At 39.5% G+C, this 63,272-nt stretch overlaps 1 protein-coding gene across 2 annotated transcripts; it reads left to right on the top strand.

The window, feature by feature from the left end:
- The first annotated feature begins 3,631 nt into the window (after window positions 1–3,631).
- Window positions 3,632–27,714, top strand: HDAC2 (histone deacetylase 2). 2 transcript variants are annotated; one of them, XM_048298616.1, is made up of 14 exons: window positions 3,632–3,830; window positions 11,075–11,187; window positions 11,516–11,633; window positions 12,546–12,620; window positions 12,922–13,060; window positions 14,817–14,958; window positions 19,300–19,392; window positions 19,491–19,599; window positions 21,036–21,176; window positions 23,043–23,151; window positions 25,199–25,329; window positions 26,209–26,364; window positions 27,064–27,121; window positions 27,332–27,714. In XM_048298616.1, the coding sequence occupies exons 1-14, from the start codon at window positions 3,779–3,781 to the stop codon at window positions 27,360–27,362; spliced, it is 1,467 nt and encodes a 488-aa protein (XP_048154573.1). In that variant the 5' UTR covers window positions 3,632–3,778; the 3' UTR covers window positions 27,363–27,714. The 2 variants fall into 2 exon arrangements, with proteins under 2 accessions (XP_048154573.1, XP_048154574.1); XM_048298617.1 differs by lacking the exon at window positions 3,632–3,830 and adding an exon at window positions 10,128–10,182.
- The last annotated feature ends 35,558 nt before the right edge of the window (window positions 27,715–63,272 follow it).

Here is a 63,272-nt window from a genome sequence, read left to right as displayed (position 1 = left end):
TTAGTGGTATAAGGGATAACTCTTCTATGAGGAGTTGAATTAGTAAATGTATTTTATATGTTAAGTTAGTTTGGAGGAATTTTTTTGGGTTTGTTTTTTTTTTTCTTTTTTTTTTCTTTTTTTTTTTTTTTTTCTTTTTTTTTTTTGAGTGCATGGTCTGGAATGAGGAAGTTTTAAATGTCCTTTCTGAACTTTGCTAATGCAGACACTCATCAATTCTTAGGTGAACAATTTCCTTTGTTTTTTAAGGAGAAGGTATGTTGCTTTTTAAAGGCTTTTTGGTTGATTTGTATTTTGGTTGGTTGCTTGGGGGTTTCTTCTTTTTGTTATGGATTTCATTTTTCTGTTTTGGTGTGGTTTTAATTTTAATCTTTTTTTCTGTTAACTTGATTTGTTATTGAGTTCTGCTAAAGAGAATTGAGGTGGCTGTACCTACATGTGTGTATGGGGTTGAAGAGTTTGGATAAATAATGAGTTAGGTGATGGCAAGATTTCTAGCTATATCTTTCTGCTTTTAGATTATGTAAGGAGACAGAAAGAAGGTGATTTGCTCATTATTTCTGTGGTATGTAAGGTAATGCCACTTTTCTACAGCAGCAGTTAAGAGAAAAAAATAGGTGTTCTAAATCCTCCATTCATGCTGTCTGTTTTAAAAATACCTAGGGGGGGTAGGGTGAAGAGTGAAGGGGAGGATCTTCTGGATTTGAGAATTCTAGATTGATTTTTGATAAGAAAAATAAAGGGATAAACGTTTACTTATAGAGAATTTTTTGTTCACTATTTGCATAATCATTTAGTGAGTTTTCACAGTAGATGAGATTTAGAATAAATATCTAAGAAACAGTAATACCTTCTCTTGCAATGCTGGCTGTATTTGTTGAAGACTGAAGTTACTCTTCTGTTTAAAAGATCCTTATTGCTGCTTTCTTTTATGTCCCTTCCTAAAAAAACCCCCACTATCCAAGGCAGAACATAAATTCTGTGTGAAATGACAAGCTAATGTTGGTATCATTATGCAGGGAAAGTGTGAAATAAAGCTAGAATTCACTCAGTAACAGAAACAAGCGATTACAGGAAAGTATAAAAAATCGTCATTATGTTATAAAGTGTCTGTATGTTGCAACATAGTAAAAGGAATGGCAGACTTTCTCACTGATACTTTGTTATATAGTCTTTTCTGTTTTCCAGTGGGCCTGGGCCTTGACAGGATGATGTCCATGAGTGTTTACCCTGGGAAGTGATGCTCCAGATTTTCTGCCCTATCATTAGCTTTTGTGTAGCATGGCTGCTATGCTGTTCCCTTAACAAGCAGGTTTGAATGTATCTGCAGAACTTGCATTCTAGAAGAGGGACTGGTGTAGGAAATCACCCCTGTATACACAACCTGTGAAATTTGATATTTAAGCTTTACTGACTGTTAAAGGCAATAGTGCCCTTACTGTCATACTGAGTTACTGTGAATTCAGTGAATGAATTCTTATCCCTTTGACTAAAGGAAAACTGTGTATGCTTGTTGACACTTGCTCAATTCAGGTATGAGTTAGTATTCAAGGAGCTTCTCTAAATGAGAACTGAACTTGCCTAAATTCAGATGTTAGAAGAACATGCATAGTCATTTTTGCCCTGAAAGCAACATAGCTTCTCTTGATTTAGCCCATTTGAACCAAAATAAGCTATTCCTATAGGAAGTTGAGTACCCATTTGAAACCAATTGAAATTATGAACATTTTTCTTCACATGAGGTCCCTAATAAGAACTTTGACAATACCTCATTGCTTTTATTGAATTCCCTCTGTGGTGCAATAAAAGTATTCCTGATATTGAGCCAGCTCATGTGCTATTGTACTGTTTGGATAGAAATGTTTATCAGGCGACTACACAATGTTGAGTAGCTTCCTAAACATATTGAATTTCAATGGTCAAAGAAGCCTATAATACAGTGATTGCCTAATACAGAATAGTGTCTGGAGCTTCTGGAGTCCAATCTAAGTCTGTTCAAGCAGTGACACCATTAAGCAGGCTGAGATAAAAAGGAATTTAGTGGTAAGTGAATAATATCATGCCTCTTATAGCTTATAATATCATGCAGATATTTTGCTGTACTTTGCACCAAGAAACTCATATCAGCTGTATTATAAGCTGTAGAAATCAATTTTGTATGTTATTTCTAAGAGAGAAATTTCCAAATGGAATATGACAAAAGCTGTTTAAAAATGCTACACCACCTGGCTACATGACAATATAGTATCCTTTTGTTACAAGATGAAGGGGGTGGCGTGGGGAGTCTAGGACTCTTTTCTTAGCATGCCATAGGTTTATCCTTAGGGTGTTGTGCACATACATGTGGTTAACAAACTTATTTTACAGTTGTCTCTCTCTAACAATATAAAATGATTTTTTTTTTTTTTAATCATCTACAAGGACCCAGACTCGAGATACCTCGAGGAGTGAAAACACCCTAATTCTGGGAACAAAGACCTAACCTGGTTTTGGGCATGTATTGGTTTTGTTGTGTGACATAGATTACACAAATGCCTTATTATCAAATAGGTACATGTGGCAATAACCGGGGGTTTTAGGTACTTTTAGAGTCTCCAGCAAATCAACAAACCTTGGTCAAGACTTGAATGAGTGAAAGTCCCTAAATATAGGCCTTTCATGTCAGCTGAAGAAACAGTAACCTTTAGTGTAACTGATGTGCACCCCCAGACATGGCTTATCAGGCCTCACAAGTGGGAACCCCTGTACAAATGCAAATACAAGCAAGGTGGCTAAGCAGGAGTGTGATCATGTTTCTCCTTCCTGCGTTTGTACCTGAGCTTGAGTAAAGGAGAGAAAACGGCTGATAGATCTCAAAGAGAAATTATTCAGATGTTAAAGGCTTCTTGCATGGCATGCCTTGATTTTTTGGAAGAATTGCTATGTGTTACTGTGAAGCGTGTTTTGAACAACTTCTAGAACAGGGATACTGAGGTGCAACAATTGCCAATAGGGCAGAGTACTGATAGGGAGGAGTACTCAAAAATACAAAACCAAAACAAAAAAACAGATTTTTGTTGCGGAAAAGAGCACTCTTTCACTTGCGGAGGGGACAAGACGCGACGCCCCAGCCGGTCGAGCATCTGCAGCAGCCCCGTCGAGGGTGAGGTTCGGGCCCCAGCGCGGCGGAGAGGGCTGCGCGGTTACGGACGAGGCTCCCCGCGGTCCCGGCCGGTGCGGGGCGCGGCTGAGGGGCTTCGCGGCGGCCCCGGCGCCGAGCAGGGCCCGGGCCCGCTGCGGCCTCGAGCGCGGGGACTCCTCGTTCGCGCTCCCGCCGCGGAGACGGGGCGCCCCCACCGCTCATGCGCCCAGCCGCTCCGCTGGGGGGCGGGGACACAGCCCCGACGCCCGCGGCGGATCATACCACTGTGCGCCATAGGGGTGGCCCAGAAAAGAGCCTTCTCCAATAATTCGCTTATTAAGAATCCCCGCTGGCTTCTTCCCTGGATTGTGTGTGCAACTAAATGAAGTCGGCACAGAGAAGCAGGCGGGAGCCTACGTCCGTTCGCGTGCGTCCTCGCCGCTTCCTTCTTTCCCTCCCCTTCCCTCCGTCGGCGGAGAATTGGGCGCGTCCCGCTAGCTGCCCCTCCCGCAGCCGAGGGTCCGGCCCGCTCCCGCTGCTGGCGGTCCCGGCGTCGCGAGTTCCCGCTCTCCCGCCCCCTCCTTCCCACCCTCCGAGCCGGCTCCGCGCTCTCCTCGGTTTCCCGCTCCCTGCCCACGGCCCCGGCGCGGCAGCCCTATGGCGTACAGTCAGGGCGGCGGCAAGAAGAAAGTCTGCTACTATTACGACGGTGAGCAGGGCCGGCGCGGGAGCGCGCGTGCAAGAGCGGGGGGGCGCCCTTCTAATGGCCGCTCGGGGCGGGCTGCGTCCCCGGCCCCCGCCGGCACAGCCACCCCTTGCCCCGAGGGACGAGCTTCCCCCGGCCCGGCCTGGCCCCATGGCGGCCGGGGGGCCCCGCCGCCGCGCCCCGCTCCCGCCGTCGGCTCTGCTGACCCCCGCGGGCCGGCGGGCGTGGGGCAGCGGCGCCGGGGCCGGGGGTGGTGGAGTTGGGCGAGGTGCGGGTCGGGGAGCTGCCTGGCCTGCCGGGCCCGGCAGTAAGTGCTGTGTCTATTGTTTCCCCCCAACATACTCACCACCCACATTCCCCCCCCCCCCCCCCCCCAAAAAAAAAAAGAAAAAAGAAGAAAAAAAAGTTGAGACACTCCCCTCCATCCGCTGAGCACGGAGGCGTTGGAGTCACTGCTGTGTCTGGCTCCTCCCCTGCAAAGAAAGTCCAGGCCATGTGTACCTCCGGCACCTGGTGATTGTTGAGCTGAGGCCTTTCCCTGCCTCGAGCTTTCGTACCGAGGTCTGGGGTACGGAGGAAAAGGGGGACTCTGCCCCCTCCTCCCCCATTCCCCAAACGGAGCACGGATCAGAGCAGAGGTCTGGCTCCCATGAGCCTCCCTTCCTGCAAAACGCGGAAAGTTGTGTGCGTGGGTGTTTAATAATAGTGAAATTTGAGTTGCATGCAGGCCCTCTGAGCTTGCACACTTGCCTCGTGGGGACACAGGGGCTTGTGATCTGCGTTGTGTCATGGCGAAAAAGTATGTGGAGCCTGTGCTTGGTTTGACATATTTTCAGCAATTTGATTGCCGTTTTCTCTGGCCACAGCACCAAGAAGTTTTCGTTTTCTTCTTGAGCTTGAGTTTGTTTAGCCCTTTTTGTACTGGGAAGTGAGCTCGATAGACAGATTAGTTAAGAGATTTGATTAAATTGCCTCCTATTGTAACAATCTTGTACGGTTGCATCTGACGCTGGTCTTGGTAGTAGCCAGGAAACAGAGGTTGAGGATGTTCAGCTGTAGTCCTTTGGTGTTTTCACCATTTTGGAAGTGAAGATGAGTGGCTAAACTCACTCAAGATATCAAAGGGTGTGTTGCTGTAGCAAACCTGCCATTCTTTGTAAATTGCAGATCTTGTGGGGCCTGTCTTGGCTTTTTTTTTAACCACACTAAAGGAGGCAGAGTGGTGGTTGCCGCCCCCTTCTCTTTGTTGCTAGCACTGGTTCTTTGTTCAGCCTAAAGGGGAAAGGAGGCCCCTGTTAGGGATACTTTTGGTGAGGCTAGGATCTTAGTTTTCCTAGAGAAGAGGAATCACTTTTCGCCTTGTTGAAAGAAAGACAGCAGTGATAGTTTAGAAGCTTTCTCACTGCAAATATTTGGGGTTTTTTTTTAAATCATTTTGCTTTTTTTCTCTTTTTTCTTTTGGTTTTTTTTTTGTCTTTTTTCTTTTTTTTAAATAAAGCCAAGTGGCTGCAGTTTACTAGATGTTGATATATTGTTTTTCTGTGATTACTGGATTTTGGTACTTGATGCTAGTATTAGATTCCCTTAACAGCAAAAAAGCTATACTTTTGAAGAGAGGGGAGAAACCGAAAGAGGTACAAGTTTGGAGGTGGCAGGATAATGACTTAAAGCAGTTGTAGCTCGTATGTAGACTAGGATAAATGAAGTTAATAATGTAGAGAAAATAGTATCTGTTGTGCCTTAAAATAAATGTTTTACATGTGACAGAAACATTTTGGAATATTTTTGATGTCTCATTTATTTTTATTGCCAAATCCAACACTTATTTTACATGTCTTTTGGAAATAGAGTTATTAGAAGAAATTTTAAAGTTAATACCTAAAATAAATATCCTGATGCTACTGTGTGGTTCATCTGGTAATTCTGAATATTTTGTAACTGTTGTACAAGCAAAGCCTTTGAATCACAGCAAAGGGAGTGTTTGAAGTCTTAAATAACCTAAAACAAAAAACTACTGAGGTAATGGTGTATCTCTAAAAGGATGTCATGTCTGAAGTAAATTACCCCTTTTTGAGGTCATAATTGGCTCTCCACACATACTTATACTTTGTTTCTTGAAAGTTATAGACTAAAAAGTCTTGAATAGTTTTAGAAGCATCTACACTTATCTTCTGAGATGCAATAAACTTCCTCATGCAATAAACTTCCCCATGCTTTCTGTGAAACTTGGTGTAATTGTCATTTAAGGCTGATTTTTTGAATTAGCCTATCACTTTCTCAGAGTGTATTGTTATGAAGATTTTTTTGGAAATCAACAGTTTTAATAGCCTTCATACTGTACTTGGAACTACTAAACTTTGAGTAAACAAAGCTCAATTTCATTACCTTGAGTTTGCTTGTAATAGACAGTCAACCACATCCAGTTTGCAGAATCATCATTGCTTGCAATCATGCTCAGGTCAGGAATTTCGTTTAAATTTAAACCAGTATACTATGGGAACTAATTAAAATATGAATTAAAATACTTCCGTGATCTTATTTGAAATATTTTTCATAAATACTTCTAGTCTTAATACATGTATGTCCTTACCTTAGTAAAGTGTGCTCCTCAACACTGTTTGGAACCATGCTAGATGTGGAAGGATGTCGTAGCTTTTATTTTAGTCTCTTACCATATATCTTCAGGTTGTTGTCATGGTTTTGCAACATTGTGGCTCAGGTAGTTTAGCTCTTCCAAGGTGTTGTAGAGTTGCCCACAGCAATGAGAACAGGCCCCAGATGGTCTTTCCAGCTCTGTGCTCCTGTACAGCCAAGCACAGTTCTAGAGAATCGCACAGCCACCAGCATGGTTACAGTGAATTCGTGTATTTGTGCCATGCCAGTGCACTAGCAGTATTGTTTATATTGCTGTTTGTGCATAATTTAGTGTGAGTGTTCAAAAGGCTCTACCTTAATGAAAAATTTGAGAGATCTGCATCAGAGTGTGGTTGGTTCCATCCATAAAGACGAGACTAAAACTGTTTTCGTAGGGCAGTGTGTTACTATAGTCGGCCATTGTTTAAGTAGTACTTTTAATTAAAGCTTACATCTGCAGATAAAATGAACTTAAACTGAAGTGTTTTCTGGAAATTCATCAGTACTTTGTGCAGTGCCTTCCAAACACGATGATGGTGTCCAGCCTCTGCTCAGGGCTCAAAAGTCAGATCTTTGCAACTCTTCTGCTGTCTGCATAATTTTAAAACCAGAACAAAATGCCCAATCCTTCAGAAACTAGTGTAGTAATTTTAGGCCTGTTTGAATAGCTGTTTATTGGACTCATCAGCCATTGATGATCTTTTCTTTTACATTCAACTTTACATGAGTTCACTCCTTAGTATCGCTGAAGTCAATTCAATGTAACTACTACTATTAAGATATATTTTTTTCATGTGGTTTCTATTGTAGCAATTAGGTTTCTTCACATAGTGCAGTTCTGAAACACCTCATCCTTTCATGGTAACTATACTTTAAATAAGCAGGGATGTGGTCCATGTACATAACAGTTTATCTGTTCAAAGTTATAAAGTAATGTAATTTACAAGTTACAAAGTATCAAAAACCAAGTGTAGATGTCATCTCTTGTCTCTTTATTCAGTCGCTTAAGACTGTTTTGTAATAGGTAAATTTAATGGTGTTATTTTTCTGTCTGTCATAGTAACTAGAGAGACTAATACTTTTTTGGGAACATAGCTTTTGTTAGTCGTGGGGTTTTGAGCAGAATTAAAGTTCCTTTAGGGGATGTAGCCTCTTGTGTTTTTCTGTGCATTAGAATATTATCTATAGGCCTTGCTAAAGTCTCAGAGAAGTGGGTGTCTAAAACTTAGGCTCATCAAAGGAATCATGGGTTTAATTTTATTTGGTAGTTCTCATCATTTTGGCATATAACTTATATGAATTAAGAAGAAATTTTTTATATATACATATATATATTTGAACCCAGAACATGACAGAGTATGTAACAGTTGTCAGGTAGGTCTTCTGTATCACATCTGTATCACATAATGAACAGTGTGGGACAGTAAACTCCTACTAGCATTAAATGGGCACTTGGCTTGTCCCTTTTTAATTAAGGACTCGACATTTCAGAGATTATATGTTGCTACTTCTTAATGGGAGCCATTTAGCTGACATTTTTACTGGTATAAAACAGTAAATTTCAGTTTTTGAAGCCTCACTGTGAAAGATTAATAGATTTGCAAACTTTCTACACATACTACTTTGCATTTTTTCCCTCCTCTTCCTCCTTCAGTTACATTCTCTTTTTTTGTGCTTTCCATGTGCTCTCACACTGGTAAGTGATATAAATGTGCTCCTAACATTTCTGTATGATTTTTACTTTTATATTAGTAAGAATTTATGTTTTTATTAGTTAGTATAGAGTCAAGTACACATACTATCTGCAGTAATAGTATTGTGAGCTTGGCCTCACTGTACCTATTTCTCATCTATACACATCTTTTAGTCAGTTAGTCTGACAGAGGTTTGTGCAGAGGTTTTTAGCTCCATCAGTGAGTGAGGTGTCCTATCCTCACACATACTGGCTCTTGATACACCTTGCTTTTCTTCCCAAAGCACTCCAGTAAGTCTGTAACATATGAAAAAGAGATACAAAAACTTCAGGATCAGTGGATGAAGTGTTTGTACTAGGAAGTGCACCACCTTCTTCACTAGGTAAAGGAGGAAAGACTTTTGACAACTTTGCCTCCATCACAGTATGATGTCTCCGTGATGGGTCCCCTTTGTGATGTTGGTTGAAAATCAAGGTGCTAATGAAGAAAGAGGATCTTTCCTCTTTTCCTTCCTCACCCCGACCTACACAGGCATCACAAATACCTTGAAACTTAATGGACTTTTTGACCATATGCTTCAAGAATTTCTTTTATGAGGATAGTGCCAAAACCATTTTTTTGTGGGTGATGCTAAGACCTGAAAAATATAAATGGTATTCTGTTGCTAAAGTGTATTATACTGATATCTCTTGTTAGTCAGTACTGCTGGCCTCTAATACAGAAGGATCAATATTCTTATGCCAGATACTCATCTACAGATCTTCTACTTGACAGATAAACCCCCATGAAATTCACCAGTGTGCCAATTCTTTTAAAATTCTCTTCTCTGGTAAAAAAAAAAAAAAAGAAAGCTAAGAAATATGCTTCATTTATTTATATAACTATGCTGCAGTGTATGGTATATAGAATATGCATAAGTTAAAATTTGTTTGGTTGATTAATTGCAGTGTGTTGAAGAATATGTTACAAGTGTATTTAGGAAATGTTAATTTTATTTTTTCTCTATTTCATATGGGAAAAATAATAGACTTTACATTTTACATAAGATAGAAAATAATTCTTAACTGTCTGCTTCCCCATATGTCAGCATTCTGAATAAAATGTCAGTGATGACTACAGAAGCCGAAGTAGTTAAAATTGAAATGACCTGGTAAAAACACCCATTTTTTAAGCCACAAATGCATTTGTAATGAAGTTTCCTCAATAATACCACATTATTTATAGTCATTATTTTCTTAAAAATCTCAAAGTTTAAAGCTCTTACTAGCTAGAAGATTTTTTAAAATCTGGGACTTAACAGTAACTTCAAAATGTAAAGTAGAGCTAGTAAATGGTTGGTTTTCATCTTCTAGGCATTAGTTTCAAAGAGCTATGATAGATTTTTTCCTAACCATCAAATATATAAGGTATTCTTTTGTAAAGTGCTTGAAAATGTTTTTGCTGGAAGGAAGGAGTTTGTTTATACTCTTAATACCTTTTGCTCTTGACCTGAATGTGACCAAACCTGTAGGCTTGCAATAAGTAACTGAAAAAAAAGTGCTGTTTTTCCACTTAAGTACCCAAGTTAGAAGGTCCAAACTCTTCAAAATTCTTAACTTAATGTTAAAACTTGGTATTTCTATTGTTATGGGATGGCTAAGAGCTAGGTTTGGAAGGGTAGTTTTTCTAAACATCTTCTTATGTTACATTAGGTTATATCTGTTTTCTTAAGTGTCTTTACTCTCCTGTCTCTTTGAAAACTGAAAGCTTGAAGGATTTTAGAATGCTTTGAAACTTTTAATCTTACTGTAATACTTGTTTTTCTTGGTAGTTGGTGATGCTACTGCAAGCTGACATTTACCCTTCCTCCATGAAGCTCATGTTGAAGAGGTGAAACTAAAGCTCTTTTGTAGTGGTGCTGCTTCTTACCTCTGACTGATAAAATTTACAAAATAGTATGACATTGTGAAAATAGTGTTTCTTTTGTTCCCAGTGGACAAGGCAGAGCATGTTGAAGGATGTGAAAGAAAAGTAAAAAGTTCAAGAAGGTAAAGTTCAGTAATCCTATCGGGAAATTGGGTCAAAAAGAAAAGAGGTGCTATTATGAAGAGTTGTTATAGAAATTTCCAGCTGAAAGCCATTGACAACTGAACATAACTTTTAGGCTTGTTTATGTTTCCAGAAACAGTTGTGTAAAATGGTTCATATGTCGGGAATGTCAGTGCTTAAAGTGGGGTTGTGTGTGTTCTGTCAATAACTGAGCTCAGCAGAAAATTTACTACTAGCCCATGATAGCAGCTGTTCCTTCCTTGGAAATGAGTGTCAAATTTGTTATCTTAATTGTGTGCCTAGTTGGTCTCTAATTTAACAGAGGCTAATCTGGATTATAAGGTTCTTTTTAAACTACTGTGGATTTCCAGCAGCAGGTGTCTGGGGAGTGTTTGTGCATGTGGTTGCCACAATGGATCTGGAGCTAACTTCTGGTTGTAACAGGGTTAGTAGTTAAGGGCAGGCTGAGGATGGTAAAGTCAACTCATGCAAAATGGTAGGTTTTACTACAGCCTCTGTTGTGATACTATGTGGCAATGTCATCAGCAGTGTCCCCTCTTAATTCCAGTTGTTTCCCATTTTATTGTTCAGTTCTGGCCCATTGTTGGGCCAGAATTTCACTCTTGATTTGAAACCATGTCTTATAATTATCTTAGCTCTCCCACTACTGTCTGCTTGTAGTAAAAGATTTGACTTCTTTTTTTTCCCCTCTGTTTCTGACATACAACAGTTTGTTTCCCTTGTATTCTTTTTGAAGTAGGCAGTACTCCCTTTGTGGGGTTTGTTTGTATTCTGGAATCATACCTGTTTACTCATCTTCTGAGAATGATTAAGTGGCAATGAAACTTGTTTTGTAATATGAATAGCTATTCTTTTGTGTATTACTGACAGGTGATATTGGAAACTATTACTATGGACAAGGGCATCCAATGAAACCTCACAGGATCCGAATGACTCACAACTTGCTGCTAAACTATGGCTTATACAGAAAAATGGAAATTTATGTAAGTATAGGTAATAGAATATCCACTGAAGCATTTTAAGTTATTTTTAAGGGTTTCAAGTATGGTCACACAAATATATGAAGAGAGGTGGAAGTGAAAACAGGGAATACTTAAACAGTGTCTTTTACTTAGAACTGAAGCAGTATTTAATGCAGTTGTATATCACAACAGAGTAGCCCTTGCTTTATATGAAACACCACTATTGCTTTCCTTTCGCTATTTTCCCTTCAAAGTAGGTGGGATTTCTTTCAAGTTGTCTGTTTTAACACATTGTTAGCGGATTTTGCAAAGCACTTTGATTATTTCTTTAACTTGTTCTTGTTATCAGCGACCCCACAAAGCAACTGCTGAGGAAATGACCAAGTACCATAGTGATGAATACATCAAATTTCTCCGATCAATAAGGCCTGACAATATGTCTGAGTACAGCAAGCAAATGCAGAGATGTAAGTGCCAACGTCAGGCTAAGTCTATGCGTACATGCTTTGATGGCTAGCATTGTTTGAAGCTCTGGATTCACCAATACAGAGGTTAGAGAAGTACTGTAACAAGAGTAGCATGTGCCTGCCTTTAGCTACACTATTTTGGACTTCTCCATTAAAAGCAGTCATCTTGACAAAAGTGTTCTTCATGCATAAGTAAGGATTTTTGCCTTTTCTTTCGCAGGGTGTATTCTAGATGTGAAATACTGCTGCTAATAATAAGGCTTTAGTGCGCAGATTGTGAAGTGTTTGTGAAAGTGCCTTGAAATCTTTGTAAAAAAATGGCTTTTTTGAATACTAGATAAGTAAAAACCAATGTGTGAAAATGCATTTAAGTCAAGAAAAGAACTCGCTCATTCTTTTTGGAGGGAGATAGTAAAAATTGTACATCATTCACTGTTCACCCTTTCTATTATTAATTTATTCCTTTAATTTTAGGTATAAGCTCAAAGTACTGTTAGGAATGCAGTTTTACAGCTATTATATCAATTTTAAAGGCAGTATTGTAACCACTTTATGATGCCTTATTGTCAGCAAATTATTTTTCTAAGTAATTCTACATTTCTTAACATGACCTATGTTAATCAGCAGTTCTTCAAAAATCTAGAAATGATTGAACTTCTTCAAATGAGGAGACAAATCTTCCAATGAAAACTAAAAAGAATTAAAAAAAAGAAAAGAAAAAAAAGATTAGGTTGGAATTATCTTATACTATTAGGACTCTACGTTGTTTTCAGTGTTTAAATTAGCCTGACAAATAAGATGAGGAATAAGTAGTTAAAATGCTGAATGAACTATGCATCTGTAAGTGTTATTCATGTGTGTATAGATGCTGTTGGAATGGTATTTTTAAAAAATAATATGTTTCTTACACAGTTAATGTTGGAGAAGATTGTCCTGTATTTGATGGCCTGTTTGAGTTTTGTCAGCTGTCAACTGGAGGCTCTGTTGGTAAGTATATGTTGTTTGCCAACTATTTTATAGCTTTAGTAGGTTTGTATCAGCAACTTAAAATTTTGATAGTGCATTTAAAAATGAAGTAAATATAAGGGGTTTTTATATATTTTAAAAAATAATCATATATCAGTTACAGACTAAAATATGAGATGTATAAAGTATCTCAGTATTGGTAAGAGATCTGTTCTAAATCAGCTTATTTAAAAAATAAAATATGATTTCATGTAACAGATTTAAAGGCCATCAGAAATTTCTGACTCCATTTGCTTTCATTCTTCTGTGTGTCTTTTTACAGCTGGGGCAGTAAAATTGAACAGACAGCAAACAGACATGGCTGTCAATTGGGCTGGAGGACTCCACCATGCCAAGAAATCGGAGGCATCTGGTTTCTGTTATGTCAATGATATCGTGCTTGCCATCCTTGAGTTACTTAAGTAAGTTTGTGACAGGCACAAGTTAAAATTACAGAAAGTGTCAAATTTAAGTATTTAAATGTTTGAAAATATGGATTGTAGTTACTATTTCAGTGAGTTTTCATAGCCCATGTTGAACTTTTACAGTTTCAATTAAGAAAGCTCCAAACTCTACCTAGTTTGGCTTCAGCAAGACATTCAAACTAAAATACAGGCAAGCTGAAAAGATAACTAATAGGAGATAGATCCAAGCAACAATGCACCCCGTAAAACGCTGTAGGCTGTAATTCTAGATGGTGGGGAAGGACTAGAGCGGCAGACTTCAGAAAATGGACAGGCTTACTTGCTTTCTGTAAATATTTCTGTAATGTCTCCCTTTGCTATGCATGGGAACAGAACAGTGGGCTAGAATGATCGCTACCCTGACCCCTTAGGGCAGTCATTTTACTCATAAGCTTACACTCATTTAGTTTCACTATATGCCTTCTTGCTTCCTATCATTTGACTTGTTACTGAACCAAACAGGAATATTCAGGGAAGATCATGCACTGAGCTTCCTTGGATTATTACGGGAGTTAATGTGGCTGGTTTTAATAAATGATGAAATAACAGCTGTGCTGCTGTGTCTGCAAAATAAAAAATGAGGAATAATGAAAAAGTGATCATATAATTAACTTCAAACAGTAATGCTTCACTAAAATTTCAAGTCCTGAGTGTTGCTTTTACTGCTTCAGAGGACTGTATCCCTACTAACAGCACATTAATCTCATTTATTAGAAAAAATATTCTAGGTATTTGACTCTTATGAGGGGTCAGCTGATTTTGCTGGTGAGGAACGAGGGAAGTAGCTGTAATCTGGAAGTCTAGAGATAGAAAATGTTTCTAAAGACACTAGGAATAGTCGGTATTAACACGCTCATTTTAATGTGCACTGTATATTCAGGAGCTGTCTCTGTAGTCTACGACACATGACTTTCTGTGGTCCAATCTTGAAGTTTTTAGCTTAACGTGCGTGTGAAGGAAGGAGTCTTGCAAATTGTTATGGGTTGTGTAACTGAGAAACTGTCCCTGAAATTATGGCTGCTTACACTCTGAGTACTCCGTAAAGCATGACGAAAGTGCGTCTTCGATGATGGACTTTGTTCTTTATGGGAAAACATAAAATTTAAGGGATACTTACTGTTTCTAGTGCTCATAGACTTCAAATCACTGGTTTCTTTATCCATCTCAAACTGTCCTGAAATTTGCAGTATTTAAGAAGATTATAAACAGTAGTGTAATAAATTTATGCAAATGTAAATTGCAATACATTTGAAACCAACAATGTACCTTTCTTTACAAGCTGGAGAGGTGAAAAAGAAAAGTCATGGAAAATAAGTTATTTATTTTTTGCAAACTAATGGAACACAGACCATGTTGGTAATTACTGAGAAGGCAGAAAGGAAGGCCTTGCGGTGAATGAAAGGGGTGAATTTAGAAGACGTGAACAACAAAGTGATGTGAGCAGAAGCACGAGGTATTGCTTCTACAGAGTGAGACAGTTTGGGGTAAATACTAAATAAATTACTTACTTTGATGAAGATAAATTTATTAATGTTATTCAAAGTGTACTGAGAATTCTAAGAGCATATGGTCACATCAACCAAAGTCATCGCAGTGATCACAATCTTGAATTTTAGTGTGTGTTTGGGGGTTTTTTTGTTAGTGTTTTTCTTGTTTGCTATCAGTATATTATGAATATAACATATAATGATAATTTATTATGTGTTCTTTCTAGGTATCACCAAAGAGTGTTGTATATTGATATTGATATCCATCATGGTGATGGTGTTGAAGAAGCGTTTTATACTACAGATCGTGTCATGACAGTATCATTCCATAAGTATGGTGAATATTTTCCAGGCACAGGGGACCTTAGGGTAAGGTTGGACATGAAATTTCATTAGGTGATAAATTCCCTCTTACTGTCTTCCTTGTAGATACTGTTTTTGCACTAGGCTACAAGTCCAATATTGTACTATGTCCAATAGTGGTATACAACAGTAAGTTTTCATAAAAAATATTAGCCTGGAGTGATAGATTAGTTGAGGAATCTTAGGAAAAAATAATACAGGATAGTGGGGAGCTAAATTATTCACTTCTACATGAAATTAACACCTTCACTTCTGGATAAATAGGCTGAAATCTTTGTTCAAATATAATTAGTTTAATTCACGCAGATTTTGGAGATGGCTCTAAGAAGACAGTATGGTATATTTATAATTATCTGTACATTTCAATTCTGCACTTATGGTGAAAAGTAGCTGTTTGCAGATCACCCTTTAACAGTCACAAAGCTTAAGTTACAATTTGAATTTACTGTGTTCTATTTGCCTAGTAATACAGTTGACTCATTTTTGGAATATTTCTTATGTCATGAAGTGTGTTTTGAGTTCTCATGATGCTCACTGCCTAAGAACTTCAGCCTGCCCCATAGGCAATTATGTACTGAGCATTACAGCTGACCTGAGGCAGGGAGCATTTGCCCATGAGGAATTATCACTAAAGCTGTTGTGGAACCTCTGGCAAAGCTGAGAATAGAAACCAAGTTTCCTGGCCCTTCATATTAATTTTAAGTTAGTCATTCCTCATGTTAGACTCTTGTCTGTTAGAACAGGAAATTGTTCCACTTCACAGCTCGAAAGAGTATTAGAAGTATTAGGATTAATGTATTCCTAGCTTCAAACTCATAAATGAAACCTCTTTTATCAGAGACACTCCCAGGATATGTCATTCCTCTGGTGTTAGCAACTTTGCTCATTAGTCTGTGCATACAGTTAGAAACTTTTTTAAAAAATAGTAAACACTTCTAACAACGTGGCCTACAAAAATGCGGTGCTGGGAAAAAGTTCACTGCTTTTCTAATATGTTTAAATTGATTCATGAGATACAAGTATTTGTGTTCGGGCTAATACTCCTGAAAAGCATGTTTCCCAGTCTACTGATGATACCCAGAGGGCACAGGAGTAAGTGAAAGTTGAGCAGTGAGGTGCAAAGCATTCATTTCAGCGTGGTTGTTGGAGCTGAATGTTATTATGGTGGTTAGATTCTGTTAAACTGTGTTCTAAGTTGATTTAGGAAGAAATCAGATTAGTTTTTATCTGTGTGATTTAACTTGACTGGCCACAAGGTGGTAGTGGTGCTTCAAACTAAAAGCAGCTCAGACCAGGATGTTTATCATGACGAGCTGTTGTTGCTGAATTTGGCTAGAATATTTTTCTTTTTTTTGTTTTTTTTTTTTGAAAGGGTTAGATATCTTGGCCTTTTAGAAGCAGCACTTCCCGTTGACAGAGAAGTTTGTGGACTCTTCACCTCACCACACCCAGAACAAAGAACTAAAAGATAGCACAGTTGAAATAAATAGAAGAATATTTTATGGTTTTTGGGATTTATTTTTTTTTATCAGTGTCAGGGACAAACAGTATCTCAGGCATGGCAACTTTTTTTCTGAGCTGCTAGTTAGGATTTTGAAATGAGCATTATCTGCATACAGACTTTAGCAGGCTTTATTGCAATTATTGCATCCCCGTAGAGATTTTTCCTGTCTCCAGAGATTGAAAAGCTAATTGAACTAAACGAAGATCTAATTCTCTGAAAAGTCAGTGTTCCTTCTGGAGGCCAGTATTGTGCTGCTTCCTTCTGCCTAACTTGATCTGCCATTGATGGGTATTTTTCCAATTTCAACAGCCAAATCTTCCCTTTGTTCTTGTCAGTGGGCTGTGTTACAGCTTGTTTCTGTAATTCTTTAGTTAGTTGATCTAGTTTGCTGATCAGGTTACATTTATTTGATGCAGGAACAAATTATGTGTCAAATGATGATGTGATGGCAGCTCCATCAGTACAGCTGATCTGAGGTTTTCTAGTTTAGCAGCATTCATCCATTTTCTACTGAATGTATTGTTCAGTCTAAGCTTCCAGTGTCCTCAATAAGTTATTTGACCTTCTACATATTTTAGATGATAGCATAAATTTCGTCATTTATACACCCAAATAGCTCAATTGAGACCATAGTTCCCTATAGTGGCTCAGGTTCTTTGAGGCAGCTTGATCTGTTGGTGAATGGGAGGCTACCAGAATGCTGTATTGTTTCTTTAGGTTTTATATCTAATGCAAGCATCAGTTCCAAAAAAGTTGCTTGAGTAGCTCAAGCAATTACTCTGTTTAGGTGGAAATTGTGTGAACATTTGACTTTGCTGTGTTTTAGGATAAGATAAATTTAATGGGTTTTTTTTGTTTTTCTTCTTAATCTGTAAAGCAAGACAAGGAGAGGAATGACCTCTTGAAGCAGTATAGGTTAGATGTCGACCTGCTGGAAAGCAGCTCTGTGAGAAAGACCTAGGGGTCCTGGTGGGCAAGTTAACCATGAGCTAGCTGTGCCCTTGTGGTCAAGAAGGCCGATAGTATCCTGGGGTGCATTAGAAAGAGCATTGCCAGCGGGTTTAGGGAGGTGCTCCTGCTCTTCTACTCAGTTCTGGTAAAGCCAAATCTGGAGTGCTGTGTCCGGTTCTGGGCTCCCCAGTACAAGAGAGACATGAAGCTACTGGAGTGAGTCCAGTGGAGGGTAACAAAGATGATGAGGGAACTGGAGCATCTCTCTTACAAGTAAAGGTTAATGGAGTTGGCCCTATTTATCCTGGGGAAAAGACACAGAGTGGACCTCATCAGTGCTTACAAATATCTCAAGGGTGGGTGTCAAAAGAATAGGGCCTGATGAATAAGGAGCAATGGGCACAAACTGAAACGCAAGAAGTTCCATCTGAATATGAGGAAAAACTACTTTGAGGGTGACAAGCACTCAGCGAGGTTGTCAAGTCTCCTCTGGATATACTGAAAGCCCACCTGAATGTGATCCTGTGCAGTCTGCTTTATCAGGGGGTTGGACTAGATGGTCTCCAGAGGTCTCTTCTTCCAGTACTGACCCTTCTGTGATTCTGTGATCACCTCAGAAAATTCAGCATCTGAAAGCCTGGATGATTCATTCTGGGAAATTCTGGATAACTTGTACTTCAAATCAGCCAGTTGAGTTCAGTAGGGGTCTTCAGTGTCACTCATCTTGCAATACTATGAAATGTTAATAATGTCCTGTGGGCAAAAAAACTGTTAACATTGTGTCTATGCTTCACTGGGCCATTTGGCCCCCTCCCCATCTCCCTCCATTCCCCCTCACGCCCCCAGTAAAGGTTAGTTACTGGAAGTAACACATTACTGATGCATTCCCTGCTAAGGAGGCTTTGTTCAGGAAGAGGAAAAAGTCAATGCCTTTCAGTAGGTAGCGTTGAGAAGTTTTAGTATTGGTGTTGCTGGGTTATGCTACTTATGACTCGTAGTTTTTCTAGGATGTTGGACCAAGTGTGTGCTCTTTCTGCAGTGCTGCTGTTTGATGATAGTTTACAGCCATACTGGACAGATTAATTCTCACCGTCTGCTCCACTGAACTGCATTGCTTTCTATCTGTGTTAGTGATGAAATAAAGGGAAGAAATGGGAATGTGTGTCAAGCAGAGATCTTTAGGTTTTATGGTGATCATCAAAATAGGAGTGGTTGCATTCAGGGTGTATTCACTTTATATATATATATACATATACTTTTTTTTTTACAACAAACTTTTTGTCTTAATACATAGGTTGTCTAGGAAAGCTGGTAAGATAGACTACTACAGTTCCTGTCTTGACACTTGATGTAACTGAGAATAATTTGCAAGTTTGTTGGGGGTTTTTTTGTACATTTAAAAAGTCTCAGTTTCTTCAAGGGCACCTGTAATTGGCCCCCCTTGGATTTTTCTTCTCTCCCTTTTGCTGCAACTACTTCCTCATCCTATGTTTAGGGAAATAATGTGGTTTTGAAAACCTTTTCAAGTTCAAATCTTCTATGCAACAGTGAAAACATGCATATCACCTTGCTCTTCTTGATTTTCATACTTTTTTTTTTTTGCTTGGCTATTTTTGCCAGACTAAACTGGTTGGTTATGATTTGTCTTTTTGTCTTACATCTTTGAATTAAAAAATTGAGTGTACTTACTGCTGTTTTCATCTTGGTGTACAATTCTACACTCTAAAATGATTTTATGGGAGAACAGGAATCAAGTAAATTCTGCCTCTTATTCCTCACAGATATGTATAATGGTACAGAATAGCTCAGCAGACTTGTGTAGACTTTTTTTCATGATACCATCCTATGTGCTTCTGTGTTTGTATTAAAACATTTTTCATCTTTGCTTGTAGGACATTGGTGCTGGAAAAGGAAAATACTATGCTGTCAACTTTCCAATGAGGGATGGTATAGATGATGAATCGTATGGACAGATATTCAAACCAGTGAGTGCTTTGTTTCTTGTTTTTAAGCTCTCTGGAAACTACTAGTTTCATATTTTCATTATGTCAATTAATGACTTGCTGTTTTATATTGATTATAGATTATATCCAAAGTAATGGAGATGTACCAGCCCAGTGCTGTGGTATTGCAATGTGGAGCAGATTCACTGTCTGGGGACAGGCTCGGATGCTTTAATCTTACTGTTAAAGGTAAACAGAAAAGTATCTGTTTGTTGTCTGTAACTTATTACTTATTAGAAACCTCTACCCTTCATACTGTTTTTCAAGACACTTGCATGATGAGGACTGGAGTCACAAAGATTTTGTTCATTACTATGATTAATCACATCTTTCTTTGCTATACAGGGATGGCCAAAAGAAACCCAGAAGTTGCCTCTTTCTTTCTGTCCATCTAAAAAAGTTAAGATGCTTGGTTTTCCATGTGTTTCCTAGCCACTCAAGTGATTCCCTTTCTTCTATGTACAGGCTTTCTGCAGTTTTAAAGCAGTGTCCTGGAATGACAGGACAACAGACGTCTGCAACACTTACCATGATGGGAAAATAAAACCTAGTTAGCAGTCCACTTAATAGGACTACAGATGTTAAACATCAAACACCTTGTTGGGTGTAAAATAGGTATTATTGAAATGAGAATACTCACTGCATTGTTAAATTTATAGCGGTGTTTGTTATATTGAGCCATATGTTAACACTAATTTTTATTAATTTTCATAGAATTAATTAATTTCAGTATTACTTAAGTTGCTACCTGAATTTGTGATTCTCTAGATTGGGATGTTAATTTAGCAAATAGCATAACTGCTACTGTTGCTATTATTATTATTTTATTATTATTTATTTAAATGGTAAAATATTAAATGTATAGCGAACTTTTGCTAAGTCTTCAATCCAGGCTGTTTGAATCATTAGTTTTCTGGATTTTCTTGGTTTTGTGTTTGGTTTTTTTTAATGCAACAATTAGAGTTTTGTAGGCAACAAAATGCAGTATAGTATCTGTTGGGTCTGCAGTATTTCAGGGTTCTTTTCTTGATTTGCACCAGGTGGCAAAGCTACTTCAGTTGCCCATACAGCTCAGATTTTTTTCCATCTTACATATCTTGGAAACCAAGAGAGCTGCTGCCTCCTACAGATGCCTTTCAGTATGCTGTATCTCCCTGGAGTGTGTACTGTCTTGGCACCAGTTCACTCTGTAAGCAAGACTTAGCAACCTCTAATACAGGTTCAAATTTAGAAGTAGAAAGGACTGAGTACTGATTTTGTTCTCCCTTCTTCCCCCATTGCATTTTACTGAGAAATTGTCCCTAAATTTGTCACTGTGTATGACATCAGTTATGAAGAGACAAAACACTAAACATTCTAAGATCATTTCAGAACAACAGCAATAGACCATCATGCAAAGTCTCTGAAGACTGGGGTGGATGATGTTCGTTGTGTTTTGTAAATTTCTAATCTATAGGTCTTGACTTCCTGTGAGGTTGTGCTTAGCTCTAGGGGGAGACAGTTCTGTTTGAATCAATTCAGTTCTTATTTGTTAAGTGTGACTGCATATGTCTGATTAAATAGTTTGTTATATATTCTATTTAATAGATATTTTGCTTATATTGTCAACTCTTTTTGTTTGACAGGTCATGCTAAATGTGTGGAAGTTGTAAAGACTTTTAACTTGCCATTGCTGATGCTAGGAGGAGGAGGCTACACAATTCGTAATGTTGCTCGATGCTGGACATATGAAACTGCTGTTGCCTTAGATTGTGAAATTCCTAATGGTAAATATTAATATTCAAACTAATATTTTATTAAGAAATAATCATGGGAGATTTTAAGTAAACAGCAGGAATTTGTATAGATAGCTGTAATGCATCAATTTAGACTATACAATGAAGAAAATTATTGCTAGGATTTAGCCAGTAAATTTTCAGTATCTTATGCACTAAATAAGTGTAAGTATTTAGGCCTTTTTTTATGCCTTAGCAAAAGCTTTAAATGACTGAATCACTTTTTGAAAATTCAAAAGGTAGAACTTATGGAACCTTACTTGTAATTATTTCTAATATGAATGTCATCATTATGATAGAATATATACTGCAGTTTGATTGTGGCAGTGTCGATCTGTAAGTTGTACAACACAGACATGGTGTACATAAGAAATTATTGACTATGCAAGTGTCCACTTTACATAGCAAAACTACTGTTTCTTCATTTTATCTGACAAAAGTAGCTGTGAAAGTATATTGACTTCTCTTCCATTTCACTCCATTTTGGCTATACAAGCTATATTAAAATTTAAAACCAGAAAAAACAATACTAGACTGCTTTTGAATAGTTGAGTACTGAAATAATTTTTCTGAAGAAGATCCCTAAAGATCCTGGACTCCTTTTACTTCTGGCCAAATATGCTCCTAGATATATTTTTGGAATGCCATTTATATAAAATTGCTGTTTGGACTGATTTGTTGCACACGAGCCACTGGCAGTTTGCACCTTGAACCGCAGCTTTGCTGATAACCTTTTGCTATTCATGTATTTCTTGGTGGATTCAGTGTTTCCATCTGACTTCAGCAGAATCCTGCTGTCAGTGAGAAAACACTATTTAGAATGTGCCTTTCAAGATATATATTTTCCATTTTGCATGTCAACATATATTCTTTGTCAGCCAAAGCTTTTGAAGACACAGTAGCAGTTTCTTGGGACTTTTTTTTTTCTATTAGCATGCCTCTTTCAATGGATTACATATATACATATACATATAAAGTTTTTTTTTATTTTTTTGATATTCCTCTCAACTTTTTGTGTCCCTGTCATCTTTAATCTGTTCTGAGAAATATCGATGTATTTCTAAATGTTGCAATAGCAACATCTTCCTGTCTGTCTTCTGTTCACCTATCTAGATCACTTATCCTTTAATAATCATAAATGAAGAAAGACAAAGGGCACAATTAAAAATGGATTTCAGTGTCTTATTTCTTAAAGGTTCTGTGGATTTTTTTTTATATTTCTCTTAATTTATCTGGAAAGATACAGTCATATTCAATGTAAAATACTGCTGTTGTCCTGGCAATGTATTGTTCATCAGCTTCATTTTGGTGGTTTAGTGTTCTAGTTAGGGGACCATTTCCTGTGAAAATGTATAAAGTGGGGTAAGGAGGGAAACAGACAGACTGAACCAGTCAGCACCACTGAATCAATGTCCAGCACCTACCAAGGATATTGAACTAGCTGTGGTTTTCAGCCTAGTAACAAGTATTAAAACTTATCCTGAAGGAGTATTTTGAATGCCTGCTTAAACCTTTTAAACTGGACTAACTTTGAAAAAAGCTACAAGAGATCATCAGTTGATCTTCTCTTTCCTGAAGAAACATATTTTTAAATTATTTTTCAAATTTGTTACTGTGTTGTTCAGTGTGTAATTGCAGTAGATCTTTCTCTTTGTATTTTGCCAGCAGATTTAAGTTCATTTATTGAATAGTTTAGAGGAAAACCACTGAACAGCCCAGATAATGAATAAGTATTGCTTGCTTGAATGCTTAAGGTTTGACGATTCTCTAAGTAAAATCCTGTCAAATCTACTGTTGTATTTAAAATGTTTAAAATCTTTTTTGGTTAACAAAGTTGTCTTGGCTTTTGGTTTATAGAGTTGCCATACAATGACTACTTTGAGTATTTTGGACCAGACTTCAAGCTTCATATTAGTCCTTCAAATATGACTAATCAGAATACACCAGAATATATGGAGAAGATCAAGTAAGTAGTGATTATCTTATTTCTCAAGTGGGTCATGTGGATCATGTTTCTCCAGAGGTTTAATTGTTGGCAGTTTTGAAAACTGTATACCTTTCTCTGTTCATTAAAAATAAGTACTAAAATAGATTTGACATGTTTTCATTTCTGTCAGAAGAGGGGTTTTTTGGAAGTCTCTTCCTCCAACGGAATGCATGCTTATGAAGTCCCATGACTATAACTATGAAGATTTATGACCCAGCTTGGATTTTTACTTTTTCCAGCATCTGAAAAGATGACTGTTTTACTTGGATTCCCATTCTAATTTTGCAGAAAGTTTATCCTGCCAGGAAAGAAGCTGGTGTGCCATGACGATTAGGATTTCTAATTCTCAGCTCTGTGTCTAAACGTGGACTGGGAATGTCATTCTTTGTAGCTGTCAGCTGCAAAAATAAAAAATCATACATGAGCTTGAACATCCAAAACTGTGGAAAGACAGTGATACGTGTGCAGGCAATTGAGTGGCTGTGATTTGGGAAATCCACAAGGTTTGAGCAGTGCTCACTGACAAGCTATGGTGGTTGTGTGTTTTTAGGCTGTGCTACTCTTGATACTTAGTCTATTCCTCCTCGCATCTTGACATTTTGATTGGAAACAAATACTTTACTTCAGGGGTAAAGTAATGCATACACAATCAATTCTCTGTTGAACTGGTAGGAGGTAATTGGTTAGCTTGAACTGTTAACAGGCTGTTAACGGTACACAGGAATTCTTTTGGTTACTAAAAATAGCTGAATAAAGATGTGAAATTGCATGTATAAGTTTGCCACTACTGCTATAACCTTTAAAACTGTCAAATTGCAAAATTCACCAAAGCTGTTAAAATACTAATTTTTAAGTGATTGGTATATAGACTGTGATGGGTGTTCATAGCACAACTGTATCAATCACAATTAAATTTAAGGAGTCTAGTTTTTAATAATGTGCAGTGGGAGAAAAAGCCCACTTATTTTTTGGTAATGTAATTGTGCAAGATTTTTCAGTAGTAATGTAGTTCTCCAGCTGGTGGTCTGGCAGGCTGCTTGCTGTATGTTATATATATTGTTGAGCTTTTGTGGTGCAAGTAGGCTGCAAAACTCACTGCTGCAATCCAGGTACAGATTGCTCTCTGTCAATAGAAAACAATCTCACATTCTTATACTGGCACCCACAAGATCAATGACCCATCATTTTGGAGAATCCTCCTTCAGTTCATTGTGTGTTTTCACTGACACCTGGCTTTAGGGAGCTCCCTGGCATGGCAGAACTACTTTGCCAGGTCATGTAATTTAGACAGAGGCATAGACTCTTAAGGATTCCAAAAAAGCGCCAGTTGCCCTTTAGCCCTTCAAATTGTGCAGAAGTATGCTAAGATAATTGTTGCAAATGCTAATATTTGATGCTTGCCAAGCCTGCCTTTCTACTTACACTTTGGAATGATAGTTTTGAGTCCCAAAAGAAGCCCGGTATCCTTTCCTTTTCCTGCATATGGTGCTTTGAAGTGTGTCATCCACCGCATCAGGTTGCTTAGACAGGACAGAACTTGTCTCTGTTCTTCTGTTGGCTGAAATAGCCAATAAGGAAACTTACCCAGATGAATTACTTTTGTCATTGCTGCACACAGTTGGGAAGTCCTCATGCTTTTAAGTGTCTGACTTTCTACGGAACCGGAGAATAGTGTATTATCTAACTTGATAATCTAGCTTATTACAAACAGAGCAGTACTGACACCAGTTTAGCCCAAGTGGGCAGTACTTGTGCTGATCCTGTGGGGAATTAAAGATTGAAGTTGATTGAAATAAGTATTTGTAAAGTACAAAGAAAATGATGTTCAAGTACACTGTGGATACTAATGATCTCATAGGGAGGGAAAACTTCCTGAACTTGGCATGCTATTTTTTTTAATTGAAAAATGAAACTGACTCTAAAGCAAAGCCAGGTTAACTTTGTATGCAGAGTTCAGAACTTCATAAAAAATCCAAGGAAATGCTACTTCTGTGTAGTAATAACTTTTGTTGTCTGTTACTCGCAGGCAACGCTTATTTGAGAACTTGCGCATGTTACCTCACGCACCTGGTGTACAGATGCAGGCCATTCCTGAAGATGCTGTTCATGAAGACAGTGGAGATGAGGATGGAGAGGATCCAGACAAACGCATTTCTAGTAAGAAATACCTTTTCATGATAGAACATGTCCATAGTCGTATTGGATTTCATTGTTCACAACCTTAGTTGTAATAGTGTGCAGTATTAGAAGACTTTTGTTTCCTGAATAAATTTTACTTCTGGTCTGCCACTTTTGATGTTTTTAAGGTGGCATCTATGTGCACATTTGAGCCTCTTAAAGGGTCTAATGAAGTGCTGGAACAGCATGTGTTTTTGCATCTTATGGATCAGCCTGGCTGTTTCAAATCTATAATAGATACTTCAGAAGACTTAATGAATTTTAACCAAAGGAGCTTTACTTTTTTGGTAACTAACAAAAGACAGAAACTATGTTTCCCTTTGAGGTAAAGTGAGATACAGTGTTTAAGGGGAAAAAAATGTCTTTTATTTGCTTTTTTGTTATGAGGCAGAGATTTGCTATACTTGTGACATTACCCTTAACTTTATAACCATAACCCTTCCATGAACTTTGAGGTGTTCTTCAGCTATAGCCAAGAGTTTCCCTGCTACCTTTAGTCTTTTTTGATGGTGATTAGAATAATTCCATAACCTCTTATTAGTGCACTATCCATTTTCTGAACTGTTGAAACCATTCTTTTTTCTCCTGTGATTTAGTTTTCAGTATTTGATGTTTTACTTGATATATGGTTAAAATATTCCCACTCTCCCCCTGTGTTTCTGCAAAGCTATTCTTTGGAAGTTATTATGTGCATCCCAGAATATCTTGAAAGATAAGTGTTTTTAACTGTATTTTAGTTTATCAGCATTAAATGATTATAGTATATTACTACTCATTCTTAATTTGATAGTTCTTTTTTTATTAGGGCTATTGTAGTTGGACTTTTTGATTAATTAATATCTTAAATCTGAATCCTAGTTCGAGCATCTGATAAACGCATAGCCTGTGATGAAGAATTTTCAGATTCTGAAGATGAAGGGGAAGGTGGACGACGAAATGTTGCAGATCATAAGAAAGGAGCAAAGAAAGCCAGGATAGAGGAAGACAAAAAAGAGACTGAGGACAAAAAAGCAGGTAGGATTGTGGTGTGATTTTGTCCTATATTTTAGAACTGCAAACATCAGTCCCACCAGGAGACAGATGTTTTATCTGTTAAGAGTTAATTAGTTGTTGAGATGATGTATTTATTTCCATCATATTCAAATAATCTGTTTTAAACTCAAGATACAGCTATTCAGACTAGTAAAATGTTTTCAGGCAAGGGTTATTGTTTCTTCCCCACAAGCTTGAAGTCTTAGAGCCAGGGATTTGTATGACTTAATGAAATAGCGATGAAAAAGTACACGTTGGGCAAAACTTTTGTTTCTGTTTGCTTTTGTGGGGTGAGCCAACTAGTTTTCTCTGAAACAGAAACCGGATAGGGTTCTGGGTACAGTGTAATTCCAAGGACTCTTGATTTTTCTAAGAACTGGATGCATCTCAAGCTTAGGGGAACTCCAGGTCTCATTACTGCATGCCGTCATTATGGCCAGTCAAGAAGAGACCTTGCCTTGAGGCATTCTGAATCACTTGCCATTGTGCCCAGATTGCTCCTTTGGATGGATGCATGTAACATTGTACTTTAATATGTAACTAGTGACTTCTTCTAAAAGCCAGTTTCCCCTGGCTAGAAATACATGCAAAAGAATAAACTTGGTTGTGCTCTTTACTTCTTAAGTATTTTAAGGCTTTTTTTCCATCTTTTGGTAAATGTAAAATCTTGTGATTTTTCAGATGTCAAGGAGGAGGATAAAGCCAAGGACAGCAGTGGTGAAAAGACAGACGCCAAAGGGTAAACACTAATTAATTAATAATGTCATCTTTTTGGAGAGTGTTTGTTAAGTCAGTACTGTATAATACTTTTCAGTTCTGTGGAGATCATTTTCAGTTGCTCATAATACTGAATATTTTAGAATCATGACTAGAAATTCAAAATTGCATTTCTAAACCAGTTAATAAAAAAAATAAAACAACTTACCAGTTTGTTTTTGCCTTTGTACAGAGCAAAATCAGAACAGCTCAGCAACCCTTGAACAAAAGATAGCCTCTCATCAGTTGCAGAACATAATACTAGAGTCGAAGAATACCTAAAAGGAGAAAAGTTTTCGTATGGAGAGAGACTGCTGATTTCATTTTGTACTATTTGGCATGGACTGTATTTATTTTCAAATGGCTTTGTTCTGTTTTTTGGCAAGTTGTATTGTGAGTTTTCTAATTATGAGGCAGAAATTCCTTTCTTCACCATGCTTTATGTAATAGTATTTAAAAATGGATGTGAGTTATTATGTTAAATGTCTAAACTGATCTATTAAAGTAATTCGCCTTTCCTGAGCTGATTTTACCTTTTTTGTAATTTTATCTTTATTAAAAAAAAAAAAAATTGTACTTGGTTGTCTTTTGTCCATCATTGAACTACAAAGAAGAAAAACTCTATATAAATTTGGCAGACTTGTACTTATCTATGAGTACCTAGTGAGTTTAAATGGACAGCTGGCAAACACGCAAGCTGAACTGTGTTGCTTTCATTGACTCCACATGTTCCAGCAATTCCTGCATGAGATGCAAACAACATGTACGGGTATACATGTGAAATTTGAACAGGCTGAATAAATGGGTGAAGGGATTCTGGAATAACATGATCATATGAACTCACATTTTAATGTTTAAAACTCTGCAGTCACATGCCTTGTACTGTCCAAGAACCTTTCCCACCATCAGAATCTACCTAAAAAAATGATTCATTTGCTGTTCATGAAATCAGTACATGATTATTGCAAAGCTTGCAAGACAGCAAGTGAAAATTTGGATTTAACTTGTAAAAAAACTAGAATGCATTTTAACTCTGAGCAACATAAAACTTTCTCACCCTTGCAGAGAAAGGATTTTACTGCCTGCCTCCTTTGTTGATTCATTAGTTAGTTCTGGTGCCTGAATTGAACAGAGACCTCAGTGCCCCCATTCCCCTTTTTCTTTCTCAGTCTACAATTGTCTTACAGGTTGATATTTAATGAAATATATAGGCTTTGAAATCAAGATTTCAGAGCAGTGAACACAGAAGTTTGCAGAACTGCACTGCTACTCAATCTTTTTTTCTTTTTTTCAAATACAAATGTTTCTTGCTACTTTTTTAACCTACTTTCTCTCTGGGGTGGTTGATATATGTTGATATGGTGCCTGAAGGGCCCCAGGACGGCATTGGCCCTCCTGGCTGCCAGGGCACAGCTGACTCATGTTCAACTTGCCATTGACCAGGAGCCCCAGGTCCCTTTCCACAGCACTGCTTTCCAGCCTCTCATTCCCCAGTCTGTCCATACATCCAGCATTGTCCCATCCTGGATGCAGAATCCAGCACTTTCCCTTCTTGAATCTGACATGGTTGGTGATTGCCCAGTCCTCTAACTTGTCGAGGTCTCTCTGCAGGGCCTAACGCTGTCAGTGTTATTAATTGTTGTCTTCCCTGATGGAGTGGACATTCAGATTTTTGCCAGGAGAAAAAAGGAGGCGAATGGGACTTCATGCTTCTCAGTCTCCAGGTAGGTGTTTATTAATTCTTATCTAAGGAGTACAAGCCATTAGCGTGGCCTAGACATAGCACAAAGCAGGGGTAAATCAACCAATGGTTACTAAAAACGTACATTATTTTTACTTTTCTACTATATTTAGTAACACAGCCAGGAACTGTGGAATTCTTTGTCCAGTCATCCCAAACTACTTTTACTGCAGAATATGGAGTAGTAGAAGAAGAATGTTTGGAGAACAACAACAATCCTCTATTTTGATGGTTTTTTGCTTTTATCTATTTACTACATTAACAAAACCAAAACCTCTAAATTTTTCACCCTGTGACAATCTTACATAGTATTCTAACATCTAATTCACACCATTGTAGATTCAAATTCTTTCCAGAGGCTAGGCAAATTTTCCCATGGACAAAGGCCAAAACCAGTGTTGTTCAGGAGGGCAAACCCCCCCAAAACAGGCAGAGAAACACACTTTGCACTCTGGGCTCCCACAGGGCCTCTCAGCCCTCAAGGGAGTCAAAAGCTCCTCCCAGTTTTGTATCATCTGTGACCTTTCTTAGTTTCCCTTCCAGTCCTACATCCAAGTCATTTATGGGGATGTTGAAGAGCACAGGGCCCAGAATGGAGCCCTGTGGGAACCCCATCAGTAACAGGTCACCAGTCCGATGTCACCCCATTCCCTATAACCCTTTGTGCCTGAGGCATGAGCCAGTTTGCTCCCCCATGGCGTGATGTGTTTATCCAGAAGGATATTCTGAGAGTATCGAAAGCTTTACTGAAACCCAAAAAGATTACATCAACTGGATTCCCTTGATCAACCAGATGGGCTACCATTATAAAAAGGAATCATTTTTGATAAACAGGATATTCCTCCCATAAAGCTGTGCTGGCTGTGACCAATCACTGTGTTGTCTTTCAGATGTTTTTCAATATTGTGTGAGGAGAAAAGTTTTGTTTTCTTAATGTCTTTTTAGCATACGCTTTGGTTTTGTATTTTTTTTAGTCTTTAATCTTTCTGAACATTTAATTGGATGCTTGGGTAAACTTTATAAGGGTTAGATTCTTAAACACGTAGGGAGAGATATAAGGGGTTTTTTCAACACCCATGTACTTGTGCTATGTTCTTTCTTCCAGGAAAGTACCCATAAGACTCCCATTAGGGTTTGTCTGATTCTGTATTGAAAAGTCACATTTAAATTTTTACTGCGGTTTGGTGTAGCTGACAGGTGATTCCCTGCTATTTTCATGATATTTTAAAGTACATGTTTTAAGTATTATGCTAACTTGTTCTTATATGTGACTACAGAGAAGACTTACAATTCAGTTCTACAAAGAGTAGTATGAATTCTTAATTGCCTGCTTCAAATATTTGTTACCTTTTTGTCTGAATTTAAGAAAAGACGGCAATTCTCTGTCATTTAAAGTGCTGTTAGTTTTAAATAATTTGTGGATTAATTGCTGGTTCTGTTGGAAATGAAGACTAAGTATGAGAGTAGAATTAGTGGACTGAAATACAGTATTTAAGAGAACAAAATGAAGGGGGGGTGGTTTGTATGAATTAGATTGTTGCTGGCAGTGGACTATGACATGTTTCTGCTAGACTGAGAACCTCTTCGTAATACCCATGTGATAAAGTGTTGTGTCTTTGTTTCATTTGAATGGAGATAGGTAAGGTGCAAATGCTGTAGAACCATGCTCTGGCCAAATGGTCTGTTTGCCTTCCTCTAGTCTTAGCTACTTCTCAGCTCACTTTCTCCAAAAACAAACCAAAACAAAGTAGCAAACCAAAAAACCCAAAACACACACACACACAAAACAAACAAAACCAAACACATTGCTCCCCCTCAAAAAAAACCCTAAATGCAACCAACTAAAAAAATCCAACCCACTCCAAGAATAAAGGTGTTTCACTTAATATTTTGAACGTTCCCTCTGCAACCTTTGTGTGCTGTAAAAGGGTCATGGTCTGTGCCTGACCTCTGTGAGGATTGGGGAAGAATGTTTGGGCATGAGATTGGATGGTTGCTGTGAAAATTAGCTTATTTAATCTTTCAGTGAATCATCTATGCCCTCTTAGAGCACCCAAAACTTCAGAGATGCTTTTTGTGATCTTAACAGTCTTAAGGAGGAATTGCTGCATTTTTCTTTTCATGACTGAACTATGGATTCAGAGACAAGTCCTTTTAATTTAGCAAATAATCTTCTTCAAAATGAACTTGGAATTGTGGCCAAAAAAATTGAATTTATAATATGGTTTGCTTTTATGTATTTGCAAGCCCCACAGAAAATACATTTCATGTGCTTGCAGCTTCCTGTTCCTTCAATTAGTTGCATTTTGGGAACACGAGTTCGTGTGTGGGGAAGAAAAAGTCCAAAAGGAAATTCAGAATTTCATTTGCTCAGAGCATAGAATTGCTTACTTCTGTACATATATATGCTAGTGGTTGAAGGTGGCTGATGTGGCTACTCTTAGCCAGGTTTTCTGTGTGATTTATAAATCTGTAAATAGAACCATATGAAAAAGTATTATGGTTAATAGATGTTGCAAATGTACAGCCTGTAAGATGATATCACATATGATAAACACAGCAGCATTAGTAGTACCTATTATCAATAGGTACCTATTATCAATGTAGTATATAAATAGTACTATATAAATATATATAAATAGTACCTATTATCAATGTAGTTACCAACCATGGGATGTTTTTTGGTTTGTTTTTTTTTTTTTAATTTGTAATAATTATCTATTTGTGAGGTGAAGATTTAGAACATGGAGACTAATGTGTGACCATATTTGGTCACATTATAATTCACTCCAAATGTTTGAAAGTTGGCTTCAACAAATAGAATTGTAAATGCAAATGTAAACATCTGTTCTTGGGTATGGTTGAAGCACTGGCATGAATGATGCATTTGCAGAGGGGGGGGATTTGGTGAACTGCAGACATCACCGTTGTTTCCTCAGCACCACCAAATATGTTCTTTGTTCCCCATCCCATGGCAAGAGAGTAGCTGCAGTCCCTTCCCCCTCTAGAGCTGTGTCTTGTTTGAACAAGCTCTCTTTTAGTAATTTTTTAAGTGAGATAATTTTACACTTTTGAAAATCTTTCTTTAGCTAACTAAAAATATGAATGGATGCAGCCATTTGAAAATTTTGTCTTCTAAGTGATAGGTTTGCTACTTTGCTAGAAAAAAGAATCCTTCAAAATCTTTATCTCTTTTTCTGCCTCACTTGTGTCATTTTGTTTAGTCATATCACCTTTGTAAGAGTACACACAACAGGGAATTATATGAGTTTCTTTTAAAAAAAGGTTATACACCACACTCAACATTAAATTTAGTGAAGTGTTCAATTCTTTCCAACTTATCTTAGAGAATACCATATCTTTGAAACGGCCATTTGTTTTAGACAGATGACCTGGCAAGTTATTTAATCTGGATACCAGCAGGCAGAAATAAAGAATAACTTTCTAGGTTAGAAACTTGTATTAATAACAGTGTAGGCTTAATGTTTTCTATGGTTATGTTGCCAGAAGTAGAAATAAACAAAAAAACCTAACCAATCAACCAACCAAAAAAACCAAATCACCAACAAAAAAGCCCCTCAAAAAAGGAAAGAAAAGAAAAAAAAGCTGTGGGCAAACTTTAAGTAATTCCATGTTGCATTTGCCAAACCATCTCCACATGGGTAATGCATATGCTGAATTGTTCTTTGTTTTTTAAGTCTATTTTTAAAACCTTCTTTATGTGATGCTCTTTTAGCAATATTTGATTTCATAAAATGCCCCAGAGACTTAGCTGGTGGAGGAAAAAAATCTATATCATTGCAGATTGTATCGTGCTGCTGTATTAAGCCTAGAAGAAAATTGACTCAGTATTTTAAAAGCAGTCTTTTCTTTTTCAGGCAATTGAAGACAGACAAATTGACATTTGGGCTTGAAGTGGAGGGAAGATCAGAGTGAGAAGGGTTATGGGTCAGAAACCCATGCTGTTGTGTGGCTGACTGAGACCTCATTTGGTTGGGAAGGTTTTCAAACACAATAGCAACACACTTCTAAAGTTTCTACTTAGTACCTTTCTGTGGAAAATGAAATTATGAGGGAGACTTCTGACAGCTCAGATTGGAAGAACAATACTTAAACACCATGGATTTTTAAATGGAACCTTTCTGTGCTAACAGTTTTCACGTTAACCTTTTCATTATGTAAGTAAAAGGGCCATGCCTCCCTACTTACTGTTCAGGGCTTTTGTGTTGTTTCCCTTCCCTCCTTCCTCCCCTTCCCCCACTATTTTTGGCAGTGTTTTTTCATTCCCTGTTCAGTGAGTGGTAACACTGAAGGAATCCATGAATAGCCAGTGCTTCTGTAACTGCAGATACATATGTTACCAGTTCAAAAAATCCTGCTATGCACCTGAACATCAGAAACCTAGACACTCCCCTTTTTTCTTTTTTTTTTTTCTAAAGAAAAAAGCAGAATGTTTCTAGAATTGCCCTGCAGAATTTTACATGCTTCTTCCACCTAGAGACAGACATTAAAACCAGTAAAGATGGTACATTTTCCTCAAACCAGGTGTTGGTCTAAACCATTGGCACCATGGGAATAATACATAAAAGCTCAATCTCTCTATCTACAACCAGCAGGCATCCATGCCAGCATGTGTACACAAAGCACAAACAAAACACTCAGAGCTTGGTGTTTTGCAGAAGTAAGGACTTGTGCTTGACTTATGGGATGAAGAAGAAGCACCTCAGCAAGACTGTGCTGCTCTGCAGCCCCCAGTGGAGGTCTCCTGTATGTGGTACTTTTAAAAGCACTTGCTCAGCTTTCAGAAGCAGTCCAAGGGGGGCCATCCAGGTCTCTGTTCAGCCTAATTTAGACTTTCTCTTGTTTACTCTTCACGGGCAGGTGTTGCTTAGCCTGGACTGCATTTGAGAGACATTTCTAAGGCTCATATAACCTCTGAAAATTATTTAGTTTGGAAACCATTCTACATGCTTCTGCCTAAAGCTATGTTAGTTGTATCAGAGGGAAATGGGCTTGGAGAAAGAAAAAATCCAACCCCTGGTATCTGTAAAGTCTGACAAAAGTGTTTTTTGTTCCGTTTACCTTTCTAGTATTTCCTGTTCTCAGATGGATGGTGCCTTAAGTCTTAAAACATGAGGTAAATTCAAGTTATGAGTTATTTTGAGTTCCTAAACTGAAAGAGCCGTTTGGGATTCGATGTTGAGAGGCAGATGAACAGCATTTCTTCAAATCAATAGCTCCAAATGAAAGTTACTATGGAGAGCCTGACATCTTGTAGTTTCTAAATTGATGAACTGAAATTTTGGAGCATGAGTTAAGCCGTTACGTGACAGCAACAATGATTACTTACTACATACGTGCCTATCAAGGTTCCTCTACACGGTGACATGAAAAATCCCTTTACAAATTTCTATTTTTAATATTAAGAATGTTTCCAGTACTGTTACAAATCCGCTTCGGTAGGGGTTAGTTGTTTGTTTTCTTTCCTCAGATTGCTAAGTCGTCTCCTGAGGGCAGGCGAGGAGAACTTGCAAAGCAGGCCTTGGCACATTCCCACCGGGTTCATTGTCAGTGTGTGCTGAGCATGCCTGGGCACGCCACAAAGGAGCGGCAGGGCATGATACCATGGCTGGTTTGGCTCTTTGAAGCCCACGGTGATACAAGCCTTGATGAATGGCTGGGGTAGCTCCTGCAGGGACAAGTGTTGAGAAGGACCGCAAATAAAGGTGTGTCTCTTCTAACATGCTGGCTTGAAACGACCTTGCTCAGCTTTCTTGCCAGGACAGAGTTCAGCTCGGGTTTAATTTAAAATTAGGTCTCAGGTAGGCTGAGCTTGTGTATAAGTGAAACTGCTGGCTGAATGCATTCCAGCAGCAGGGCATTGAACTCTAATGTTAAGACTGGAACTGTTAATCCAGTTAAGGCTGGGTTATACGTGATAGAAAGGAAATAGAGAGGAAATCTTGCTGTTGCTGGTCTTATCAGGTGGTGCAACAATGGAACTTTTTACTTTTAGTCCTGCAGACCTTGTTTCACCAGGGTTGCCTCCTTCTTCCCTACAGCAATCTCATCTGTTCTTGCTTAAAAACAAGCAGGTCCTGCCTGTGCAAGCCCAACTGTGAGATTTCCTGGCTACCAGGAGTACAGAACCCTGCGAGAAGGGCCTTTGGGTAAAGGTATTTGCAGAGTTTCAGATGTTGCATATCGGTGAGGGTGCACTCCTCTGTTCCCGTTCTTTTGGGGGATCACTTCTCTTTATGGGGCAGAGAGCAGTTTAGCTCTGTGTGTAATCCACGTGCTGTTCGAGCTTGTGGACACGAGCAGTTTTTGTGCCCAGCCAGAACCTGAAGTCATTTCTGGGAAGCATGAAGCGCTGCTTCTGAGGGGGTGAGAGACAGAAAAAGAGGAATCAGGGGCTCCACCTCTTCCCTCCTCCCTGTGCAGGAAGTTATATGGGAGGCTGTCACCGTGGTGGGGACATTGCCCTCCAGGACAAACGGAGGAGGTATGACCTCAGTCAGCTCTGCTGCCTTGCAATGAAATGCTGTAAACAAGGGCTGCCTGCATGTGATAGTCCTTTGTTAATCTAAACACAGCTAATATAAAAGATGTGCAAGGCCCTAGAGAAACTGTTCAGCAAAACAACAGAGCTGAGAGCCTCATTACCAAGCACTTAACTAACATGCTTCTGATTTCTTTGAAAAGAAGTTCAGAAAACATGGGGTGAAATCCTGCAGCCTTTTTCCTGAACTCGTGAATGGTCATTAAAATCACTGTTGCCCTGTTTAAGGAATTTGAAGTGTGTGTCTCAAGGCTAAAATGTGTTCAGAGTATCCCCATCTCACCCTGCTGGAATAAGACCCCAGTCCCAGAGACTGAGAGCATTGGATGATCTTTCGTCTCCATAGTGTCAGCTCAAGCTCTGTTTTCTTTATTTCGGCTTTTTTTCTTGCCCCCACATTTCCTCAGCCTGTGCCAGTAGCCCACTCAAAGGTGACATAATAAGTTGCTTTGGGCAATTGTTCTGGGACTTGGAATGACCCAGCAAAGAGGTTCTGTGCACTCATTCTCTTGAAGGCTGGCACCACTGTAGTGTGGATGGTACGTGGGAAGAGGCAGAGGTTACCTAATGTGGTACCAGTACTGAAAGAAAGGCTTATCAATTTTTCTTTGGTATTCCTTCTTGTTACACATAGGGTCACTTTCCAGGGTACAAGTTACATCAGTTTAAAAGCAGCGTTATGGAAGTATTCCATACTGAGGCTGGCCAGTCTTTCCAGTACTAGTGTTTAAATAGGGAGTAAATGAGCCCTTCTCAATAAGGCTGCTGGAAAATACTACCTGATTTTTAAAAGGATTTTCTCCTTTCCCATTTATTATTTCCATTATAAAGCAGACTTGAACATTTGATGTTTAACTCCCAATGAGTTCCTAGGCTGCTGCTCTAGCAAGGACATCTTGTCAAATCTGTGATTAAAACGTGACTACTTTGTCAGGGCAAAACCTTACCTACTTCATCAAAAAACAAAAGGTCTATCTGCAAAATAATTTCTCTTGTTTGACCTTTTCACTATTTCAGCTCTTTTCCCTTTTTCCTGTTCTCCAGCCCTAGGTGGTAAATCAGGGAAATGCTGCTGCGTGTTACCTGTGAAGAACTGAAGAGCTGTTACAAAACTCTGTTGTGGTCCTGCTACTATGTGTAGTCCTATTTATTGTTTCACTTCTGCCTGAAGTTTTGTTGTGGATGAAGGGCTTGTTTGTAAATTCTGGAGTTTCTCAGCTTGGTGAGTTCTGTAAGGGGTGGGGTGTTCAGTGTATGATTGCCAAAAATACTTGGACACATCCTTCAAATTTTTATTGTCTTAGGCTTCTTGCAGCTGCTTTTATGGGTTTTTTTCTATCCCTACTTTTACTGCTCAGTTTTTCCTGATTCATCATAAAATCTGAATTTAACCATCATGGAGACTATGCAGAATTATTTACTTACCAATGTGAAGTCCCTTCTTAAATTGTTGCTTTACAGAACTTTCCAGGGTGAGCTGGCACTTTGTGTACTTCTGAATGAGCCCTTATGGATTGACCCCTATTTCTTCCTCCTATTGACAAAATCAGAGGCAACAGTTAGCAAGTACCAAGCCAGTGCAAATGGAAGACATTCTTTTACTGTTTTATTTTCCCTTACATCCCAGCTCTTAAGTTTTCATACCACCACTGAGTGTCCTTTTCATGATCTGAAGCAGACAATAGATAAAGATCCAGTGAAAATAGCTGCAGACATGGCATGACAGGCATTGAAAGAGCATGCATAGCACAGGGTAAAAAATATTAGCAACTCATACATTCATGTTGCCCTTTTCTTTTAATACCAGGGTGCTTGTGCTACTCAAAAACAACATATTGAGAGATAAATCAGTTCTTGTTAATCTCACCCTCACATACACAAAAAAGAAAATCCCAAAAATCCCACTTGTAGCCCACTGTCTCTGTCTTGTAATGGAAATACATTATACACATGAGTAGGAATGCATTTTGGAGATTTTAAAAGGCCTGGTACAGGCAAACTGAACCCTTCTCTCCAAAACCCAAACTCTTCTGGAAAACTCATTCTGAAATAGCAGACCAAATAACCTAAAGTGGAATGGCAATCTATTTGTGTGGTTTGGATCCATCCTTTGGAATGCTCTGCTGAAATAATCCCCTATGAAAATCTACAAAAAAGCATTATAAAGACTTTCCCTTTTAAACTATGTATATTTCTTTCAAGTCAACTTTTCCTTTCTGCTCAGCAGCCAAGAAATTGTGCTCTGCATGGGGTAGCTGAGGGCTACATGGGTAAACTGGATCTAAGTGTTGTGAATTTTAGCATGACTGTACCTAAATTTTGATTGCCCAGAGGAATGCAGATTCTGAAGTGCTGTTCCTAACATTTCTGTGATACAAGTGAGGCAATTCCACTGGAAGCCTACTGAACATATAGCTTTTTAAAGGAGGCCTGAATGAAACTGATGTTTGTTTTTGAACGATCTCTCAAGCTCCCCTTGGGAGACACTAAGAGGTATTCCATTTCCCTTCAATTTATTTACCTTGGACTTTCTGAAAGTAGGTACACAAGTTTTGAATTTTAAAAAAGCAAAAAACTAGATGTTGAGAAGGGATATAACTGGAAACCTGGAATTCTTAAAGAGTCTCAAGTTCAAGAAAAAAATTTAGGGCATGTCAGCATCTCATGCTAGAGTGAGGATGAGGCATTCCAGAGCTGTCTTTAGAGCTAGGCACAGCATAATCATATTGGATAATGTTTCCCTGAATTAAGTTCTGCTGAACAAGAGACTTGTTTGATGCATCACTGTGTGGGCATGGCTGACCTGTATTTAGCTGAAAAAACAGTGTCTCCATGCGGTGCTGTAGCTGCACATCTCTGTTGGCTCTCCATTGCACAGCTGGTAGGATCTTTCAGTTCATGTTTGAAAACAGAAAGATAAGTCTTAACAGGCTTAAACAGACACTTTTAAAAATCTGTTTCTGAAAATCATTGTAGTAGCTCTGTTGATAGAGTCAGTAATCCCCTTTTCTCATCCCAGGAATGGCCATGCTGAAGAAAACACCTTTTTGGAAAGAAAAAAAAAAAAATTCTAAACCTCATGTAGGATCAAGACAGAGGAACAATTCAATTAAATTATCTGCACCAATCTGATGCCCAGGTTGAATTCACCCTAAGGGCATATGTATTATTTTAACATACAAGATTTTCTGCATTAACTGATCACACTATTTCTAAGTAACTATCCATAAAAGAAGGGACAAACCATTCAAAATTAAGTGTCTGTGTAATACAGAAATTACAGAGGAACATCTTTTAAAAGGTCAAACAGAGACAATGAGGAAATACCTCATTTGGGAAGTTGTGGTAAAAGTGCATTGAATGAAAGTCATTGTGGAAAATTCTCAGCTGATGTCTATGAACTGAGCCATGCTGACATCAGGCCTGTTGAAACCTTGCTATTGCTATAGAGTGTTCAGAAAACAAAAAAAATATATTGACATGTTTGCTCACTAAATATCTATTCACCACCCTCAAATACACAGGTCTTGGCTTTGATAGCAGAGTGTGTGTTGCTTTCCACAGAGGACAGCGAAGCTGCATTGTTCAGAACAGTCAAGGGGCAGAGAGTACTCTGCCACATGCATGTTTCAAAGGTGGGTTGGGTGTCTTTGGTTCCCTCGCCCCCCACGCATTGTGCACTAATTCTGCTCCATCAGTCAGCAGATGCATTTCACTCTAGGTGTCAGCTCTGGGCTCTGTGTATTAGCTCAGGATTATTTTATAAAGACTTTTTCTTCCATGTGAAAATTGTGTGGGTGTCTGAGACCACTTGATCTTGAATTCAGTGTGACTGTTTGTGCTCACAGTTTCTCTGAAGGCTACAGTAGGTCAGGGTTTTAAAAGCCTGGATAAAAGCTTTAATTATCTTATCAATCCACCATCAATGGTCTTGTTTAGCAGAATGTACAATAACCTCCATTTTTTTGTAGTGTGAAAGATTTTTCTTAAAAAAAGACAGCATCTGGATGAAAATGTCTTTTGAGATGCTCTCATGGGGCTGTTTTTTCCAAGAAGCACTCAGTGCCTGCAGCAGCTTGTTTGTACAGATAACTTTTTCTTATTGTACTGAAACAAGGCTGTAAGGGTGCAAATGTGTGGTGGTTGTGAAGAACACCTCGAGCTCATCTTTGGTCTGTTTTACACACAAGCTTGATCTAGGTAGGTGCTGAAGAAATACTCCTCAGCCTAGAGAAAAACATACTCTCTGCTTAAAGAAGGAATGATCCATGTATGATTTTATGCTAGTGCTTCACATGGAAATCACCATATCTATGGACAACATAATTCTTTCCGTTACTGGTGGGTTCCCTTCTCATTCCAGGGGTTTTCCAAATAACTCAAGGCTTTGAAAATGCCAAAGTCCTACTCCTAACTTTCTCTTCTATTTGGAAAATATGTTTCTCCCTCTTCAAAATCAATTTACGTTAGCAAATGCTAAGGTCCTGGCACAATACTGAAAAACACCCCTTTCCTTCTTCATTTTTTTTTCCTCCATTGGCTGGAGGTTGTGATTTTTCTAAACCTTTGGCATTCAGTGCTTTACCAATCTACCTGAGGCTCTCTGTTGTTCTGTGCCAAAAGCCCACTTTTTTTTATATACATGTGCTTTTTTATAACCTGGTAACTTAGCACATGGTGTATATTACCTTCTACAGCCTTGCATGGGAAATGAGGATTTTGATTTTTGGAAGACACAAATTTTTCTGTAGCTTGATATGGTTCTATATATCTACACACACACACACACACACACACACAAATATAGCTGTTCTGATAGTCATGCATTCCGTGCATTACTGAAGCAGCACATCCTTGATCATGTTCATTTATTGAGCTTGGAATAAGGGATTTAGTGGAGAAGTTACACAATTCTCTACCAAATCATCTGTATTAGCAGGAGGAAGTTTGCTTTTGTTAAATAAAATGGTAGCCATAAAATGGGAGCCTTACTTTTTAGGCCGACCGATCATCTTCACAATTTTGTCTCTTTTTGTTGTTACGGTGTTTGTTCTTGAGAGGAAAAGTATTAGTGCTGTGAAACTGTTTAACATATGAAAGCATGTGTTCTTTACGTGATGATTTCTGCCTGATACTTATTTGCAGAACACACCACAGGTTGCAAATGCAGCTTTCCACTATCTCTGCTGATAATTCTCAGCTAAAGAACAGAGTCCAGGATTCTGTGTCTTGCAAAGTTTTCTGTTCTTTTTCATTTTTCTTTGTAAAATCAAAAATGCTTTGCAGTCTCTTCCTGCTTTGGAGCCAATTCTCTTCAGGATTTCTGCAATCTCAGCAAACCTTTACTTGCTTTTTCAAGTGGGCTGGTTAGGCATACAGCAAGTTACAGCTTTCAGTCCTCTGTACACAGCAAAGCTGCTCCCCCTTTCTCATTGCTGAGACCACAACATGCTTGACATATCCACTCCCATAGCCCTTGCTTAAGCTCTTAAAACTTGTCAACTGTTTCCAGATTTTCAATTTTTTTTTAAATTTAAATCCTGGTTCCAGCTGTAAAGTAGGTCATTCAGAGTCAGAATAAGATTAAGTTTTTCAGATCTTACTCCCAAAATATGTCACTTAGTATCAACTGAAACCATTTTGAGCACTTGCAAAAGCTAAAACTACGCAGAATAATCAAATATTTAATTTGAAAAATCTTTTTTTTTTTAAAAATCTTTCCAACAACATAACTACCTTTAAGCAAATATTGAATCTAGAAGTAAACTTGAATTAGTGGTGAGTACTGTCTTTATAATTTCCTATTGTCAAGCAAAAATATTCTTTGAAGGTTTTAAAAAGACCAAAAAACAAAACCCAAAGAAAATCTGCACCACCTAGTTCTGGTGCTGGAGACTGTACACTTGTCTCCCATTCCCCTCCAGTTCTGGGATCACTCCTTTTTCTGTTCTCTCAGTCAAGAATTGGACACATTTGTCGTATGAGGATCTACACAAGGGTAAATATAATGCAGTATTATATACAGGATGTGGGTATATGGGTAGTGGCTATAAGGGAATATCTGTGCAGCTGCATCTCATTTCCAGGTTGCTGTCTTGCTGTCTTTATTAACTGCATACAGACACACCAGCCCTCGGCCTGGCCTGCCTCTTGAGTGGAAGACAGGCATATGCATAAATAAGACATGATTTCTAGATGTTGTGTAATCTTGTGATTTGAGAACTGAAAATCTGTTCCTGTATAGGATCTTTCCTTGAAGGGGGAAAGGGATGTTTTTATGGATAGGCACATAACTTTGCAGTTACACTTGAAATAAACCACCTTGAAGAAATAGATATGAATATCAGTGGAAGGGCAAAACTGCTTTGAAACTAGCTCTCTGGGAGAATTCTGAATAGTATTCCAAGATCTGCTTAAAGTGTGTTCATTTATCCTAATGATAATTTTTTGGATGGGTTTAATATTTCTTAGTGCAATGGGACTTTGGGGTTTATAACACTGAAATAGATCATTCCATTTTTCTAGCCAAAGAAAGGGGAAGAGGACAAATGTAAATCTCATCCTCCTCTTAGAGGCTGAAAAACAGTAACTGTAGAAGAAGTATTTGGTTCATTATCATGTTTTTCATAGGAGTGTAATAGTAGAGTGATACTTCTGGAAATAGCCTACCCTTTTGGGATGGGAGGGTAAATGGTACTTACAGTGAGGGGTGCTTCAGTAATACAAGTATCCAAAGCAGTACTGGCAGCCATCTGAATGTCCATTCTTACTAAATGTACTAACACAACATTACTCTACCAAGAAATGGAAACACTTTAACTTCTTCCAGGAAGTAGCAAAAAAAGATGGATTTGAACAGATGCCAGGAGATGTGTAAATAACTATGATTACATTGACCTTCTTGGATAATTAAGGCCAAATGAAAAACATGCTTTAGCAATCTGTTCTGAGGATTTAACCCCTGAATATGTAGGGTTGCAGCTCTGTCAATTCAGGCACTTATGATGGGTGAATGTCCTGAAACCCAACATGTTAAAAAAGATGAAAAGTTTGGCAGCATGGTCTTTTCTAGTTCCCTCCCATTATGCTTTGGTTCCTTCCCTCAGGACAGAGTCTGGCACAGTGAATGAACACCTGACAGTGTGTTCTGCAGGAATACAGCTAATTGCTTAAACATGAGTAGCCTGATTTTTGAGCCTGAGCAGAGAACACTTCTGGACCCATGTGCATTAAACTGCTGCATGTATTTTTGCAAGATGGGAAATGGAGATGAGTGTTTGCAAAAATTACCATTCTGCTTCTTTGTATATAAATAGTTGATTTAAGTCTCAATTCCTAAATTTATTCCAGAAAAAAAAAATTATAGCTACCCCATTTCTGCTGAGGCAGAATTGCCCAGCATTCAGCACTGCTGAGTAGCTTAATGATAACCATAAACCTATACCTTGGAAAAGACATTGCCCTATCTGGCTTCCAGTTTCTAGGGATGCTCAGAGTAAAATTATTCTCACAAAAAGGAGTGAGAAACAAGTGTCATCTTGCATGCATCATGCCAATATTTAGATGTTTCAAACCTTTACATTGGGCATGGTGGATGTTGATGTCAGCTCTCTCATCAGAGCTGGAATATATTTATTTCCTCCCTGGTGGAAGCTGGTCTACTAAACACAGAGTACTAAGTAGGGTTTTTTTGGCATAAGGCTGAAATCCAAGTTGTCCTGGTGAGTTCAGAAGCCACCAGGCTCTCACTGAGCTCTTGAAGTTCCCCTGTGCACGTGGCCACACAGACTGGACTGTCTCATCTGCTGACCAGGGACTGTAATGGTGAGACATGTGCATTGACAAGGCTGAACATTTAACATCTACATGTTGAATTCAAAAGTAGGCTTTCACACCTCATAAAGGCAGCAATCAAACTATGTATACAGATCTTTAAGCATAAACCAAGGGTATATGTACGACACTGGATGGGGAGCTACTGATTTATCGGTATTAAATTTAATAAACTAAATCCACTTCTTACACAGATTAAAATCTAGAACAGCTTTGAAGTCCAGTGCCTATTATATGACATTATAATGTACTAGGGCATATAACTGCAAGGAAACAACCATTACCATTGACCAGCTTTCAAACTGATCCAAAGATGTAACAGAATTGAATCACTATTTTGTTTTCAAAAGCATAAAATGTAATAGATTATCACAGGTTCTCCCCTCAGGGACAAGAATGTCATCCTTAGCCTTTATGGAATAATACTGAGCTTGGAGAAAACTTACAACTTCAATAGGTCTTTACAGCATCCCAGGAGTGTACAACATTCACACTTTAAAGAGCTTGTCACAGCTCTCCTTTTACTTATGTCAAAAAAAAGTTTACACTGTAGTTACAAATTCTGTTGTATGCAGATCCCAACAGAGGATTTATTTTTACTGCTTCTTTAGCTTTTTTCCCCCCCTACATAAAAGCTGTCTACATGTAGGTGACAGGAAATGTTCCCTATCTCTGCAAAGACATGAGAAGAGAATTTTAAAGATAGCAGTAACTATGAAGTTTTACTTACTTTGGCATTTCAAACTGTGTGTGCCTCTGATTTAGCTGAAAATGAAGAAGTGTGAGGCAGACTATAGTTTCCTCCATTAAAGAGTCCTCATTCTGTTTTTCACAGAGAGATAGATATAAGCTTCTGGATCAAAGCCCACCTACTTTTGAGCCTCAGGAACTGTGTATTGCAGCTGACCAACCTCTGAAGTGCCAGTGCTTTTCCCTTAATCCCAGCCATACCCACACAGCCAAAGCCCACCCTATAAATTGAAGACACTCACTTGTTCAAGAATAGTCATTCACACAAGAGGCTTGGAAGCACCTGTTTGCTATGAAAAACTGCAGTTACATACATTGCACCCCATTTTCACATCTGTCTGCTTTTAATTTCATGAGGATGGGAATATTACCTGTGGCAATAATGTCTGCAGAAGGTCCTGGTGCCACCCTTTTCCCTCAGGTGTTCCCTCAGCATGCCCTGGTGGGCAGCAATCCCTTCTGCAAAACAACATGCATTCCCTGAACTGGTTTGTCCCCAGCAGAGTGCCAGGAGCTCAAAGAGAGAATTCAGAGTGACAAAAACAGTGTCAGCTTTCCAAAGTGCTCTCTAACTGAAACAAAATAAAACAAAAAAAACAAGGCAAAATAAGTACGTTTTTCTTTCACCCCAAGGATTCTGCCTGGATAAGGCTGGTCCCATGCACAGCTGAAGCCATCCCCTGGCACTGGTGGGACTCCACGTGTCAAAACCTCCTTGCACCCTGCCAGGTGCCTCCAGGCGCTCTCAGACACACACAGGCAGTCCAACTGTAGGCAGCTTTAGGGCTATCAACACAGAGCACACTGGGCTCAGTCCTGCTCCTGCTCTCTCCCTTAGCTGCAGCGATGCCATAACCTGAGTGCAGGAACAGGGAGGTTAGTTTTTAAAGCATGCAATGGAGTTTTTGACTTTTACAGGAGTGTTTTGAGGTGGTTTGACTGCACTCGTAACTTCTGGTTTAGTTTAGCAGAGCAGCTTGGAGAAGCAAACCATAAATGTGTTGAAAGCAAACAACCTGCCTCTTTATAACTTTTGTGTTCTCCCAATTTCCTCTAGTGCTGTACCTATAGGAGAAAAAAAAACCCACAAGCATTGTCACCAGCCTCGTGAGCTCACAGCATTCTCATGATAAGACCCAAGTGTTCCCAAGGCTGTCCCAGGACTATCACCCTGTCCTGCATCAGATCACACTCTGCATTTGCCCAAAGCTTCTGCCTGTGCATCTCCACACACATGCACAGCAGCCCCAGGAACTGCTCTGTGCTGTAGGCCAGTTTTGATGTGAGACAATCTGGTTCACCTGGTGGGCAGCACCAGGGCATGGATACTGCAGTGAAGAAATATAAAGAAACACAGCCACTATATCCTTTTCCAAAGTGGTTCAGTTAACCAAACCCTCTTGTCTGCCCAGAGGTATTAGAATGAATGACTGCTCCTATGCTGTGTAATGACCAGGCCTCAAGCTAGCAAATATTAACCCTATGAAATACAATTTTGCTTAATTCAGTTTTACTAAGGGTGCATCCAGTGGCCTGGTGGACTTGTAAAGCCCTGTTCTTTTAGTCTGAGGTAATACTGCTTCTTTGCAATGCATAAGTTGAATACCCCATAGTGAGAGAGACCAAAATTATGAGCATGAAAACATGCTCAAGAGAATCAGAAATTAATGTACATAGAAACAAAAGAGTAATGATTGTTCAACCACAGGAACTTGGGTTTCAGGGTACAAATATCCACGTCAGTGCTGGAGAATGGATGAAAACCCAAGCAGCTAAGATGGAGAGAGGAAGAAGAAATTAATTTAGCCAGACCTAATTATGTGGGAAGGTAAGGTACTTCCCTCAGATGTTCATCCTCCTGAAAGAAAACAACCCTGAAACTTCCAGAGCTTTAGATTTCTTCCAGCCGGACAGAAAGTAGTGTTTCACTGCTGAGGACAAACCACATTTGCAGGCAAGGGTGGAGAGACTGAAGGAAAACACCACATTGTTGCATTTGCCTTGTTTAATGGTCTAGAGGGACACTGGAGTTTTTTGTTATTCCCATCACAGCAATAGTAAAACCAGTATTATGAATGAGATTTTAGTCATCCATACACATACATGTGCGTGCATACACAGATGCTGCTCTCCCAACACAATCAAATTGAAACTGGTTATTTCAGCCAGGACTGCATTGTTATAATAAGCCTTTTAGATGGACAACTTTACAGTTTAGTTTCCTATAAGCCCAGTAAAAGATCTGAGAGAGAAAGTACAAAACAGACAAAAGAAAATTGAAATGGAATAAGCCTGTTGATTGCTCTCTTTTTAGCAGAACCCAGGATTGATGAGAAAATCGCTTACTGATTGACAGCTTAACAGATCTGAACCTCCTCAACAGTGTCAGTGCCAGCATTTTATCCAGGTATATAGCAGTAATTATAGTAGTGGAACTGGAACTCAGGGGAGTCAATATTACTTGCAAATGTAAGAAACTGTACTTATACATGGTGTGAAGCTAGTAAGTCTGTGCCACTAGGATTGATATTTGTGCCTGCATTTCCCTGTTTGAATGAACAATGTGGTTTTAATGTTTGTGAAATTACAGTTTCTGTTCTCCATCTAGGAGGTACTTGATAGAAAACAAAAGATGCAAGTCCATATTGTGCATCAGTGTACCAGTGTTCTGCTTCCAACAGACTGCGCTCAACACCAGCTACCTTGAGGTGCTTCTGCTTATTTCATAAAGCTGCTGCCCCGCTGTAGGTTTGCATGTGAGCAGCCAGCCCCCCTAGGCAGCCCAAGAGCAGGATGACCCAACCATCAAATTCCCAAACAGAAATCACAGCTGGAAGTAAAACCTTTCAGCTCTCCATCCCAGGGAGCTGCCCATCTGCCTTGAGCGAGGGAGGGAGAAGGAGCATGTGTTTCTCAGAGAAACGCATTTCCCCTGGGACTTACACTAAGCACATCCTACATACTTCACATAAGGTACTGAAGAGCCCTCATGTAAGATCAGGGCTCTGAGTGGCTTGCTGGAGGGTTAGGATTTTACTAGCCTGAGTGTAGGAAGGCATCACGCCCCATTCCAACCTCCCTGGTCTTCCCCAGTCATCCAGACATTCACTTTTTAATGTGTCTAAAGAAGCATGTTAAACTGGATTCAGGGGTGTATCTTCAAAGGGCAATGTATCAAGACAAAAAGCCAAAAGAAGAAGGAAGGGGAAGTCTTCTAAATCTCCCTTCCACCCCAAAGGACCTCCTTCAGGCCCACCAACAGCAGCCTTCACAAAAACACAAACCCAGAACTAAACAATGATCACAATTATGCTTTATGCTTGAAAAAGCAATTAGATAAGTGATACTTCTAAGAAAGTAAACTTCTTCTACAAATGCTTGCTACAGACCTAAACACTTTCTGAAATACAGCAGCTTGCAGCTGGAGAAAGAGAACGCCACAGCATTTATGTGTAATCATTTAGGAATTATGTTAAACAGTTTGATGAGGAGAAAATGCAGTTTTCCTGAAGAAAAATTTCTAAAGAACTCACTCACAGATTTTGGAAACAGAACCCAGTGTACCAGATATCTCTAATAAGACTAAGTAATTTCAAAAGTTTCTTACTATTGCTACAACTTGTTCAGCTTCATGGAGTTTAGTAAAAGTCAGTGCTTCTGCTCAGACAACCTTCACATAGTCTTTTTTTATCTCTGTTATAAGCTTGACCACAAATCCACTGAAACAAAAAAAAAAAAAACAACCCTCTCCTCATTTTCCAGTGGGACTGAGTTGGATGGAACATTTTATGCAACTGGAATAAATAGCCAAGAAGGAAGCATAAGATTATTAAGAATTTCTTTGGAACAAACTGCAAGACACCATACAGGATTGATTCTTCACCACTGAGGAGTCAGCATAGTTTAGAAATCCAGGGTACATTTTTTTTTAACCTGCTGTAACAATAACTACTCCAAGTTCTTGTACTACGCCAAGTTCTTGTATCACTCTGAAGTTATTACCCAGCCCAGTCCTTGGAGTGATGCTATCAGGTTCTCTTTTAGCTTTGTTTCCATTGCAAGGGACAGAGGAAGGAGGACAGAGATAGCAACAGAGAGTAAATAACATTAAATGATAATATTAGTAAATATATTTGTTTCCTGTCAATCTCAATACAAACTGGAGCAAGGTGATAAGAACAACTACCACTCCTGACTCCTACCAGGGCCCTTGCTTCCAGTTGTGGCAGACAGAGGGAAAGAGCAGATGCCTGCTTGGGAACAGCAGAGATGGGACAATTGACAGTTGCTTCTTCTTATGATGCACTTAATTGAAAACAGAGGTTTTCTTTTGCAAAGCACATTGACCTACATTTCTCCTCTGACATAGGAGCTTCCTGCTCAGCCTTGAGGTTTGTCACACTTCACTTTTCCCAGCTTGGTAACTACAGCCAAAGACCCTAGTCAGCAGAGGTTTAAGGCAGACTGATACCAGATCCTGCAGATCCTGTTAGTTAATCCTGTAAGTAACCAGAGAAATCTTCCTTTGACCAAGCCTGCTTGCTGATAGCATGAGCATACCATATTCACTCTCTGTAGGAACTGACACACTGCTTTTTGCAAAAAAACAGGAGGCAGGCAGACAGACGTTTGGACAGATGATCTGTCCGTATACCTTTAAGATTGTTTAAGTTTACTCTTTGGATTGCTTAGTCACAACTGCTCTTTGGGTGAGGGGGAAGGAAAAAAAGAAAACAAAAAGAAAACCTTGGGAAAAAAGTTCCTTGAAAAAGAAAACTTATTCAAGAAAGGATTTTATTTCTCATTTAGAACAGAGCAGAATCTGATATGCAGAACATCAGCTATTAAAACAGTCAAAGTACAGTTTGGTCAAGACAAACTTCAAATACAGAATCATATTACATGGCATATTCTTTCAAAGGAAAATATAGTCAGGCTGTGATGAATAGATCAGCTGCATGAAACTTTCTGTTACCAAAATGCAGCAGTGAAATAGTTAACAGGTCTGGCTTCTACATTGTCATAAGGAGACTTCATTGCTAGCATCCCACTGAGATGAATGAAGGCAGCTTATGTCTAGTGTTATTGTTTCCATGTGTTTGGCTCCAGACTCAAGCCAGCATTCCTCTCAGTTTATACTTGAAAGGTTATCTTCACAACCAGAAGAGACAGAAACTTTCTGTAAATACATGTATGTGTAAAGAGGAGGGCAAATACAGGTTAACTCCACTTATTCAGTTCCAGCTTTCCTGAATTAATGTTTTGATAGTTATAGCAAAAAGAATTTTGTTTACAGAAGCTTCTGATTATCTGAGTGGCAGAGACACCCCTTATAGCACATTTGGTCTGTTTTAAATACACAGGGTGATCTGATCAATATTATCACAATTTTATCTTGTGGTTGATAATTTTTAGTCTTTCAGGCTTGGCAATAAAGTACCAGCTAAAAAAAACCACAGCAAAGTATGCAACAAGGAATTGCAAATGGAAGAAACAAAGTCTGAGCATAACTTTGAAAGGGAAAGGCAAATAATCTGCATTTTGGTAAATGAAAATATATTGCTTGTAACAATAGTGCTCCAGAAGGAAAATGTCTGAAAAGACTGGAATTATTTCAGTTGACTTGAGTTTTATCATGTGAGTCTTGCTAAAGCCTGTTTGGTTCTTTTTTCCCCACTTTCTCCACCAGTGATCTAACACTGAAATTTCAGCATGGAAGAGTACCTGTAATTGTGCATTACCTGTGCTTCCCTGGAGACAAGAAGGAATCAGAAACAGCTCGTGCAGATCAGTATTTTTACTCTACCTTGAAAATTATCCTTCTTTTCTGACTGACAGGATTTAGATAAAGCATAATTATTAAAGTATTTCTCTTTGGGAGCACTAAAAGTGTTTCCAGCAATACTATTTTTGGGTATTTTTGCTGAATCCAGAATTCTTCTGATACAGAGTCTCATATATATGCCCTACTATAACACTGTGTGGTTCTTATTTTCTGCAGTACTAGCTAATAGATCAGCATTCTTCTTCTTTAGAACATGAGATTTTCATTTAATTTTAAAACTGATCTATGAGGATATCATTCTACAGACTATTTTATTAGACATCTGGCAAGAAAGGAGGTAACATACTGACAAGGGTGATGTAGTGCCTAACTTCTAGGCTTCCCCCCCTTCTCTTAAGGTAGTAAGAGCCTCTTACAGAGAGCCATCAGAGCCTTATGCAGGCAACCTCAATTCCAGCCTTGACCTGAGCTCTCAGTTTCGTGCCAAGAGGCCTCCCAGAGCTTAGGACTGCCATGAGAAAATATGGGTTTAGGTGGAATTTTGGATGTCTGAGAATGGTCCTTGAGAGCTCAGAGAACCACATCCACAAAAGCAAGTCTGAGACTGGGATGCAGACCTGTAAAGCAATTGGAATTGGGAGACAGGATTATGTCTTATACTTGGTCATCTTTAGCAGCAGCTGCAGGACAGGACGTTAGTACTTCTGTTCTGCGGGAAGTCCTCCTTTAGGCACCTTAGTCCAAAGCTGAAGGCAAGACATCATTATTCATGTGCCCAACAGCAAAATCATAGGCTCCCCGAGGGGCTCTATAGCCCCCAATATTAATTACCCAGATAAATTAGCCTGGGGTAGATAATTTGAGAAATAAAACTTGCTGTAGGCACCAAATGTTCCCAGAAGAAGTAATAAATATCTTAAATATATAAAATAAGAAACTCTGACTAAGAATGAAGTGGGGTTTTTCCTGTAAAAATCTCTTTTTCATGGATTTCTAGTTTCCACTACAGAATTTGTTGAACAGCCAGAGACAAATTCTTAAATGTACAAATGTTCTAATAAACTTTTGCCAAAGGAAGAGTTTGGCCACCTAGTGAAAGCAGCGGGCCCATTTCTCTTTCAGCCTGAAGTGGCCAGAGTGCTACACTGATCTACACTGCAATGCACAAATATGTTTTACAAGAAGCTGTGCCTCTATTCATCTTAATCCCATGGGATTTTAGTGGCACTAACCAACACAGGCACTCAGGTCCACTAGTAATGGCAGCCCTCTGGTGCCAGTGTGACAGGCTTTAGCAATAACCATTCCTATCCAAAACTTCACCAGTTTGTCATTACAGACAATGACATTTCCTGAAGTTGGAAAGCTCTTGCAGAAAGCCTCCAAGGTCCGAGCAGTGGATGCCGATGAGGTGCTCCAGAGAAAACGAGCCTACACCTATGGGGACAGGGCGACCTGGAAAGGTCCCTCCTTTCAGTTACTGTTACCGTGGCACATTGCTTGAGCAACTTTAACTGCCTCTTAATGAAGGTTCATTTTAATGCATGAAGCAGGAGTGAACATGATTGTTGACTTTTAAGAGATACTGAAAAAACAGAATACAATGAAATTTCTATCATTAGTTAATGAGAACAGGACAGAAGTGATGAGGTTAAAGCACAATAGAGAAAACTTAGCCTACATGGAACACTCATTTGCAGAGTTACACCGAGATGGATTTTGTCATAGTAACTCGTGCAAACATTTCAATCAAAAAATATTGAAATTTACACTAGATACATTTGCAATGAAGATGGTTCCCAGGACAACAAGTTTGAGATGCAGGTTGGACTGAATTATCTCCTCTTTTGTCTAGGTCTCTATCGATTTTTCCTTATGCACATCATCCTCCTGTCCTTGAATGACTCAAGAAAAATTACAGAAGTTTTCTTGACTATTTTATGACCCAGGTCTACTCTTTTGTTTCCATGATCATGCCTTCTCAATCCTCTGGGATCGCAAACTGTCTCTCTTGACTGCAAAAATTTAATAAGAACCAAATTTTGATCTTAGTTGCATCTATTCAGCCCCAGTCTAACAAACAGCATTATATGAGTGAAATGGTAATTAGATAACACAGCTGAGGTTAAGTGTGAAGGGAATAGTTCAGTCCCTCTCACACTCTCAGGGCTCAGGATCTCCTTTATGGCTACATACCAAACAGTATTACACTCCCAGCGGAATGGAGAGGGCAGTAATCTTCGCTGGGATACAGGGTTGGAGCTCTTTTGGCTGCTGGGTGGGGAATGCAGTGGCTTGGCAGCATGGAGCCAGCACAGCAACAGTTTAAGCCTCACAACATCCACAAATATCAGCAAATCTATCCCTTAAGCTCCCAAACTTGAGAGGATCTATTACAGCAGAAAGAAACGCACAGCAGAAGTGCATGCAAGGATGAAAATAATATCTGGAGGGAGGAGAAGAGATTATGAGCAGGTAATGTTGCCTGAATATGTGAGACTCTCTATTATGCTTTTCCTTGTATTCTTGTATTAGTTTGATCCTATGCAGGGCTCACCAGAGAGGTGAGGTAGAGTCACCAGAACCAGGGGAATTAGAACATTCTGTAGCACTGCCCCCTGAGAGATATCCACAGCAATGAAGTAAAGTGTAACAAAAGGCAGAAAATCAGGTTCCTTTGTCTCAGTGGACCAAGGAACGGTGGACTGCTCATAGGGTTTTACAGAGACGCAGGTTTTCCTTATGCACAGGACAACTGCAAAGACAGGATCCGTTCCCTCTTGAGGTGTTGGTTAGGCAGGAGAAACCAGAGAACCTCATTTCCATCATAGTGGGATTGCATAACAAACACTGCGGAGGCCTCTCCTCCCCTTTGTTCGTGTTAAAGCCATCTGCTTAACAGCTGCAGGGGACACACACGAAGGACAACCTCAAGCCACAGTTGCAGACAGACGCTCACCCCAGCCAACATGCTGCATTCATAAACCTACCAGCAGGAAACCAGCCCAGCAAACACTCCACCACGGGGACAGGAGACAACTTCCAACTTCCAGGGAGGGAGCAGGCAACAGACAGGTTTTGTCATACCTGCGTGCAGCATTAGGCTCTGCAAAAATGCCCAAAAAACAATTCCAGATCCCCCTGAGACTGGAAAATCTCTACAAGGCAGCTACATCTATGTTTTCTTCTTTAGCCATACAAATTTTAGGGCATTACACTTCATCTTCCAAATCTTTCTCAGACACACCTCCATGTGAGAAGGCTTGCCCAGGGGCCACACACACTTCATCCTCTCGGTACTACAGACTTACCAGTTCTTATATTATGGATGAACACCCACATGGTACATTATTTTTTTAGGCTTTCTTATGAAGACTGCAAGCAGTTGTCATGAAAGCCTAGTCTTCTTCCTTCTGGAAAGGCAGATTTAATTAGTGGCTGCTTCCTTTTAGTTAAAATGACAAAGACAGGATCCTGGTAGCAGCTGTGAATAAATACTTAAAGACTTAATTACTTTCCCTTTCTCTGACCAAATGACTACCTAAAAACAGCTGCAATGCAGGTAGTCCTGTGATAGCATGCTTCTTGGAGAAGTTTTCAGGTCAAGCAAAGTTGTCTAAACTAATGAAAAGAAAACAACTAACAAGCTGGGAAATCAGAAAACAGAAATATATGGTCCTTTTCCTTCTTTTGATTGGGCTCCTGACTAGGAATTTGTAGTGGAACTACAGTATATCAAAAAAAAAAAAAAAAAAAAAAAGAAGGAAAGTTTGTTTAGGTACAATTTAAATGTCTAGTTTACTATTTGAGATTTATGAATATTTCTATACAATTTTCCTGGACAAATCACAGCTGTGAAGAATGGTGTTCCTGACATGCAGGATTCGGGCAAACAGCATGCATGGGGACTCTGTGTATGTGCTGTTTGGAGAACATGTGGTTTTGTGTGCAAAATTCTGGCTAAAAATACAGTGGTGCCTACCAGACAGGGTCTAAGTGACTGAGCTACTGCAGTTCTCCTTTCTGGCTGTGCGTGGCCAGGGTGGATGGTGATGCTATTGACATATTTTGTATTTTACGTGCTTTGAGGAAGGAACAGCAGGGAGCCAAGCGATTGGAAGGCCCTATCCTTTCTCACTGTCCATTCTCTCCATGCAGGTTCTGTGGAGAAAGGGGAGATAAATCTTCAGGGACCAAAGAGGAGCTTGACCCCATGGGATGGTGGAGCAGGGCCAAGAGCAATGTTTACTTTGTACATTATGCATACGGTGAGGCAGGAAGAACTCCCCTACAGGCATCTTTTTGTCAGGAATATCAAGATTATAAAGCTCTTGCCTGGTCATTAAGAAAAGGTCAAGCTCAAAGTCTGTCATGTCATTAATTTAAAAGGTAGGTTGAACACTAAAAGAAAAGAGCTTTGGGAGGCCCTCAAACCGCACATACATGCTAATAACAAGACGCTAGTTTCAGCCAGAATGTTTCCAATTGTTACATTTCAGCCCCCATTTTTTAAGAGCCTTTCGCCCTTACAAGGAAAACAGCCTGAGAGAGGATTCTGTGACTGCCTGATGAATTTTCTACACTGTTTTGGAAGGAAAAAATTAAATCTGCAATTCCATTTTTTGTATGAAGAAAAACTGTATGCTGTGTTGACAACTGTCGGATTGTCTTCTCTTAAAATCATTGGAGTTTTTTTCTTCCTGTAGGCTGAACTCAAAGAGACCCATTAATGTGACTTTTACAAAATGGAGCAGTTAAGGAAGAAAGGTAAAATGGATGCTTTTGGGCTCTTCCTTGGTATGGTCCACCGGAGGCAAGATCTGAGTGAGGCTGGCTGCTTTGAAGTGGCTGGCAGCAGCTCCCACCTGCCTTTGCCGCTGGCTCTGTGAGGGTCTGGTGAGGAAGGAGCAAGAGGACTCCTCCCTGATTCGAGGATGGGTCTGCAGAAGGCTAAGACATCTTGGCACTGGGCAGCGACAGAAATCTTGTATAATGCACAGTAACATCTGGCCCATGTCATCTTTTTCTGGTTCAGCTGATGCTTTTTTTTTGTGTGAAAATAGTAAAAACAGATCCAAAGCCTCCATAATTGAAGCTGCAGCAGTTGTTTCTTCTATTATTATTATTATTTGAGAAAACCTTTATAGCTCCCTTTAGATTTTGCAGCTCATGGATCATAAATCTGCTCTTCAAAGTAGAGGAATGCAGCTTTCTGGCGCTGGGAACTGTCACATCTCCTGCAGGAAGGTAGACAGCCTGACTGCTTCAAGCTGTATAATTGCAACAGCCAAAGAAAGGATTCACTTCTCTTTCCTTTCTAGGTCACACAATATGAGGAGACAGACAAGCTGTCATTATACCGTCCCTCACAAACATATTTCCATGCTATCCTTTCTAGCTATTCCCATTTCAGTTGAATGAACAGAGCAAGGGCAGGAGCAGCTCAGACCTTGCCTTGTTCACTTTCTTTCACACTGAGCACTTCACGCTTCCTCCAGAGCTCTTGTAGGTGTTACATGTGCCTACAATCACTTTCTCCAGGCCACTTGGAGGGCCGGGTTAAGTGGGAAGATTGTGACCCCTCTGTATCTAGGGGGTCCTCCGAAGGATGGGTATTTTGAGGGCAGAGCGCCATAGCTTTGCTACAAGGAGGGATCATCGTATCAGAGATTCCCAGCATGTCCCCTTTGCAGCTGGCAAGTGGTGGGAATGCCTGTAGTGCTGCAGGCACTGGTGGGAGAGGCTGCAGCTTCCTGAGTGCTGGTAGTGTGTGTCCCTGCTTTGAAGCAGATGAACCAGTAGCCCTAAGGAGCAAAGGAACTCATGGGTATGATGGTCAAAAGAAGGGTGCTAGAGGACTACTGTGGGATATAAAGTTCTTGTCTTCCTGGGCTTCTTGGTTTTTCCTGCTTTCATCTCCAGGAGCAGAGTGCCCTGTCTGTGTTTTTATAGCCTGGAATAACAGATGCTTTTTACTGAGTGCACGGACAGACAGCCTATTGTCTGTGTTTGTGCCTCAGAACTGCATGGTGGGAAGGGCTATTGGCACTTGCTTTTGTTTACTCTGTTTCTAAGGATGTGTGGTCCTTAAAAGGATGGGGACCTTGCTGTCTTTCAGGTGTTTTTATGGGCCAGGCCAGAACATAGCCTGTTTGTGTTATGTTTACTTTTCCCAAAGTAACCCAACTATGCCATGGCCTGAGAAGGACCTCCATGTGCATTTAATCTGAATGGACTCCGAGGGTATCCAAATGGCCCCAATAAACAAGGGTGGCCTATCTCAAAATATTTCCTGGTTGTGCACATGGCAATGTAGGCTGAGATTAGCTAGAAAATCTGGCTTGTGCATACATATTTTCTCTTCTTTTAGTGTCCCAGTGGGGAAGACAGTCCCTGAAAGGCTATGAAGCATGGACTGACTAGCTTTCAGAGCTTACTCCTTGCCAGCAGCCTCTCTGTGTGAGGCCAATAAAATTTGTTTGCACTTGACAACAATAGAGTATTTTTGCCTTTCACAGTGTGTCTCCTCGGGACTAACTGCCGTTTGGGAAGGCCCTTAGGTCTATCCCTCCCTTTTATCCCATGCAGGATGAAGACACCACCCTTTCATGCCCTGCCTCTAGAACATGCTTACTTGCTATAAACATTGGGGTGGGCTTACAGACTGGGTGGAGTGGAGTTGCTTCCAAGCACTGACCTAGGAGGGGTCAAAGGAGGGCTAAAAGCAAGGGATGTGGAACTTGTCTCTCAAGTCAAATAACTCATGGGTGAAGGGTGTTCTTTGAGGAGGCATTGAGATGTGGTAGGAGTGGGAGGCAGCTGGCTGTTCTTCCTGCAGGGCTAGGAACAGACCATCTGATATAATCCCCTCATGCTCACCCCTTTTCCCACCCAGCCTCTGTCATCTGTGCCAAGGGGCTGAAGTAAGAAGGTTGATCACTTAGAGGGGAGGAAGGGCATAGGGGGACTTCCAAGGGGATGTGAAAGCCAACTCAGAGTACAGTTACATTCATGTTCCATCTCTCCTGATAAATGATGCTTGGGAAACTTTTTGAGTGGTGGAATGGGAATATGATGTGTTCCCCTGCAGCACAAGTGTTTCTCTTCTACTCCCCTACCTGCTAGAGGTTTTTTTAAGAATGGGCAAGCAGAGCATGAGTGTTTTCAGTTTGGCCAGTGTCGCTCTTTGAAGCACACTAGTTTCAAAGACACATGGGACATAAGCATATGACATATGCACGCATCAGAGTAAGAGTTGAACCGAGGCATTTGAGCACTCCATGTAGCCCTGCTGGGTCAGAAAGCAGTGCTCTCTTCTGCAGGGCTAGAGCTCACTTTGACACTGGGACATGCAGAGGCCTTTTGCTTTTTGAAATGGTCAGCCCCAGGTTGACCACCTCACATCTGGAGGGCACTGAGGTCCCAGGAGCAGTGCTAACCCTGAGTGCCCAGGAGGCTGGATCTGCCCTGTTCTTTAGTACAGCAAAAGCTTTTTCACCAATCCAGTGACCCTACTGAGAGGGGTCAGGCACTAAGCATTGCAAAAGTTTTTTCTCTCCAGCTCTGTGGATGTCAGGGAAACTTTTGGATCCTTCTTCTTTCTCTCCAGCCTCATGAGATAAACGCAGATTCTAAAAAATCGGGGTAGTGGATCAGGGGTTGTGCATGGGATTGCTAGCTTACTGCAAATACAGAGAAGCAGAGCCTTTCTAAAGAGTGATGTAATGAGCTGTGGGCAGATGTTTTTCCTAGGGCGACCCAAATACTCTGCAGGGGGGTCTTGTGTGGCAGTCTAAGTTGCCCAATGAATTTGTGAAAAAAGCTCATTCATGGAGATGTGACACCCTTGCTGCCACAGCAACCCATGGAGCAGCTGGGCAGACCCCACCGTGAGGGGTAAACAAGTCCTGCGCTAGCCAGGGATTGCTCACCCGATGGGTTGCTGACTGTGGCTCTTCTTTTGCTCACAGCATCTTTGAAACCTCTCACCAACTCCTTTTGTTGTGCTGAGCACGTCTGCTACAAAGCCCTTATGAAATAAAATACTGGTCCTGAGAAGGGTAATTATTACAGGTGTTATGATCCAGAAAAAGTTTTCTATTAACTCAGATCTACATTGCTTAAATTATTTTGAAAGAAAATGACAGCGTCTCTATTTCAAAAACGGTTAGAGAGTATTATATTTAATACAGTTGTCTAAAATATGACACAGTATATTTTACTGCTGTGCAATAAAAAAGAAATGATGTGAATAGTTATATCTTCTTCAAGCTTAGCAGCTGGATCTTTTTTTTTTTTAATCCTAGGAGCTTGATTTGCCCAGCTCTTGTAAGGGACAATTAAATTTAATGATCTACACTTCAAAAAATGACCTGTGATTCTGAGAATTTTAATTTAATGGTTTTCCTGCTTGAAATATGTCTGAAGTGCTTTATTGTTTAAAATAATGGTGTTTGGTGTTTCTTGAAAGTCAAAATGGAAACATCTCAAGGAGACAGAACCAGCTTTTCCCATATAAAAAGCTGACATACCACACTAGAGTAATGCTATTCTAACAGGCATTTGCCTATTGGTTTGAACACGTATAACTAATTGCAAAAGGTGCTTCATTGAATTTTTAAACATAAGAACACAAATTTTGGAGAAGGAATTATAATTTTTGTTAAAAAGCAACTAAAATCTCTTTCTGATGATGCTTCCTAGTTTGTACAATAGCATGACGTGACATTTCCAATGCAGCTGTTTCACTTCCATGCTAGACAATTTGTATGGTCAGTTTGGTAAAAGTTAGAAGCTTTAGTGAGGTTTTCTGGATCATTTATAATCTGATGGGGTTTTTTTGAGATTCAAAATTGCTGACAGTGTAGAAAACCTGAAGGGGTAAAGGAGAAAAATCAGCAGAAACTATGACTTGTGGTTTTCTTTGTAGAGACATGTTCCATAGCAGTTCATATACTTATTTAATTTTGTAAAGGAATATTTGTTTGAAAGGGATACAGAAAGCTTTGCCTGCCTGTCAGTGATAAATCAACTTTTCTGAATGCTCACTGACTCCTTTGGAGCCTGGAAATGTATTGTATTAGCCAAAGAAGTTAATGAAAAGTTAATGAAAAAAATTAATAAAAATGTCAATTAATTATACCATTACTTGCATTTAAGTCAGCATTTACGACACCACAGTGCTGTAGATGAGAAGTAGCTCTTGCTCCTGTCACATGCAGGAGATCCATGTATTGAAGTCACTTAGATGGGTCCCATAAAACAAACACACAAAATTTGGGTTTGGCAGTGGGCAAAACTGAAGCCTTGCTGTTTATTTCAGGCCATCACAGCAAAAGTGGAATAAAGCACAGCAAGATAAAATCAATTAGTACACAAAGTATTTTTATGCTACGGATTTAGTGTAATGTTCTCTGCATAAAAATTGTGATTCATTCCATTCTTCAATGTGTTTAAACCATGGGTGTTCCTTAGCAAGGGACATCCTTATACATGCTATTTTATGCAACTTGGTAAGTATAGGCAGCGTTCGCTCTAGACAGCTGTAGATCAAATTACAAGTAAGCCACAGAGAATGGTTCTGCAGGGGGAACCCTGACTCCCCTACTGGGCTCCTTTGACTTGGCCAAAATCCAGCTGACTTTGCTCCCCAACTGCAAGCAGCCAGACTGCATTACACTGCTGGCAGCACTCAGCATCCCCAAGGAGGTTTTTCCGAGCAGAGTCCAAGAGCAGCCACCACCCAGGGCTGCACAGTCTGGTCTGCAGCTGGGGGAACTTTGTGCTGTAACTCATTGCTGGGGTGGTGGCCAGGAGAAGACCCATGCAGGGCAGCTGGAGCCTCACCTCCTCCAGCCACCCATGCAGCTCCTGCAGTGCATGGCGATGTTGGTGTGACTGTGGCTGCCTCTGCATCCTTGCCTTTCTGCTCATGACTGTCCCCATGGGCTGAGGAAACATTTGACACAGATGCTGCCTACAATGTTGTTCTCATGGTTACACAATATCAGAGGCACTGGTCTGCCCAGGGTGCAGGACCCTGGGCACTTGCATCCCCCCTCAACCCTTCCGGAGAGTATTGGCACTGATGCGAGGGTACGCCCTCATCTCACATTCTTCAACAGAGAGGAACAATTTGCTTCACACAGGTAAAGCTCTGCTCTCACCATGGACTGTGTAACTCACATGGTAAACCTGGCAACCCAGCGATACAGCATACAGGGCAAATTTATAAATAAAACCTTTATTGTGTACAAATGATGAGGAGACTCTAGTGTTACATAAGGCCATGACTTTAATGGACTTTAATGGAGCAGTGGCAGGGGGAAGGCCTTTACCAGTTTCTGTTCTGACAGTTACCATATACAATTACCATCCTTCACCAAAATGTTTGCAGCCATGCTTAAGACTGGTTTTCAAAGTTGTGGCGGACGCTCATTTGTGCTGTATGCCAATAGTCATCTCCTGCAAGACAAATGGGGTTTTCTATAAATCTGTGAGAGACTGGACTGTTAATGGTTAACGACTCAAACAATAGACCACCAAGGAGGTACCTGGGCATTCCCACCTGAATCTGAGCAGATAGAAACCCAGTGGGCCCTGTGCTTTGTGGGCTCCTTTCACTGGGTCTAGACTGAAACCATCATTTTGATAAAGCTGGGACCCCCACAGCGGAGAAGACCAGAAGAAGAGGACCAAATGGATGCTGTCAGGATCCATGGAGTGGTAATATTTTTTTCTACTTAATCCGTCTTTCTGTCACTCTCTTTCTTTTCCCCCCTAGACCCCTTTTCCTATTTCTTTCTCCCTCTCTACATCTCATTTACTTTTAAATAAAAATCCATACTATTGAATTCAGCATATGGTCTTTTTTGCACCTTAATTTGGGCAGAGAAATCTCTCTAGTAATTTTAATAACTAGGTCTTAACAATATAGTAGAAGTTATATTTCTTTAAAGGCCTGGTGGAACATCTGAAATTCAAGCAGCAAGCCTGGTGAGACCTCCCTTTAAAAGATCCGTGGGTAACCAGGGAGGATTTTTGTGGGTTTGTTTGGTTTGGTGTTTTATTCTTTCTTAACAAAGTACCCAAGATGGCTGCTACTAAAAATCCCTCCTCATGACTGTTTAGGTAAAGTTCAGTGCCAACTTTCATTTTAGCTTCAACTTAGCACCTCTCATTAATTTCTCACATTCTTCTGGGACTTGGGATTTCCATATTTGGTTTTACTCTTGGATTATATCAGACAAGTTTGAACAAAATTCTTTCAGCTAAACGAATGTGAAAAAAATATCTTCCATATGTTGTTATCAAAATCTTCTGTAGCTGTTTAAGTCAAAAATGGCAAGCCAGAAATCTTTATGTTGGCTTGCAATATAGTCTCTTCAAGAAAACACTCTTAGGTTGAAGAAAATTGGTTAAGTAGTTTTAAATGAACTTGTCATTTTTTTTCTGCATACTCTGTAGACCACTCTCATTTTCTCCTCTCCCTTTTTCTTAATTTAGTTTTGAAGTCCTTGTTTAAAATGAGTTTGCCAGGGATTCATTTACTAAGAATATCTTTAATGACATCTCAGTTATGGATACATTTGTCAAGAACTCCAGCTGTTAAGACCAATGGAGTTGAAAAAGACAAAATACATGTCATTTCTTCAGTATATCTGTGTATTGTCAGCTTTCTTTTCCAGGTCTTAGCAGTTTAAACATCAGACCTGATGCCCTTACTTAGGTCAGTACAATGACAATTTTGCATGTGTACAGACAGACTGTTTCTTGCCCTTTTTTTATCCTAAAAAGAGAAATAACATACAAAACCTAGGCTAAAAAGACTAGTTGACAAATACCCGCTTAAAAATCAGAAAATCACAGAGGCTGAGGTTGCTACAACAGTACTAAGACTTCACACCCTCTTTATGTTCTTGTAAAGCTTACAACACACTTTGACAAAAGCCTGTGTTCAGAAAAAGATTAAGCCTTGAAATTCAACTACTTAAATCTAGAAAAAAGTAAGAATAAAGGTAGCTCATTCTCTGGTCCACTAAGTATTTAATAATTTGGAGCCCACTGGGATGGCCTCAATGAGAGAGATACTAAACTCTCCCTTTCCGACTCCTTCCCTCCCGCAAGAATGAATACACTAGAGAGCAGGGGAAGGGCTTTTCTCTGAGATGGGTATTCAAATCTCTTCAGCCAGGCATGGAAGCTTGCCAGCAGTTCCCAAGAGCATGCTAGCTCTTAGCTATTGTGAAAATAAGTACGTAAAAACATATGTCGAAAATCCCTCACATCCTTCCTTTCCCCCCTTTGCTGTGTTTGCCCCTGGCCAGGGGAGCTAGGAGCAGGGCACTGGAAATGTCTTTCCCAGGTAGCTAACTTTCTACAGACATCATAAAGGGACCCTAGATATCAAATCCATGTGTGAAGTCAAGGAGTCCTGTTATTCCCCCTATTATAGGGAGAACTATGGTGCAGAGAGATTAAACTCCAAATTTCTAAACAGTTTGCTGCTGTATTCCTCATTCTTGTGTAAAAAAACTTAAATACCAAAGGACCGACTGTTGCCATTTGTTTTAGTTAGAGTGGTAAATATTCATACAATCTGAAAAAAAAACCCACAGAACACTTCTAAAACATTGGACTAATCATTTGCCCGAGGTTGTATGGCAAACCAGTGTTAGTGGCAGAGATAAAGCATATTTTCCTGGGACTCCAGAGTTTTGAGCACACAAGAGTCCTGTCTCTTCCTCATTTCTACTTTGTTACCTGAATTACAGGGATGTAAGAGACATCAACCTCATTCTACTTTGTTCTGAGGAACACTCCATTACTCTTTTCTTTGCTGATCTACTTCATAAATAACCATGTCTCAGATGGTTACCGGCACAGGAGAGGTAGGTACTGCTGAAACCCGTGTGCTGGCTGTGGCCAGGTACATTTACAGAGAGGCCTTCACGTTTAGGATGAAGTTCTTAAAGTTTCCATGAAAACTGTGTTTGTTAAAAGAACTCAAATTAAGTTTTCATGTATAACTTTATTTTTGACAGTTTCTCAACCTTAGCTTTGTACTTCATATTTCCTTGTTTTAAGATGAAACTGGGCTCATAACAGACATCCTTAAGTCAATTCCTGCATGTTACTTTACTGGATAAATGAGAAATTTTGATACTTTAAAAAGGAAAAAGGGAAAAAAACCAAGTTTGTTCTGAAGTGCTGATACTGACAGGAGTCTGAGATCAGGGAATCTCAGTCTCCATCTTGATCAGACCATAGTGATTACTGCTCATGGAGAAATTTACCACTCTCCCTGCTGGCATTTCAGTGATTAATGAAAATACATGCATAGGAGAAGGTGCCTGAATTTCCCTTGAAATAAGCCCAGTTACACTCAGAGGAGAGTGTTAAAACATATACACTAGGAGGAAAACATAAAATGCAGTAGTGTTTGTCCTGGGTAGACATAATAC

Source organism: Corvus hawaiiensis, chromosome 3 (assembly GCF_020740725.1).
Source record: "Corvus hawaiiensis isolate bCorHaw1 chromosome 3, bCorHaw1.pri.cur, whole genome shotgun sequence".
Taxonomy (NCBI): domain Eukaryota; kingdom Metazoa; phylum Chordata; class Aves; order Passeriformes; family Corvidae; genus Corvus; species Corvus hawaiiensis.
The sequence above is the reverse complement of the archived record's forward strand: the minus strand, read 5'-3'. Positions and strand labels throughout refer to the sequence as shown.

Excerpts from the sequence above, each read along its gene's own strand:
- HDAC2 (XM_048298616.1), top strand. The coding sequence starts at position 3,779 with ATGGCGTACAGTCAGGGCGGCGGCAAGAAGAAAGTCTGCTACTATTAC. Across the intron at positions 23,152-25,198 it reads GAATATATGGAGAAGATCAA|GCAACGCTTATTTGAGAACT; the intron begins GTAAGTAGTGAT and ends TGTTACTCGCAG. Across the intron at positions 25,330-26,208 it reads TCCAGACAAACGCATTTCTA|TTCGAGCATCTGATAAACGC; the intron begins GTAAGAAATACC and ends TCTGAATCCTAG.